This window comes from Anguilla rostrata, chromosome 3, assembly GCF_018555375.3.
Source record: "Anguilla rostrata isolate EN2019 chromosome 3, ASM1855537v3, whole genome shotgun sequence".
NCBI classification, from domain to species: domain Eukaryota; kingdom Metazoa; phylum Chordata; class Actinopteri; order Anguilliformes; family Anguillidae; genus Anguilla; species Anguilla rostrata.
In genome coordinates this window covers 41474052-41546140 of record NC_057935.1, presented here as the reverse complement: position 1 = coordinate 41546140, position 72089 = coordinate 41474052, and the positions used below count along the sequence as shown (strand labels likewise).

General features: G+C 40.6%; 2 protein-coding genes across 8 annotated transcripts in view; both read right to left on the bottom strand.

The window, feature by feature from the left end:
* The window catches only part of LOC135250869 (RNA-binding protein 27-like), a 24633-nt gene extending 2718 nt beyond the window's left edge, over positions 1 to 21915 (bottom strand). Inside the window, exons 1-21 of one of the 5 annotated variants that reach the window (XM_064327634.1) lie at positions 21724 to 21915; positions 20226 to 20344; positions 19941 to 20074; positions 19480 to 19559; positions 18467 to 18660; positions 17091 to 17363; positions 15577 to 15813; positions 15124 to 15153; positions 13625 to 13762; positions 12995 to 13132; positions 12591 to 12732; positions 11570 to 11723; positions 10439 to 10648; positions 9846 to 9968; positions 9075 to 9197; positions 8399 to 8473; positions 6202 to 6369; positions 5505 to 5609; positions 4620 to 4811; positions 4378 to 4461; positions 3969 to 4079 (exon numbers count right to left, since the gene is read on the bottom strand). In XM_064327634.1, coding sequence (XP_064183704.1) covers positions 3969 to 4079; positions 4378 to 4461; positions 4620 to 4811; positions 5505 to 5609; positions 6202 to 6369; positions 8399 to 8473; positions 9075 to 9197; positions 9846 to 9968; positions 10439 to 10648; positions 11570 to 11723; positions 12591 to 12732; positions 12995 to 13132; positions 13625 to 13762; positions 15124 to 15153; positions 15577 to 15813; positions 17091 to 17363; positions 18467 to 18660; positions 19480 to 19559; positions 19941 to 20074; positions 20226 to 20344; positions 21724 to 21782 — 2889 coding nt within the window. In that variant the 5' untranslated portion in view covers positions 21783 to 21915. The remainder of the gene's footprint in view (positions 1 to 3968; positions 4080 to 4377; positions 4462 to 4619; positions 4812 to 5504; positions 5610 to 6201; positions 6370 to 8398; positions 8474 to 9074; positions 9198 to 9845; positions 9969 to 10438; positions 10649 to 11569; positions 11724 to 12590; positions 12733 to 12994; positions 13133 to 13624; positions 13763 to 15123; positions 15154 to 15576; positions 15814 to 17090; positions 17364 to 18466; positions 18661 to 19479; positions 19560 to 19940; positions 20075 to 20225; positions 20345 to 21723) is intronic. The other 4 variants (XM_064327635.1, XM_064327636.1, XM_064327637.1 and 1 more) reach the window with 4 other exon arrangements.
* A 6482-nt stretch (positions 21916 to 28397) lies between these two features.
* sh3rf2 (SH3 domain containing ring finger 2) lies at positions 28398 to 64469 on the bottom strand. Of its 3 annotated transcripts, none has more exons than XM_064327639.1 (11): positions 64312 to 64469; positions 62975 to 63400; positions 56939 to 57208; positions 54349 to 54444; positions 52060 to 52308; positions 43436 to 43578; positions 41572 to 41742; positions 36593 to 36807; positions 35896 to 36224; positions 35458 to 35708; positions 28398 to 31274 (listed from the first exon to the last, which is right to left on the bottom strand). In XM_064327639.1, the coding sequence occupies exons 2-11, from the start codon at positions 63353 to 63355 to the stop codon at positions 31094 to 31096; spliced, it is 2286 nt and encodes a 761-aa protein (XP_064183709.1). In that variant the 5' UTR covers positions 63356 to 63400; positions 64312 to 64469; the 3' UTR covers positions 28398 to 31093. The 3 variants fall into 3 exon arrangements, with proteins under 3 accessions (XP_064183709.1, XP_064183711.1, XP_064183710.1); XM_064327641.1 differs by having other exon boundaries at positions 52105 to 52308; XM_064327640.1 differs by lacking the exon at positions 64312 to 64469 and adding an exon at positions 63681 to 64240.
* Between the last annotated feature and the right edge of the window lie 7620 nt (positions 64470 to 72089).

Here is a 72089-nt window from a genome sequence, read left to right as displayed (position 1 = left end):
ATATAAAGTTACTTGTCACCACATCATTTTCATGTCATTTGCATAGGTACTGCTTTATACACAAATGAAGAAAACATGGCCAAACGGCAGCAAGTGCCTTAACCAGGCATTACATTTTCAGATATTTTCCCATATCTGCACATAGTAACAGTTAAGAGATTGATAGTTGAATGACAGATCTGCACTTATCCCATTTTTTACCAAAATCACATCTGACAATGTTCTTTAAGCATTCTGTGCTTGAGAGCTGCATGATATATCCCAACCTTACCGCATCAAGTTACATTTGTATAATTTATTGATCACATCAATACAAACCTTTGGTAGCATTGCAAGATTCAAAGAGAAAGCGCATAATTTGAATGAAAAGTCTAACTCTAGTTAGCTTGCTTAAAGAATAAGCACCAAATTAAATAAAAGAAAGAAATACACTAACCAAATGGAAGTTGTCCTATTTTATGATTCATATTCACAAGTTAACAAAGCCCTAAAAGATAAAAAAGCTTACACTTTTTGGCCAACCGCCCTTTTAAAAAAAATCGTCGGAATGTTCACCCATGTCATGTTTTCTGATGTGAAGTGAGGAGTTGAAAGTAGGAAGAATCCTCCAACTCCAACTAAAAATGTTGAAATTCTGGGATGTGTTTGACATGTCAATGGGCGTGGGGTAATTGACTAAAACTTCAAATAAATGAAACTCATTCAATGGATTAGTAAACTAGATATCTATCGTAGTTATTTTCTACAATCTTTCAGACCCGCCACTGCCAGAGATGGGGGGAGAAGGAGATGGAGAGGAAGTCCGGCAGGGGGGAAGGGGAACTAATTTCAGCACACTTCTACCATAAGCATATAGCATACAATAAATTGTATTTTACACCTCTAAAAACCCATATAATTTGGTTACCAAGTGTCCTTTGGAGTCTTCAAATGGCCTTTTTGGAAACCCTTCCTAGACATAGCTCAGAAAAAGCAATGCTGAACACTCATTTTCTGGCATCAAATTTGAACCAGGATTTGCCCAGCATTGTGATTGTGGCTCCATTGTGTTTCTAAGCTGACCAGGCACAGCCACAGCTACAAGAATATGTATCCACACCAAAAAAATAATAAAAAGAAGAAAAACTAAAAATTTGTTTCAGTAATATTTTGAGTAATTTAGGATCTTGGAAAACAAACCCCCAAGGGTTACCATTCAGAAGACAACAGGATTGTGCTTGTAGTCAAAAAGGTTCAAGAATAGTAACCACTTTGAGTATTTCATTTCCAGGTTTGTGTTAAAAACAGGGGTGCAACAGACGGGGTTAACCATTCCGATCCATATTTTATCCGATAAATGACAAAGTTGATTATATAAGTAATCTACTAACAATACAAATATTAAGACATTAATCTCACATAAAACATTTTTAAACTAGAAATACCACAGTTGTATGCCTCCGCCAACCAGTACCCAGTTTGGATATAAAATGTCATCACTTAATTTTATCATATTAGACATTTGTGTGAAACTGTGTCATAATTAGCGTATGAATTCTTGAGTTATGGCCAAAAACATGTTTTGTGAGGTCACAGTGACCTTGACCTTTGACAACCAAAATCTAATCAGTTCATCCTTGAGTCCAAGTGGACGTTTGTGCCACATTTGAAGAAATTCCCTCAAGGAAAAAACGTATTTTGTATTCCCTCAAGGCAAAAACGTGTTTTGTATTCCCTCAAGGCAAAAACGTGTTTTGTATTCCCTCAAGGCAAAAACGTGTTTTGTATTCCCTCAAGGCAAAAACGTGTTTTGTGAGGTCACAGTGACCTTGACCAACAAAATCTAATCAGTTCATCCTTGAGTCCAAGTGGACGCTTGTGCCAAATTTGAAGAAATTCCCTCAAGGCGTTCCTGAGATATCGCGTTCACAAGAATCGGGATGGACGGAAGGACGGACAGATGGATGGACAACTCGAAAACATAATGCCTCCGGCCACGGCTGTGCTGTCGCGGAGGCATAAAAATAAAATGTTTGAAAAACAGTCTTCTAAAGGTCCGTTCCACAGAAACATTTTCTTGAAAATGCCACTATTTTAAAAAATTTACACAAAATTTACACAAAAATTCACCCTAAAATGAAATGAAGGTGTTTCCACTAACCCACAGTAGCATCTGTCCATCCAGATAACGTGTCACAGTTCAGTGAAACTTTCTAGATCCTGGCTACAGCTCTTCCTAATTAAACGGACCTTGTGGTTCCATCTTCATGTGGCGTCAATGTGCCAAAAATTTACATTCCAAAAAATAAAACAATCTATTTCCAAATATAATCACGCAGTTACTCAAACATCCACAAAGCTTAATTTCTCCATTGTTTCATTTAACAACTACTTCTACCAAAGTATGCCAACTGTGTAGGGTAGATGTAAGGGTACAAAGCATTGAGCAGGCAAACTTGTACAAAACTTGAGTGGTGGTGACGGGACATTGCGGAACGCAACTGGTTGTAGTTTTGATATAGCAACTTGTATGTGACTTACTTCATGAGAGCACGTAACAGCTTTGAATTTCATGGTTGAGATACCAATAGGTATGATGAATTTAGAATTTTTAAGTTGATCCAACATTTCCCTTTTTTCAGCGTGTAATGGGTTGAGCATTTCTAAGCATGTTCAACCATGAGAACCAAGCTGAAAGACACAGATCTAGGGATGATTACAAAAAATACAAAGGTCTTAAATATTGGGTAGGCTTAACAGGTAGGTACATTAAATCCAGTACAGTGGTAACCAACCCTGTTCCTGGAGATCTACCGTCCTGTAAATTTCCATTTCAACCATAATTTGGCACACCTGGCTCTACTAATTAGTAGCACAAAAAGATTGCTAGCTGTTGGATGAAGTGTGCTTTATAAGGGTTGAAATGAAAGATAACTAATAAAAATCATGGGATGCGAAGATGATGTGGAATATAGCCTTGGAATGCACAAATTCAAACCAGAATAAAATGAATGTGCTGAGTGCATGGCTTGAAAGCCTATAACCTCTGTTGATTCAATTAATTCTTCAGATATATTACACTGATTAGGAGTGCAATTTTCATTTGGCTGCCATCTGCTTTTTCTCACTTCTAGCATCTCTTTTACCAGACAAAAATTTTGCACTAGCTTTACATTCCTTAAACAAGATGCAGTCATGCCACAAGTTCCGATAAAGTTACATTTGCATAAAAGCATTCCCATATTTTGCATTATAGAAGACTGAGACAGTTGTATCATATCCCTTAAAGGTGGGGGCACAGTCAGAAAATATCATAATTCCAACATTTAATACATGCAAATCCTACTGTATGAGCCAAGTAAATACACTTGCATGCCATTATGCACTCTGCGGTGGTTTGCCAGTACAAAAAATGCATTAAATCCAAGTCATATAATTCCAATGAAATGATATGTTTGAGATGGTTCCGTTTTCCTCTGACACAGTTTGTGTCATTCTTTCAATACAAATAAAACTGATTTGTCCTCTGGCTGTACACTCCCTGAACTGAACCAACTGAGCCACTTAGGTCTCTACACTCTAATGGCCTCCAAGTCCTCAAAACAAACCTTTGTTTATTTTACCTTACAACTGTGTCTTAATACCAACACAATAGGTACTCTACAGTGGGAGCCGTGGCAATGTGTTCCACTTTTTTGTAGCATTTCAAATGTATCTTGTTACTTATTAGTGTGAACGAAAATATGTGCGGTTCAGAATTAGCTTGCTGCAGAATTTATTAGATAATCCATTTTTCTGAGAAAGCAGAAATCCAAGAAACGTTTAAAATTAATATAAAATACCTCCTGAAGTTTCACTATGGCCCAAATATTTCCCATTCTGAGCGCAAATAATTATTTGTATACTTGTTCCACACGAGAAAGCTTGTTTGCACAATCAAACCCTTTACCTGTATACACCATCAGAATTACAAATACAATTTTCCTTACCTCTTCCTTTGATTCTTCCTCCTCCGGTTCAGTAGATACAGATGGAATCTTGGGTTTGTACCAGGACATTTGGAGAGTGCGGCCTTTGAATTTTGCGCCTTGGTTTGCAGCCTGAAAGAACATTATTTATTTATTCTTTTTCCTCTTGATCCAAGAATTGAACACTTGAGTCGTCAAAATGTCTGAATATCCCTTAATTTAAATAAAAGTTTCTTTCAATAGCTTATGGCACACTCACCTATCAATTACCATTTAAATGTACATTTATATGTACTTGCGTAAGAGATTTTTCATTCATTAAATGCAGTAGTTTTTGAAATTCAGACGATTCTGCATGGTGTATTCCGCTCTCTCCCAGGTAAACAGATGAGATGAAACTCAACCCCTCTCCTCAGTCTACTGGACTTACATTCTCGGCGTCGCTCCTCGTCTTGAACGTCATTACGACGCTGGTGGCATCGTGGTCACGCAGTTCCTCAATTTCCCCAAATTTCTGTGACAGAAACAGAAATCAACCATGGAGAAGAGGGGAATGCTGCCAACTCCATTTACAAATCAAAGATAAGTGCTCCATTGACGATCCACAATCTAAAGCAAAATGAGAATTCTCTGTATTTTTCATTGAATTTGTGAGCCCGTCTGCACACTTACCACAAAGTGAGGCATCAGTTCATCCTTCTCTTCTTTGCTCACGCCAAGGATGGCAAGCGCTCGTGGCCTGTGGTCCACCACCATGTGACTGCCTCCGCCTCGACCCCTCATGCTCCGACCCCGCCCCCGGCCCCGTCCCCGAACTGGAGCAGGCTTGCCCCGTCCAGCTGGAATTAGTCCCAGTCGAGCAGCCTGTTGGGAGACAGGCTCACACATCAGAACAGCAGTCACCAATCCTAACCTCCCGCCCCCCGTCCAGATGGACAACATTGCTTACGAAAGGTCACTCCAGTCCAAGCGAAGAAGCCTGTTTTTCTCATTTAATGGTTGGTGCGGGCTGAGGAGCAGCAGGCCCGTGGCCGTCTGAAGGCTACGGGTTCCCTAACATCACCCCTTACTTCTCTGACAAACCCCCATCAGCTCCAACTTTAATGGACTTCTTTTAAAGTCAACTTTGGCAGTGTGTGTCCTCAGGGTTTGTAAAGTGCCTGCTGTTTAGTGTGGCTGATGATGTTAAGGAGGGAAAAGTAATCCATATTTCATGCTAGCTAATTTAAGCACACCAGCAACACAAAGTCACCCAGCTGGTGTTACAAAACTAGTTCTCATATAAAGCCACATTCTTTAAATATGTAACACTGAGGAAAGGATCTCGCTACTTCACCCTAAATCACTCAGGACTTCCGTAACTTTGTTTTACCTTCTCCATAAAGACAAAACAAGCCTAAACCACAGTTCAGCAAACTGAAAGCCAGACAAATGAAAGTAAGACTGGTTATGAAGAATGTAGGTCACATTTGGGTTAATTTTGCTAAAGTGTTCAGACAATTGTATCAAGAAGCCCTGCCCTTCAGAAGTCACTCATAAAGGAAGGGGCAGACTCACCTCCAACTGCAGCTGACTAAGTCGCCTCTTCAGGTCGGTGGTGTCTTCTCCGGAGCTCAGCTTCTTGTGAAAATCCAACTCGGCATCCAGCAGTTCCTTCTGTGCCTGCATTTACACAGTGACATCTTTAATTAAACTATCGAGGCAATCTATTCACATCAGAAATGGTTTACGGACATAGAGTATACATTGAGAACCGCTCATAACGGAAGTGGACCTCAGGTGACATACGCACGTAAATCACTGGTTCATGGTGTTGCACCCTAAGGTCTAGAATCTGACTGTATCCAAGAGACCAGAGGAAACATAGATCTGACACCTCCTGTGGTCCAAGACCCATTAAAAGAAAGGTGTTCTCCAACCTTGTCAGGCATTACAGGAAGAGCCTCAGTGCCGTTATCTTCTCCAGGGGAGGCTTCACCAAATCAATCATAGGGGTTGATAATAATTGCCAATAATTTATAAATTTGTGTTTTGTACAAATAAAATAAAAGTATAAGGCTCCCCTATATGTTTCAGCCAAAATATGACTCATTGTATATTTAAATTTTTTTACAGCCATTTTTGCTCATACTCATGAAGGGTACCAACAATTCTAGAGTTGACCGCATAGCCTCTTGATTTACACTCCACACCTTGCAGTGTAATGCAGACAGAGACAGATGCAGGCAATATGAGGTATGGTGAACAGACTCACGTCTATCTTGGTCTTGGGCTGAGCAGACTTGGCTGCAGAGTTAGCTGCTGGCTTTATCTCGTCCTTCAGCTGGGGGATCTTTTGAGAGAGCTCTTTCAGCGTGGTCATGATCCTTGCCCTCTCCTCTGGTTTCATCTTCTTATTCTTCTCCAGTTTGCTTATCAGCGCCTGGGGAGAAATGTGATTAGTGTGACAAATCACACTAAATGACAGGGTTCTCACTCTGGTCACACTTCAATTTCACTGATATTTTCATAAACATTTCCAATGTTCCAGAAATGAATTCTAATCAAATCCTAGGAAATGTCATTACTGTGAAGATTAAAAAGAAATTGACGGCTTAATACATCCTTTGTCCTCCGAGTGTCAGCTGTAGCCGTAATGTCACTGGAGTGCGTTTATATTTTTTGCTCACGACAGCAACCACAGTCAATGTCCGGCGACAACAGAACGTTCATGAACGCTCTGCGATTTCAGTCGAGCAACTCTCACTGGACTATAAGCCAACTTTAATGCAGAACAGCAACGGCTTGTTCACGTCGGTTGGTCTGAGAAATTCAGTTTAAAATGATAGCCTAGATAAAGCAACGGGACTGATATAAAGACTAATTTAGAATTTTTAAAAATGATTGTGAAAAAATCACAAAACAGAGAAACCATCTACAGGGTTTTGGAAACAGAAAATGTTTGAAATTAACTGGATTGAATTGACGGATGCGTAACAGTGGTAGTCTCCGCCTCAGATAGTCGTCCGAGATGGTGTGGTTAATGTTGACATTACCAGCCGTTATTGATACTCGTATGAAAATGTCAGCCATGCTCAACATGAGCCAACCGTAGCTGACTAATAATAGCAGGGGTTGCTCTAGCCTATGACATAGCTGGCGATTTGCAACAGAGACTCTGAGGTAATGTTAACCCATGCAAGGCCAATGGGAACGTTATATTTGACAAGAACATTTGTGAAATGTGCCTTTCATTACCGAACTGCATTAAAGTGGAAAAGCAACTTTAACATTTCAGTGGTTTTTTTTTTTTTTTTTTTTGGTACGTGTTCCACCTGCTACCAAGCTAGCAAGCAGTGATCTGTTTGATTTGGCATAAGTTAGGTCAGAATAATGTTCACTGTGTGAACTGAACTGTGTTCTTGGCTATAAACAGCTGTACGAAATGAGTATTGTACCTTATCGAACCTGTGTTTTGCAGTTGTTCCAATGACCATGATATGCACTTTTGTAGGTCGCTTTGGATAAAAGCGTCTGCTAAATAAATAAACTTAATGTATCAGGTGGAAGCTAACGGCATACTCTTGAGGTTGAAACTTGAAAATGTTCCAGGTCTCATGGATGGAGTCACTGGGTAGTTGTGGGGAGAGCGAATAAGCGTAATATAGACGCTAGACGGAGCACCAGGAGCATTCAATAATGAAATTAATTGGAGCCCTTAGCCTTGATCTATCAGTCGACCTCTACTCCAAAGAGTTACTCTTACATCATTACTGGGGCGGGACCAGCGTGGAATGCAGAAAGCAATTTTCAAAAGACGGCAGCACCAAGACGTTTTCTACCACTTTTTCTGCCAAACTATGTTATTTCAGAAGTGTTGAAATAACGGCCTGGATTAAAATGTTTCATTATAAAGTAGATATAGAAACATGTTTAGAAACAGCTAATAGAAAAGTGATCTAGGGAGCAATTACCCTTTAAATTGCATAGAATAACCTGCTTATTCTCTTAGCAGTAAATACCAGTTAACCAATGACCAACGACAGTGGGCTCAATGTCGAGCAGCAAGATTAGTTGGAAAATTAGCACAATGCCACTGCGACACATGACAATAATGAGCAACTGAGTGCTAGTGAGTTTGCAACATGCATTTACATATTAATTTTTTCCAAGAATTCAAAGCGGAATATTTGAGATTTTCCATCGCTCTTCTAGGATGAAAACTTTTGAAAGGATTTTCAAGGCCTGAGGATCCCTAAAGTGTGGAAGCTGAGCAAGCACAGAACAGTCTTCATGTTATTTTTCATGACATGTTATTCGCCCAATGTGAAGTGAGCCACCTCTTCTGAGACTCTTTTTACTAAAACTCCAGTCACTTAGCCCAACAGTACTGGGGGGGGTCTAGAGTCCCAACAGTCTTCTGCAAGGGACACATTAAGCCTCTGTGTCTCTTTGGCAATGGCAGAACCAACCTTCTGGTATTCTATGTGCTTCTCCACCATCTCCTGCTTTTTCTTTCTCATGTCCTGCTGTAATTTCAGCGCCTCCTGTAATGAAATCAAAGCAGAGAATGGCTAAGGTGAGATGCACATCTCATACATCTATAAAGAGGCAGACACAGTCCAACAAAGATCTCAACAGAACTGACAAATCAGCATACGCACATGCACACACACACGGTTTAAACACGTTCTTTGGGAATATACCTGGGCTTAAGAAACAAAGAGCTCAGAGTAGTTATAGCAAAAGAAGATGAACATGTAACACAATGTTTATCAGGAGTACACAAAGCCTTGTCATTTCCTTGAAGGTTAAAAGAAAATTAATATAGCTGCAACGTGAATGGTTTCTTTTAACTGCACTGCCCACTGAATGTTCAAAAGCTAACCTCTCAGCAAAGAATGTTAAATGATTATGTATTCTTTTTTTCTTCTGAAAAAGAAATGTAAAAATAGATTTGTATTCAGATTTGACTGGGTTTGACATGCAACTTGAACCAAGGATTGAATTCAACTGTGACCCAAAACCAAGGTTCAAATGGAACAATGAGTTGTCTAGCATTATGGGGAGAGGGCAGACTCTGTTTGGGATACAGGGTCTGTAGTTACAGGGTCTATGGGGGATGTGAGGAGACAGTTTAAATCTTGCCTGCTTCTTCTTCAGTGCTTCATGAGCTTCCAGAGCCTTGGCTGCTTTCCCCATTGTCTTGGAGCTCATCTTCATCGCTGAACTGTAAGCTCCCTTTTGGAGGCTTGTAGAGGTAGTCATAGTCTGAAATGACAAAGTAAAACATGAACGTCACTTCTTTTGACAATTTATTATTATTCGCGGATCAAGCCAAAATCAATAATGACATTTTAGGCCGTACTGACTCAAATCTTGAAGCCTGAACCCCATCAAAATCCAACATCACGGCATTATTAGATCCAGTATTATACACAGGACAAAACATTTTAGCTCTTAAGTTTTATTTACATTTTACCAAAACTGATCTTGATGGTTTAGACTTAATCTGAAGAGACAGTCGCCTCTTGGAAGAAAGTAAAGGATTTAATTATTAAATAGCATGCGCTTTCCTAGTATGTGCTTGGAAGACAACACTTGCATCAATAATAAGGACATGCATCATTTCTATGCCTCCATGTTGGAACATCCAGTCTATGACACTATTGTGCACTGGTATAATATTGATAACTGATTAACTGTGAAGACTTATTGCGTATATGGACATGCATACGATGCACACAATATGTTTACGTGAACATTTCTGTTTCAACAGACCTGAGCTGAACGGAAACCGTTCTGAAGTGCAGTAAACTTGAGCCAGTAGAGTTCAGCAAAAATGTTTTTTTTTTTAAAAGACCTGGCGATGCTGGTTGTTTTGTTGCCGAGGAATGATTGACACCTTGCTGTAATTACCTGAGAGGTGTCTGGAGCGGGGTGCAGCGCATCCACTTTGCTCAGAGCCGCACCTCCCATGCGATGTTTGGCCGTCATCTTGTTCAGCACGTAGGAGCCAGGACTGTGTGGCCTGTTGACAACCTTCAAACCAGAGGGAGACTGGGGAGTGAGGTGACATTTGGGTCATTTCCATTTGGCCAAGTTCACCAAAGACCCTCTAGCAGAGTAAAGACTAGCAAACAAAACGCCACTCCCACTGCATACCAGTTAGAACCACTGCAGGTCTAATAATCCTGGGTTGGCTCCTTTTCACTCTGAAATCCAAACTATTATTAAATATAGAGATTCTCAGCAATAACAGAGTAGGGGTCATTGGGGTTCAGCTGAAACTCTCTGAAAAACTGGACTCCCTGGATTCTTCTTGTTAATGGCAGGCTTATTCTACTGAGAAGCATCATGAATTTTTCCCATACTCGTAACACAAAGGCAGAGGAACGGAATGCACTTCAACATATATACAAACATACACACACATGCGCACACACAGACACACACACACACGGATGCGCACACACACAGACACAGACACAGACGCACGCACGCACACATACCTTGTGGACACCAGCATGCTGTGGCCCAAGGGGAGCGTTCTGGCTCTGTCCCTGTCCCTGGGGCTGGAGCTGTTCGTTGTTCTCCCGGTGCCAGTAGACCCTGATGAAGCGGTTGTTAAGCACTGCTTCTGTGCTGGAAATGGCCCGCCGGGCCTCATCATTCGCGGTGTACTGGATCAATGCTGCTTCAGGGTCACCACCAAACACCACCTGGTCCACAGATGATTGCACATTTATTCTTATTGTGTTCTGAAAGCCCTGGCCCCCATCTAGGTGCTGTACAGTACAACCCTTACCAAGCTAAAACTCATTAAGCTACACAATAACAGTGACCAAGTTTATAGTGGATAAAAGATCAGCACTGTGCATGCAGCACCTTATGAAATGTGTCAGTAAACTGTGTGAAACAGGACTGTGCATAGCAGAAACAGGACTGTGTGTAGCGGAAACAGGACTGTGTGTAGTGGAAACAGGACTGTGCATAGAGGAAACAGGACTGTGCATATCGGAAACAGGACTGTGCGTAGCGGAAACAGGACTGTGCATAGTGGAAACAGGACTGTGCATAGCGGAAACAGGACTGTGCATATCGGAAACAGGACTGTGCATAGCGGAAACAGGACTGTGCATATCGGAAACAGGACTGTGCGTAGCGAAAACAGGACTGTGCGTAGTGGAAACAGGACTGTGCATAGCGGAAACAGGACTGTGTGTAGTGGAAAGAACTGTGTGTAGAGGAAACGGGACAGTGCATAGTGGAAACAGGACTGTGCGTATCGGAAACAGGACTGCGCGTAGTGGAAACAGGACTGCGCGTGGCGGAAACAGGACTGCGCGTGGCGGAAACAGGACTGCGCGTGGCGGAAACAGGACTGCGCGTGGCGGAAACAGGACTGTGCATAGTGGAAACAGGACTGTGCGTGGCGGAAACAGGACTGTGCGTAGTGGAAACAGGACTGTGCGTAGTGGAAACAGAACTGTGCACAGTGAAAACAGGACTGCGCGTAGCGGAAACAGGACTGCGCATAGCGGAAACAGGACTGTGTATAGTGGAAACAGGACTGTGCGTAGTGGAAACAGGACTGTGCGTAGCGGAAACAGGACTGTGCGTAGCGGAAAATGAACACGTACCTGAATGTTCACAATAGTCCCAAACTTGCTGAAGTGCTCATTTAATTTGGTGATGTTGTTGAGATCACGGGGGATTTTGCGAACTTCAAGTTTCGTGTTGGCGTAGTGATTCTTCTTCTGAAAGCCAGGCTTGTGTTGATTATTGAAGTTTTGCCTAATGAGAGAATATAACTGCATAAGTGAACAGTTTCAATAAGTAATGGAAGATTTTAACTTCCCCGTACGAAAGTATCCCTGCAGGTTAACAAATTTATGACAACCAAGTACACAGCTTACCAAAACCTGAGGGGTAGATTGACAAGAAAAAATAGGAAGCACAGTGGGTGATCCTAAATGCATAACAGTATTCACACCACATTAACTACTTATACAATCTGGATCGCCACATATTTCTTGGAACAACTCACAATCTCAATTCACAGAACTGGATCATTTCAAATGAACAATTAAAAAAAAATAAAGTAACATGGTCACTGGACTAAATGTTTATCTCTGTAAAAGTAAATAGCTTACTTTATATCATAGCAAAAAAGCTATCATAATTCATAACAATCAAGCAATTATATTATTGCGCACTTAAAATGTTGGTGTTGTCTTCTCCTTACAACTATAACAGCTGCCATGGTCATTGACAAGTGTACATATTGCATGGCCTTTAAATGAACTGAGCTGCAGGTTACAGCTAATTTTCAGGCAATATTAATTCATACTTATTGCACAGTGGATTGACCACAGTCATTTTGGCAATGAAATTTTTGTTGATGACAATTTTAATATGTATGACCAAGACCGAGTGCACAATAACACCATTTCCCTGCTAGAGCAGCATGTGCTATCTGTGGGGCACACTGCAAGGGCCTGACAACAGCCTCTGCGGACTACCACAGTGATCTGGCTTTCAAAGGTTACATTCTGTATATTTTTTACAGTAGAACAGATTATCTGTATGCCAGAAAACAGTAGCATGATGAAAGTCTGTGCAGTGATCCACTATATTTAACCAGTGGCTGGCTGCTCTTACTTGTCCATCCAGGGCTTCTTGATTGCGGGGCCTTCAGTGGCTCCCAAGGGCCTCTTCCTGCTCTCCTGCTCACTGCTGTACCTTGAGCTGCTGTTGGATGCTGCCGACACGGACGGCTCCGTCTGAATGACAATGTTAGCTGCTGCAAAACAAAACATTTCATAGAATAAAATGACCATTCAGAAACACCACTCAACAATAATGGTAATGAATGGTAACCACAGCCTGGAACAATAGCACAGCAATTCAGATCACAAATAACGAGTAGTGATGTCTGCAAATGCGAAACTGGACTGAAACGGAGGAAATTAACAATTGCATCCACACGCAGGCAAGCGTACGCGTCTGCAAGCATGTGCCTGCATCCGTGTTTCAAACTGTGTGTGTTTGCATGAGACCGGTACCTCGAGAGTTCTGCGTGTCCATGTCTCCAGACGTGAGGCCGATGAGGTTGGGTCTCTGGGTCTGGATGCGGGGGATGAAGTGTCTGTACTGCGTGATTCCCGGAGCCTCAGGGTTGTAGGCCTCCTGCTCATAGTTATCTGTCAAGAGGCGACAAACTGCTGTTTGTACTGCAAACAACGCTGCCGGCGACACACTAAAAAATCCAAAGCTTTATGCAATAACTAAACAAAGATAACATTACTAACTCTAATTAGTTCACATAAGATATAGTGAACAGAAAATTTGCACTTAAAACTGAATACCCAAAACCCCCCCCCCCCCCCCCCAACAGTGCTACCATCCGGACAGCCGTTGCTACTGCAGCAACAGAAAGACAGCAAAACTTTCAGCCAGAATCTTGCAGAACTACCACCAACAAGTGCTAATACAATTCAGACCCATTCACACTTAAAATAACAGTTTATAGGTGCAGAATTGCAGTTATACCCCTCGCCAAGCTGAGGAATCAACAATTCACAAACGCAACAAACCAACATAAGCATCAACAATTTGTCACCACAAAGACAGATTTCTGCCCGACAGAAAGCACAGACATCCTCTAGATCAAGAAGAAGAGTACACATGCTTACATTCTGAAAGCGTGTACTGAGGATGTGTTGGTATAGGAGGAGGAGGAGGTCCTACTCCTGGCGGCGCAAGAGTAGAGATCAAACTTGTCCCAGAGTGCTCACCAGTATCTATTGCACTTGTTGGTATTAATGGAGGTCCTATGGAAGACACAACGTCAAGTCGAGCTAGAGGTTTGTGAATATCTCAATTGACCCCTTGTCAAGGCCCGCCCCTCTCCCACACTCCTTAGTTACTGTTGCTAAGTAGGAGAAAACATTTCTCAAGAGACTCTGGTCCCACTGAAAACAACAATTTCAAATACGTATAATTAATAAAACAGTATCTCGAAAACAGTCTGGTGTCAATTCATTTAACAACTGCTTTTGCTTTAAAATGAAATGGTTTGCCATGGCTGCTAGCTGTCTCTGCACCATGGACTGGCCCCTGGAATCTGTAAGTGACCAATTTTGGAGCTAGAAGTCTCTAATTTCTTCTAAATGCTGCTAATAAGGCCTTCAGTATGCTGCTGAATGTTGCATACACAATGTCACATTCACAGACAAATCGATAAATGCCACGTCATAGATCCAATGCGAAAAACAGAAAAGTCTCATCTACTTTCTTTGGAGGTGAATGCCAAAGGGGATATCATGGGGCAATCCGGCTCATGTTTTACAGGGTGTGTAATATTAGTAAATTATTCAACTAGTATGTCTTTTACAGAGGCGGCTGGTAAGTTGAAAATAGATGTGGTGGAAAACTTCCCTTTAAACCGATCATTGATCTCCACCTGTTTTCAGTAATTTTCCTTGATTAACAAGTGTGCCAGGTAAACACACAGCTTCTTTCTTCGTCATGTTTGGGAGATTAAACGATAAATACAATTCAGAAAAATCTGTTTTAATTACTAAGTACACTTAATGAAAAGATAGACCATTGTGTTAACTACCTCGTTATCTTTCAGCACAACCTGCAATCAAGACCCTCTAACAAACCTACGTTTCAAGATCGCTCAAATGACTAAATCTGCGCATTAAATATCTTTGCATTAAATACTCTCAGAGGTGAGTGTGAAGAATAAAGAATACATGTACCCAATAACTAATATGCATAAAATATGCACAATTTTGCAATGCAAAAGAATTTTCTTACTCACCAAATAGCCTTAATGAGGAGAATCGTTAATCAAGGAAAATAATTAAAAACGGGTCGAGGTAAATTTTCAGCTGAGCAGCTGCCACTGTAAATGACATAATACTAGTAAAATAATTTACTAATGTTCATACCCTGCCGTACATGAGCAGTTTTGCCCAATGATATCCCTGGTGACACTAACTTCCAGGACAAAACAGGAATGTGATGAATGTTATTCATATTCCTTCAAATCTGGATAACTGCAGTCTGTTTTGCATGTACCCCCCCCCCCCCCCCACAGGATATAACCATGATAAATATGAGGGCAGGCCAAAATGTAGCTAGCTGACCTCCCCATATCTAGGCAACAAATGTTTTTTCCAACCTAGCAATGATTGCCATGCACGGGAGCCCTCTGATTGGCGGGTCAGGTAGCCAAACAAAATGCAAACAAAGGGTCAATTGCAGTAAGGGTTATCATCACACATTCCACAGTCCCGCAACACCCATGGGACAATCTGAAGATGGTATTATGAATGAGTAGTACACTCCTTACAAACACTGCACAGGACCACGAAACTTCATGATAAAACAAGGGCATGTGAGTGTATCAATACAGGAGAACAACCTCCAGCCTATGCCATGCTTCAATGTACTTTGGAGAGGGGAGAGGTGGCAGCTTTACTTCAAAACGTTTCTTCACATCCTACTTACTCCACGATCTCGCTACACATGAGGTGAGCAAAGCTTTATTTTAATCCATTTGAAATATATGTGTTTGAGAAGATGAAGTGTCTCTGAGATGGGTGGGGGAGAAAAAAAAACAAAAAAAACTTACCAGGTGGCAGGGGGAAGATGCCGGGCATTGGAGGGGGCTGTCCATGGGGGGGCATGGGCATTCTGATGTTGGGAGGCGGTTCTGTCATAGGGGGCATGGGCATTCGGGGGGGCGGTGGCGGCATGCCAGGTGGGGGCGGGAAGGGAATCATGGTTGGCAAGGTGACGTCGTCCACTATCAGGGGATCATTGCCGTGATCAAAGGGACACAGGTCTCCTCGGACACAAAATCCTTTCTCTGTGAAGAGACGGCAAAATTCGCCATCAGAACCTACTGAAATAACAACACCTTTGCCATAGGCAAATAAATAAAATAGGCAATAATAAAAACACAAGACATCTGACATGAACAGTATCATTATAAAAGTGTAATGTCATAACATTGCTGCCATAACATGAATAATATCGCTATAAAAATGTTCTGTCATAACATTGCTGCCATGACTAATCCTCTAGTCAAGGATCTTTCTCCACAAAATGTAAATATAGATTTAAAAAGTTCTTGGGATAATGTTTCAGTGAAAGACGGGGACAAAGTGTCCATCTGTGCATTTGATATTGCTGAACACACAGTGCTAATTCAGCAGGTCCATGTATTTAGGCCCCAAATAGCAGCAGGGTAAAAATACCATACATAAGAGTCAATGAGATGGCAAATGTCTTAATACTGAACTTTAGTGTATATGAGAATGTAAAAATCTAATTACAGTACCTTAGTGTAAATAACACCATAAATACCTATAAAAACATACCTTGGAGTAAATTAGATAAGTGTGTAAGTACTACACCTTACAATAAATGAGAGATTACGGTCTAAATACTTTACCAGACTGTAAATGAGAGAAACATTTTCTAAATACCGTACCTGAGAGTAAATGATATGGTAAATGTCTAAATACTGTACCGGAGAGTAAATGAGATGATAAATATATCAGCCACACTTTGGGAGCTTTCCCTCTAAGCTTTAAGGCATCCCGGGGGATGCTCAGATCATTAGCGGAGCTCCACAGCGGGCTAAGAGATGCTATTTGCGTTACCTATGTCAACTCAAGCAAACAGACCAACCTTCTAAACATTACAGCATTGTAAAATCCACCTGTCTAAAACCAAGCGAAACTCCTCAAATTATCTTCTTCCTCTAGAAGTCCACCTCCAAATAGCTTTTTCTCCAATAGAATTAGATTTGTTTTGCAAAGGCAGCATTACTTTTTTTTAAAAGCATGAAATCACTGAAAACAGGTGTGTTACTGCACTAAAATGACCACTTCAAATGATACTACATCATTATATTGATTTTAAAAGAGTAGAATTCTCACCATCCCACCAAGATAAGTGAAACATGTGCTGCCCCAGTCAAATACGATTACAGTGGAGGTATTATGAAAGCGTGCAGGGGGCCTTCATTAAATAAACAGCTGCAAAGAAATTCCGGTCCCTTCCGTCAGATATAAACAGGCTCCGCAGCTCCTGAAAACACCGGGACAGAAAGGAAGGAGGCGCCGGCGGCGGTCTTACCGTCGTAGTCACGGCAGCGGCGCTTCAGTGAGGCGCTTTTGTTGAACTGTTTGCCTTCGCTGTGATTGGAGAAGTAATTGGACCAGCTCTCACTGGTGCCATCGGGCAGGTGAGCGGGCACTACCACGGTAACGGAGCTGGGGAGAGCCGTGGCCCCGGAGGAGAGCTGGTGGTGGGGGGGCGGCAGAGGGAGTAGGGAGCTGCAGGCGGGCACGGCCGTGGGAATATACCCCTCCTGTTCCTTTCTCTCCTGCTCAAACTTGGACCGGTGCTCTGCATCACACACACGCAAGTGTGAAAACACACACACACACAAACACACAAACACAGACACAGACAAAACAAGCACACAGACACGCAGGTGTTTAAGACCTTGGCATGAACCCAAATAACCCGAGGGTGTCATAAAGCAGGCCTTCAAATGCAAAATTACAAACACGCATTTCATGACAGTTACACACGGAAGCCCGTCTTTGCACTTACTACTCTACATTAGCGCCAGGCTGCCAACGGGACACCACAGGATACCTGCCCAGGATCACCCACTTTAAATACAATGACTAAAAAACTCCAAATTTTGTTTGTGTACAATACTGTACACAAACAAAACCCAAGGAAAAAAAGGAAGAGCATGTACTCCTGGTTCAGAGACCCTAGCCTCAACAAGAATCAGACTCTTGAGAGTCCAGCCCCCACGCGGAGCCTTACTGCTTGCTCTGTGTTCCTAAACCTGGCAGGGGATTGACCATAAAAGGCAAGGTACCACAAAAGCTATGATTACAAAGGAAAAGGTACCATATAATATTTGATAGGGAAAATGTATTAAAGGAACTATGGCAGAAAAAAAAAGGTTTTCAGTTCAGTTCACCCTAATCTTGGAATGGTCAAATCTAAATTTCATGTTACTGTATGTCAATACATTTATACTTAAAACAGAAAGAACTAACACTTGTTCAGTATATATATTCATGAATTATTTTAACACACTGCCTTCGGGTTTAAAATTGCCTTAACTGAACATCTCACCTGCATAATGTTTTTGAAATATGGAAATATTCAAACACCATTTCAGAATACGGTATTTAAAAATGAGATGTAACCAGGTATGGAACACGATGACACTGTGTATCGTTCCTTATTTCTGACTGCAGTGCCTTCACATTTTCCCTCAGCAGTGCTTGTTCTCTCAATCACATGCCCTCTGCCACATTTACCTGCTACACAAACAACTGTAACTGTTCCCACCATTTTCCTTCCACCCCTCAGTCACCCAACATCCTTTCTTGGCATTCGTCCCACCCCTGTGTCAGTCGATGCCCATCTTCACACTGGCCCACACAGCCTCTCCCTCGACGCAGCTCCTGTCCGTCACTCACCTTTACCTCGGGCGTGCTCCTTGTCCCCGCTCTTGCCCCTGCTCCCGCTGCGGCTGCGGCTCCTGCTGCGACTGTAGCTCCGCCCCCGGTTGTTTCCCGCTCGCCGCTCATACCGGTCCCTGTAGGACTCGCTCTTCCCGTAGCGATCGCCATCGCGTCTCTTGCGGTCATCTCTCCTCCTCTCATCACGAGCCCTGGGGTGTAGCACAAAAAAAACACACATGTCCCCTGTGGCTTGGATGCACTGTTTATATTTTAAACACGCTCTTAATCTTGGAAATTCACAAACCCAGTAAGATTATTTAACTGAACTTAAAACCTTTAACTTTAAATTCTCGAGGCAATTGTGGTAAGCTGATTTTTATAAATGGTCTACAAGGACATGCATTTTTTGGAGAGGAAATTAAGTAAAGTGTACATGCAGGCACTGTCACAGCATTTACTGATGCTACAATAATGCTGGGGACTAGTATTACCTAGGGATCTCTAGTAACTTGTAATAATTGCGGAGGTCGTCTGTGATCTTAATCCCGTGCGAATCTGCCATGTCCGTAATTTGTAAAGTAAAAATTCCACCGCAAATTACCTACCATATTTCACCAAACACAGAGGTCATGTGATAATATTAGTCCCGTGCGAATGGGCATCTCGGTGATTTGGGGTCGTATCTTACTGTTTATCCCACGCATCCCGTGCGAATGCACCGCATGAAACACAGACGTGGGGGGGTAATTTCTAAATCACATGAGGTCCCCAGGTAATACTAGTCCCGTGCGAATAGGGCTTAAGACAATGAAAAGCAATTCACTGATAATTAAAAATGATACCACCTGTATCTTAAAACAAGGCTGGAAAATACACTGAACAACATACAGTACCAAAACTGGCAAAAATTAAAAATCCATAACCACACGTGAAGTTCATTTTGTTGCCATCACTCATTACGACATCACTTTAATAGGACTGCCAAGCCAACTGTATATGAGCAGTGATAGAGTGGCTTTTACACTTGCCTGGATTCATTTATGTCAGATCGGTTTCTCAAAGGGCTCCTTCTTCTTCTACCATCCCTTTCTTCCTCAGCATTCCCTGCCTAATATAACAAAAGGCAGATGGGGCATTACATTACTCAATAGCAAAGGAAGCTAAACATCAAACAGGGTTAAACATTAAAGTGTTTTCACACTCGCCCAGTTGGACAAGTTGCTAAGAAACCACATGCCCAAACTAAATTTATACCAGCCTGGATAAAGCAAAGTATAGCAAGGTTTACCTATAACATAAAGAGAATACAACAAAAATAAAACCTGTGTAATAAAGCTTAACTGGTTATTTATGTGGTATCTGATACTTAAAAAATGTTTTAAATCATTAGATCAGGCTTTTAATCATTAGACTAATCAGTTTAACACAGCCTTGCAGATATTTCACTGACTAATTTTTGCACAGACAGCACTGTAGATCAAAGCAGTACCTCTTCTCGGTCTTCCTGTTTTTGCACTGCCAGCTTGGGTTCCACTTTAGGAAGTTCTTTTATTGGTTCTGGATTGCCCAAGTAGTTTTTTGTAGTTAAACATTCAAAGAGTTTATCTACAAAACCAGTTGTCTCTGAAAGAGAAGAAACATCCACTCGATTACCATGCACAACAGACAAATGGACAAACTGCAATGTCGGTAAGGATTCAATAATGAAAGCTACAAATACGGAAAGGTGCAGTGGTGCATAATCATGCATACTGTAGGGCGTAAAATGATGTACCTTTTTGTAAGAAGACATCTAGCTGATCTGCACAGAGAGCCCTGAGATCTTTCTCAGGTTTGTCTTTCTTAACTAAGGCCACAACATAGTTGGCCAAAGCAGAAGGGTCTGCATCACATCTAGAACAGAGAGAAGAATAAACAATTCAGGAAGCGTTCAAACTGAACATTTGCATGCAAACAGCTGTCAAACAGGCAAATGTGCATATTACAGAAAAATATACATTGGTACAATTTCTTTCAGAATATTCATGTTCAAGACACTTTTAGCCAATTTTATTTCAATTTTTATTTGGCTTATTATAGACTGGTTTATACGCAACCAAATGGCATCATACAATAAAAACAAGCTAATTCAAGTTACTGCTGTAACTACATACCTGGCGAACCAGCAAGACGTGAAACAGTAAATGGATAGAAAGCTCCATTACATTCACAACATTCGGTCAATGAATTGAAGCTTTATGACCATTTTTAAATTCATGAACTGAATTTCAAATTTCCCCAACCCTGCTGGACACCAACTCCTAGGCACCACAACCAAAACTTCAGACAGAAACTTTTCCAGTGGCACGAGACTATGAAAATATCACCATGTAAATAGGCCTAAATGGTGAGTGGTCTGGCATGATAAAAGCACATCATCAGTGTTCACCAGAAAATGTATCAACCCGACTCGAACTCAAGCAAGAGTGTCTTAGAAATCCAGCTGAATTTACCCCGATTCGTTGCATTATTTGATTCAAATCAATACAGAGTATAACTTCTATTGCCAAATAGTTATGAATGAATGAATGAACGAAAACGAGAGATGCAGCGAACTTGTTCATGTGGCTCGTTAGCAGGCTAACTTGAAAGCTTAGTTAGCACACGTTAGAGATGAGGATGTGCTGAATGGCCTAATCTGAAGAACAGAGACAAGCTTGACAGGGTTGGCTTTAAATATAATGTAAAGTGAATAACAAATAATAAAGAAGTAGTGGTACTTTTGCAGCCAAGATCGCATTAAAACATAACGTAAACTATACGTTAGCCAGCGACAGGCACCTCCCACTCAACTATCCTGACACTCACTGCTGGCCTAGAGAATCTGCACCAGCAAACCAATGCTGCGTCAGATCACTTGTTACTAGCTTGCTAGCAGAATTTCATAGCAGAAAGCTACTGCTAATTCAACTAGATCAGAAGATAGCTGGCTGCCCCAGCTAGCTACACAACTAGCAAACCAATCTTGTATGCAAAGCTAGTTCGATAGAAAACAAGCCAGCGAACTTCGTCACATAAATGCTGATTTTGCCACGTAGTGTAGCATCGGTTCCGAGATAGACTAACTAGCAAGTAAGATTGCTAAGAAGTTATCTAACACGATTCAGCTAGCTAGCAAGCTAGTAGCACGACTGTTCCCCCTAAACTACACAAGTAGCTACACAGTTAGCTAGCTCGCTAAGGTTAGCTAGTTACTGCATAAAATTAAAATGACATTTTGATTTATCACTCACATCGGCTCCAGGAGTTTAGCCAGCCACGATTTCAGAGCTTCCACATTCTCAATAATCATCTTTTTCCGAAGTGTCTGCTAATACTGACTATAAATAATGAATATGTTTTAATAATCCCAGTTTCATCGTCAGTGCAATACCCAGACACAGTTTCGGCCTACTCCGGCTACTTACAGGTCAGACAAACTACTTTACGTATTTACGTAAAGCGTCCAATATGCTGAACCTCGTACCAATAAGCCAATCCGCTGTCCGGAAAATAGGCGTGGGTTTGTAAACGTGAATTAATCGTATAACGGTACGTCGCGTTGTAGTTTTTGGTGATATCGGAATCAGAGTTTGACGGTATCTCCGGAAGTAAATTAAGAGCTTATCAACCGCGCTAGAACGAATCTTTTGATAGCAAAGGCCAGAGCGTTGACGTTGATCAATTTCTGAAGAAAAACACGTTTTCAACGGACAAAGCATGCCAGGTTACTCACGTTTTAATGAATGGCTGATAGACATTGAATTGTATAATTCAATGCCATTCATAGGCCTCCCATTAAAAGTATTGATATTAAAATTTGGCCCTTACAACAAACAATATTGGCTATCATAGCTCACACAAATTAAGCAAGCTTTATTCAAAAGCAATACGACTCAATGTTTCCTAAATTATTTCAAGTAACTTGGCCCTATGTTTTTTCATCTTACCATCGGAAAAGAATACCCTCATTGAAAGTTTATGAGTCAAATGGTTCCAAATGTCAATCAGTTATAGTGAAAATAATGCAGCTGTGTTACACCTAAAAATATTTTGAAATGACTACATGTCTGAACAATTGTGTGCACCCAGTGTTTTGGGCATATGAAAAGCACATCAAAAGCATTGTTATTATTATTATTATTATTGTTGTTGTTGTTGTTGTTATCTTTAGAACATTGTGTTCACAAATATATATTTTTTAAATCAGTTTACATGGTACAATAAATTATACAATTGTACTTATTTGTCTAAAGTTCATCTGACCCACAAACATACTGTACATTAATGGGGAAACATGTTTGGATAGGTTTGCCTCATTTTGGTATCAATACTTTTAATGGCAGGGCTAGATTTTGCCTGATTTAATTAATGTTTTATAGACAGTGCTTTGTATGTGTGAACTTGCCATTTTTGTGCATTGAAAACATGCTTTTGTTCAGATATCATTTCGTTTTGTATGGTGTTGTTTATGATAATAATAATAATAATAATAATAATAATAATAATAAAGCATATAAATGTATGAGAGAGATGGAACATACATGCAAACACACATGCATGCTAGCTCAAACACATAGGCATGGATACTTTACCATGAATGAATAAATGAAAGTGTTTTGTCAAATTTTTTGTCATAATTTAAGTGTTTTTAATGGGGTGCTGTATAAATGATAGACTTATTCATTGTTTTTATGTCGGTAGAGGATCGATAGCTAACATTAATTTAGACATGTGGCATTTGCAAGGTAGCTGCAGTAGGCTAGTTAAAAAGTAGTTAACACTAGAAACACTATAGCGGTTAATTTGGTACTTCTCACTTTAATAAAATCGACAAATCTGCTGTTATAAAATCCATAGCCAATAGCTCCCCCATTGTGACTTTTCCTAAACATATGTAATTGAATTCAGATTTCGGAGGTTAATTTCAGCGCCATCTGTACTAACATTATATACACGCATCCGGTTGACTCATAAGCAAGCTAGCTAATGTTAAAGTGACAATCTCTAAGATTTCAGTTTCGTTCTCTATGGCGGTGCCAATGGCGAGAAGCGGTAATTGCAGGTGTGTTTATGGACCTCACTTCCCATAGATCCAACCGGATCCAACCAGTGTCGCCTGTGTGACGTCAGTCAGTTGGCACGCCAACTATAACACTTACTATTTACTGAATAAAAAACAGTTGTTATAAAAGTAACGTTATGTACATACTCATTCGTTGTCTAACATTAGGCTAACTCAAGATGTCTTTACACTGCCGAGCCGAGTTAAAATGCCGTAGCAAACCTGGGGTAGTATTAGTGATGATCAATTTCTGCAAACGTTCTTTATCCACCTTTTGCCCGGTATGAACATCTTTACACTGCAGAGAAGAATTTCTCTGTGGCTCGTGACCCGTGCACAATAAGCAGTCTTTTTCGTGAATGATTGTTGTGGTATTTTTGAAATAACTGCCTTGCAAAATGTTACCCCTGGTGTTTTTGGTTCGAGAATAAAGCTGAGATGGGTGTTAAATTAGCAATCAGAACAAGAAGAATAAAACAAAAACAAAGGAGATTTCATCAAAAAGGGCATAAAGGCTGAAGGAACATATGAGGAAGCGTAATAAAATAATAACAATGCTAATCCATACTGCCATATTCTTTTATTTAGTTTTCTCCTGCATGACGTCTTCAGAAATCAGACCCGGCTCTGCTCTACATACCCTGGCTTTATTCCGATCATTATAATATATTGATGAACTCGATAGCAATGTAAATAACGGTAACGTTAAGGCCAGTTCAGATAAATGATTCGCAACGAGGCGAAACGGTTTTAGAATTTTGCAGAGAAAATCGCAGCGGTGTGAACTGGCTAGTAGCAGAGCCGTTGCCTGCCCTGAGGTTCTAAAAGACCGTCCTTGTCAAATCGCCAAGTGCAGTTTTAGAACGTTTACAATCAGACGTCTTGGAATTACCATGGTCGGTAGCTAGCGTTAGCTGTGCAAATAGCTATGTAATTTAGTGAAGTTACATTGTCATTAAATGTAATACGAAATCTACATCAACAAATAATATGATCTCTCATGTTACACAAAAACTTTTTAGGGTTCCATAACTCCCCCAACCCCCCTTTCTCTGTTATTGTAACGCATGCAGACACCGGAAAAAACAGCACGCCGCTCACACACAAGTGAGTTGAAGAGCGAGCCTGTTGCGTTAGTTCCGCCTACCCTCTCTGGCGGACCAACCACTGATGGGTGATGAAAAACGCGTCACTAACTGTGCGCCGCTTGTGATTTTTTCCCGGGAATGTCGCCACAGACACCAAGTTTTTTAATCATGAATTATGATAATAATAATAGTATAAATTAATATAAAAATAGGCTCAATCACCATTGTGTTACCCAATGCAGCGATAGATAGTGACTTAAAAGACATTTATTTTAATGAAAATCTTCAAGATTATTACTTTAAACTGGGTCAAAATGCTGAAAGCAAAACTGTGTAAAGTGTGGCTGTACTTTACCCAGAAGGATTCTAACAATGGGATGTGCCTTTGCAATTAAAAGGATGTTCTTTAATGTCATCATTTGGTCATTCATTTAAAAAAGGTAGATAACCATTGTTAAAATGTGAATGATACCATCCCTAGCCATGAAACAATGTAAAGTGGTGTTTGAATGTGAAATGATAGATAATGCATTTCAGAAATATAAATGAGTTTCCAGATTATTCAGCTGTAAAAGTAAATATATTTTTTTTATTTTTGGCATTTTTTAGTTAGCAAGCAAAAGCTAGCTTCTGTAAAAAACAAAGTTTTTGAAAAAGTGTATATCCTTATGTCCTTTTTTAGTGTGCATCCAAGTATCCTGCAAGCATTTGGCCACTTTCAAGACCCAAAGCTGTTATTGGCTGATGTAGCTAAATGTCCAATGGGAAGAATTATTGATTGTGGTACTGGAGCATTTGTGATTATGTAATCGGCAGGATAAAGAAGAAGAAAATGCAAAATCACCAAAGTTTTGGGCTTTATTGTGTGGATGTGTGAAGTTGCTGGTGAATTTGGTCTGTTTACATGAGGTCAGATATATAAGTTAATGATCTTAAAGGCAGACAGGTAAGTGGAGAAAGATGAGTTGTACATGATTTGAGAAATGGGAAAAGCACTTTTAGTTACAATTCTTCATGGTTATGGAACTTCTTAAAAAACAATTTTACACGCTAACTGCATTTGATTTGCAGTTGCCATGTTTGTCTTGCAAAAGAAATCATTAATTCAAAGACACTCAGTGTTAATTTTATCATCTTCCCTTTTTGATGCCAAGCAGGTGTATTAATGTCTTACACATTCCTGCCTGTAGGAGATACCTTGTGTGATAACTGGTCTCCATGCATATACAAAGCTGTGTTTTTCATCCTGTTACATCTTAATTTTAATGCATTGAAATATTTTCTGCTTGACCAACATGATAAATTCAATATATTTGATATTTTTGGTGTTTGTTTAATGAATTTAGAAATGTATTCCCTCCCCTAGGTTTCAATATGGTGTTTGTCTCCCTTGTGATAAGACCCATGAGCCACCACTGGTAAAAATCTATGCCTGTGTTCACTACATAACGTGTTCCTCCTGCTGGGCAGGGTATACCCTCCTGTACCAACTGTGTACTTGATGAAGGGCATAACTAACTGGCATGCACCATATTCTAAACACGTGTGGACTCAATTCTGGGTTGAGCATCCATACACAAGTCACATACAAGACCCATGGCAACGTGCCAGATCTATTTCCACATTCCATTGTGGCACAAACCAGAACTGAAAAAATGCAATTCCATGTGGTTTTGTGCTGTTCACATTGTTCTAAGCACATTGTAATTATATCACATTAGAGGGAAAAACTCAGAATTGGTCCACATTTAGTTGCAGTTTCTAGCCTGGGTCTTCTCATCCTCAGCTTCACATTGCTCCTGTTTGAATAATCATAAATCCCACAGACTTCTGAGGTTGATTATTTTGGTCTTGGGTCTGTTTTCAGCCATGGTTTGCTGCAAGTCACTTTGATGTTTTTGTGGCACAGTGCTTTTTAAAATCTGCAAAAAGCTGAAGAAATACATTGTGTGACTTAAGGAGACTCGACAGCTGTCATGTAAAATGAGTTTCCGGGTACCTAAGCTTTAGCAGCAGTGAGATTTACTCCCATAGAGCTTTTAAGATAGAACATACTTTTGGTTTATTCCAGCATAGATTATATAAAATGCTCATGAATGATTAAAAAGCCTATTGCTCTTCTCAGTCATGTATTTGAGGCAATGTGGCAATGGAGCTCAAGGCCAATTAGAGTTTCTCTTTCTGATTCAGAACCCTGTGAACCCCTGGCCAGAGGGGCCTGGGTACAGTAGACCAATCTTTTTTGAGACACTTGCACACTGCAGGGTCTGAAACCACCCCTATCTCCCTATCCCCCAAGTAGATGCTTCCAGTGGCGTAGGTTTTGTTTGAACATTTGTGGGGGGGGGACATTAAGCGGGGGGGTCTGGGGGTCCTTCCCCCAGGAAATTTGAGCGTCATGCACTTCATTTCCTGCATTCTGGTGAATTTTTATGCACCAATTTGTGCCTTTTCTGCATCAATTTAAAAGTCCTCTGCTTCTTTCATGTTTTTTATTGGGGGGGACAAATGCACGTGTTCTAAATATTGAGTGGGACATATCCCCTGCATCCCCCCCGAAATCTACGCCTATGGATGCTTCAACAACTTAATTTCAGGGGCTGTGTATAATCTGGCTGGCTTGTGTTTTTCTATACTCACATTATTTATCTGAACCTTGCCAACCACTACATTGTAGTCAAATTATTGTGCAGAGTATTCTGAATTTATACAAACCAAACATAGCTTTTAACAGTGGGAATCTCAGAAACTATGTGAATTTATGTAGAGCACTGGAACAGAAATGAAGATTTCCCCCTGCACTTTCTGTTGGACTTGTTTTGATAATTCTACGATACGAAGCTATAAATTGTTGTATTTATGCCAAGCATGTGCATTATTGTATACATTTTTTAAAAATGAGTAAAACCAAGTGCAAAAACAGAGATCTACAAAGGCTTTAACCCTGATCTGCAGTGGGAGAGGCTGTTTGCTAACCACTGTGCTGAAGTAGTGGAGCAGGTAAGTTATTTCAAGCTGATGAAATAACTAGTGAAAACAACTAGTGGCTAATGAAAACAACCTAATATGTTGGTATTTCTGGCATTTTCTTACCCCCTTCCCTTCTCTATTGTGTACTCATCTCTGGGAAGACCAAGCATAACAACAGTGTTCATAAGTAAGCATATGCTATGATTTACTTTAATATGTTAGGCAAACACAACCTGAAGGTGTTGAATCCACCTATTGGTTCAAGTTTGTTCAGGCTTTTATAGCTTAACCCAAAAAAATATTTCCCATCAAAATTACACCATTAAACTTGCTTAGGAGCATTTAATAGTGTGCAGTTACATCTTCTCTGCATCAGTTCACTTTGCATCCACGGCACCTGTGAAATGGTTGGATATGGATGCACAAGCCCCTCCCTAGTAAATTTACAACATTCAGCAAATAATGGAACAGAATGAGCTGTATTTTTTTAAATGATGGGAGTCAGAAGTGTGCTGTTGGATTTTTAAAATCATCTATCCATCCATCCATCCATTATCTATACCCGTTTATTCCTGGTCAGGGTCATGAGAGGTTCTGGAGCCTATCCCATGCACTTGGTGTGAGGCACGAATGCACCCTGGACAGTTCGCCTCACGCTCATACCTAGGGACAATTTAGACTCTCCAATGAACCTAACCTGCATGTCTTTGGACTACCTGGAGGCAGTGAGGCAACAGTGCACCACCGCACCCTCCTTATTTAATCAATGCATGCTATAGAAAAGAGAAACAAAAGTGGCAGCAAGTGTTTCTGGAAATTTGTTTATTTTTCCAAGGCATTAACTACGGCCATTGTGTTCATGCCAACACTGAGAGCTGCAATAAGGGTACCATTATAATAATAACTATGAGAGGAATAAGAATAACATGTCAGGATACTACGGTTTCCAAAAAATAAAAATAAACAGCAATGCAATCAAACATACTAATAAATCCATAGCTAGCAACATCATAAAGGCTTGTTTCTGTATGTCCAAAGTGTAACATTTACAGATTCCTTCTTTCATATTCATTACAAGATCTGACCTTTGTGACAAACATAAAAGAGAAGTACATTATCTTCAGATTTTTTTTTTCTCTGCTCATGTATTTCTCTTACAGCCACAACTGAACTAAATTTCCAAGTATTTTGACAATATACTGTATAAATACATTTTGACAAAAAAAAAAAAAACATCCACTGGGTCCACATCATCCACTGCTTTACATCCTATTTGCAATGGAGCTAAACCGCAAAGTGCCAAACGGTAATGTGAAAACCTGGGCGTATGTGACAGGCACTCCAAGTTTCTCTAGCATTCCACTTACATTTGGCTCCTACACCCAAGGCTCTCTGGCTCTTCTCATTGACTTTTACAATTCACTTTACTTCCCAGTGTGGGACATATCATAAATGCCTTTGTCTGAAAGATAAACTCCTAGTACGGTGCACCTGTGAGTTTGGAACCGGTTTTTACAAAATTCTACCACAGACTACTAGAGCAATACTTTAATTCTACATTTTATAATTCTTGTTTTAATTTGAATAACTGAGGATACCAACAACTGAGTATACTTAGCATTTCGAAATGCTGGACAGGTTCATAATGAAAGGATTCCCTCTGCTTTGGTAGATACTGCATGTAAATAAAGTGCATTTTAACATGGCAGTGGACTTTTAATGGAGTTATCATATGAACTCAAATGCCATTGATAAACAGGAGACATGTCTACTGATATTAACTAGTATGTAATGAGGACAATATTGGCAAATGAACGTACATAGCATATATACAGTGGGACGGAAACATATAATTATAGTAAAGGCCATGGCTTTGCATTCAATGAAACTCGCCTTTGGGTAATCCACAGAAATCCCTTAATCGGGAAACATTTAAATGGTAAAAATGGCCAGAAAATCCTCTTTGGATGCTGGGAGTCAAAGAGCATTAGTAGCTCTTTTATACTATTATAAAAGAGCAACTAAAGCACAAGCTGGCAACATGAAATGCATGACACACTGCCTGCAGTCTGAATTTTGTCATCAAATGTACAATCTCCTTATAGTTTTAAATAGCTTTTGTTGAGGACATGACCAACATGAAATGCAACATTTTGGGATTTTTGTGATAGCTGTAAAACCATTCCAACTGTTCATTGTGTATGAAATTTTACTTCGGCATTGCTGGTAACTGCATGCTGTATGACAGTGTTACTCAGACCTGTGCTGTGTTTAGCACCTCTTGACCGTGATTGTTATATTAGTTCTTTTCAACTTAACCGGGTTCATTTTTACCCCACGTTTGAAGGAGAAAATTCTACTGTAATTCATTATAATAAAGAGGATAGTAATGCTAATATCAAAGCAACATCACAGTCCTGCAGATTCCTCCAGTACAACATTAGGAGGATTCAACCATACCTGACTATGCACTCCGTCAAGCTACTTGTCCAGGCTATAGTGACCTCCTGTCTTGAACTCACTGCAACTCCCTCCTTGCAGGCCTGCTAGCTTGTGCCATACAGTGTCTACAGGTGATTCAAAATGCTGCTGCCCGACTTGTCTTCAACCTTCCCTCGGCTTGTCCCTAACACGGAGCTTCTCCACCCTAGCTCCCCAGTGGTGGAACAAACTCCCTGTTCCTCTATGAACCACTCAGTCATTGCCCATCTTCTACCGTGGTCTGAAGACACATCTCTTCAGTCTATACCTGGACTAACTATCACTGCTCTGCAGGGCACTCCCAATCTAGGATCATTCTTATCACATATATTGTATCCTTCGACTTTGTTCCAATAGCACTTTCATGTTACACATGTACCTCCTGTGCCACTTCCATGTCACATGTAGCTCCACCCAACACTTATATTGTATTTGTATCATTATCTTAATGTTGTAGCTTGTTGTCATGCCTCCTTGTCTGACTTAACATTACTCTCTGACCTAGACTATGCTTGCTGTGTTTATGTCTATGAATAACTGTTACATAATGAGTATTGTACCTTATCGGACCTGTGTTTTGTAGTTGTTCCAATGACCTCCGGCATGCACTGATTGTCTGTCACTTTAAATAAAAGATTCTGCCAAATAAATGTAATGAAATGTACAAAAAAATGTGTTGCACATTTCATTTGTTATTTGTCACTGGATTTAGTTGTAAGGGTTCTACATCGCCAGACAGCGGAGCGAATGGAACAGACTTAATTCAGTATACCAGTGATTGCTGCCTGGATAGTGTAACACCCTGTCCATCCCTCAAAAACACAGGTACTGTATGCACACACCAGGAGGGCGTGTACCAGACAGACAGACAGACAGGCAGACACGCATGCACGCACACACACACATACACAGCAGGTGGGAGTGTAACAGACTGGTCATCTTTCCGAAACAGACACGCACACACAGTAGGCAGGAGGATTTGGCAGTGGGGGTAGAACAGAGTTGATTCAGTAACTAGGGTCAGCTGAGTTTCTCCAGAACCTCAAACACGACGCTCTGGAAGAGGCCCGTTTTCCCACTCTTCTCCTGGGTCAGCAGAACTCGGCCATCCTGCCGAGGCCGCTGCACCAGAACCAGCTCTCCTTCCCGCAAATGCATCTCTGAATCAGTCTGTGCAGCGTATGCAACCATAACTCTGTACCTGAAAATGCAAACACAAGTAAACATCATCACTCTGAGGAGTGTCGCACAGGCGCACGCATACTGTACATACAGACATACCATACACAGCCCACACTCGCCCACAGCCCACATGCGCCTGAAAACGCATACCGGGCTTATAAAGAATAGCCCACACATACACACACAAGGGGTGTAATGGTTCTCCATGTCCACAGTCCAGTTTGATCCTCAATTTCCAACCTATGGTTCAGTTCATATCTCTTTTTTTTGGGTCATTTTTGGGTCAAGCTTGAGGTCTTTTTTTATTTATTTATTTATTTTTAATTTTTTAAAGACACTACCCACTCTCAGCTGAGAGGGTTGCTCTCTGCCATAACAGCGTCCACTGCAGTGGTCATTTTTTGATCTGTAATCTCAGAGAAATGAAGCTTGTGTGAGGAAACGTAGTGGCTGAGCTTCTTATCGCTAAAAGACATCATGCTAATTACCATATATGGTCATCCACTACAGCGGTCCACTACACTGGTCTACCAGGTTGTTTGGTATTGCTTGTTTGGTATTTGGTATTGCGTTCCTTTTTCTTCACAAAGTATCAAACAGTTGATTTTGACACAGCCAATGTTTTGGCAATGTTTCTGAATGATTTATGCTGATTTTTCGGACTCATGTGGCCTGCTTTACTGGTAATGACACTTATTTGATCCTCATGCTGCAAGTGCACTCTAGGCCTTTTTTTTTTAGCTTGCTTGTGCATGAACTAATGACGCACAGCTGGCTAAGAAACAGCCGAGCAGCAAATTGTCCAATTACTTTTGCTTCCGGAACACGGGGGGACTTGTATAAAAAGGACTGCGGATCACCCGATATGGATGTAAATACATTCAAATTAAAGCTGACAGTCTTTAACCCATATAAATCTTTTTATTTCCTTGTGCTGGAGTACAGAACCAAAACAACAAAAAATGTGTCACTGTCCCAATACTTTTGCATTTAACTGTACATCCTCATTGTATGCTCATTATATTCCCATTGCCCATGAAATGGAGTCTGATTTAGAATAACTGTTTACAAAAAAATTCAAACAATAAGGAAGATGAGAAAAAAATTAAAATGGAAAGAATAATGTCTGAAAAAATGATAATAAAAATAAAATGTGTGATTCTCTTATTACTGACAGTTTCATTGAAACACAACAGTTGCGTTCCAAATCTATTATCATGATAAATGAACTGTGGGGCATCGTATGTGAATTTGGACAAAAAAAAAAGACCCTGCCATCAAAGATTCTCCTGGAATTGTACACAAAGAAACATCCTATGCAGGAAGGAATCTTATGCATTCAATGTCTATCAATATTGTAAGATTATCCACTCAAGTGTCATGTCTGCCACCCAGATAGTTTCAGTCAACTTATCATAAAGACAATGCAGGTTGTAAGAATAATCGACAACTTGTTGTCACAGATCTGCATAGTACTCAATTACAGAATAGAAAATGGGAGTGTGCGATTAAGAACTATTCCAAACAAGGAGAGTTTATTAACACTACAATAGACCGTTTCTCCCATTCATCTGTCCTGATCCTCCTTGACCTTTCTGCTGCCTTTGACACCGTCAACCATCCCATCCTCCTGTCCTCCCTGGCAGCTATGGGGATCTGTGGCACAGCACTAGACTGGATTGAGTCCTACCTCTCCGGTCGCTCCTTCCAAGTCGCCTGGGCTGGTGCAGTATCAGCACCTCGCCCCCTTGCCACAGGAGTTCCCCAGGGCTCTGTCCTTGGTCCCCTCCTATTCTCCCTGTACACCCAATCTCTTGGTCCTGTAATCTCTGCCCATGGGTTGTCCTATCATTGTTATGCCGATGACACCCAACTCTTTCTCTCCTTCCCGTCCTCTGACACTCAGGTCTCTGCTCGCATCTCTGCTTTCCTGAGGGACATCCAGAGCTGGATGGATAACCACCATCTTAAGCTGAACCCAGGCAAGACGGAGATGATCTTCATCCCTGCTCCATCCTCTAACCTTCTCGACTTTTCCATTTCCCTGGGGGACACTGTGGTGTCATCATCACCCACCGCAAAAAACCTTGGAGTGGTGATGGACAACAGACTGTCCCTCTCCCAGAACATCACGGCGGTGAGTCGAACGTGCAGGTTCTTCCTGTACAACATCTGGAGAATCCGCCCCTTCCTCACCACCTACGCAACCCAGCTCCTGGTTCAAGCGATGGTCCTGTCCCGCTTGGACTACTGCAACTCGCTACTGGCTGGTCTGCCAGCATCCGCCATCAGACCCCTGCAGCTCATCCAGAATGCTGCAGCGCGTCTGGTCTACAACCTCCCCAGACATTCCCATGTCACCCCCCTGCTCACTGACCTCCACTGGCTGCCTGTTATGGCTCGCATCAAATTTAAGACCTTGGTGCTTGCATACCAGGCAGCTAAGGGGTCAGCACCAGGATACATCCAGAGGATCATCAGACCCTACACACCAGCCAGACCTCTCCGTTCTGCCACCTCTGGACGCTTGGCACCTCCCCCTCTTCGCGTCTGCACTTCCCGCTCCCGTCTGCTGTCTGTCCTGGCCCCTCGCTGGTGGAATGACCTCCCCGTGACGGTCAGAACAGCAGAGAATCTCACCACTTTCAAACGCAGATTGAAGACTCATCTCTTCAGGCTGCACCTCTCCCCACCCCTCCCTAGCCTATAGTTCAGCTCACTGTACCTAGCTAGGATAATTTGATTATGTTAGTGTATCTGGCAGGATTGTTTTTTTGTATGATTAGGTGTGATTCCAGTGCTAGTTTGTACTTGGTAGGATTCTTGCTTGCTGAACAAGCTTACTCTACAGGGTTGGAGTCCTGATCGATGTGGTCACTTCTGGCACTACGATCCTTACTTCACTCTAGTGTTTCTTTTGCGCCTCTACATCATGAAACCTATGCACTTGTTGTACGTCGCTCTGGATAAGAGCGTCTGCTAAATGCCTATAATGTAATGTAATGTAATGTTTCCTAGCTAGGTCTCTGAAACATCAGACCTCCTGCTTTCAATTAACTCTGCAAACTCTTTGAGGCAATTATCTCTCTGTCACTGCTAATATACTTTAAATAAAATTTGTCAACTCTTCATCAAGATCAGAACGGTGTCAAATTTTCTTACAATGTCACAATGCTATCATTAGCCATCCATCCATCCCAGTATGCATAGGGTGAGAGGCATGTCTTTGGACTGTGGGAGGAAACCAGAGTACCCGGAGGAAACTCGAACATGGGAAGAACATGCAAATTCCACATGGAAAGGCTTCGGCTGGGATTCGAACCAAAGACCTTCTTGCTGTGAGGCCATCCACTGCTCCACCGTGCCGTCCATAATGTTATTATTATTATTATTATTATTATTATTATTATTATATTAATCCATTTTTATTATTAGATATTTGATATAAGGGTAACTGCAGACTGGTGAGAAACTCCGGTCCCTATCTGACCATCAGAAACAATCTAACCTGGCTGGCTTGCTGGGAACGAGGCCGTTTTGAATGCCGAGCTTCGGGACACTTAATCTGCAGGCTGAGACCAAGAGTCCGAATAGCGTAACCCCCAACAGAGATTTAAATTTCCACCCAGTGTCTCTTTCAAAAATAATAAAGGAAAAATAACAAAGCAAAATAACAAAATAGTGTCTCGCTGGAAGGATTTGTAATCCAGCTGGGAACACTCACTACCCGGAGTCAGAGCAGAGGGGACAATGAGAGTCAAGGTTGAATTGAACAAACACAAAATCCACTGGGCAAAGAAACTAGAAGGGCTGAGGCAAGAATTGGAGTCGAATAGAACAAGTGAAAAGTCAAACACCAAATCCAATCAGCAAACAAACCAGAGGTGCTAGCTGAGAATCTGAATCAAGCTAAATAAGGCCAAAAACGCAAAGTCAAACGAAGTAATCACTATCCACAAGTACCAAGCGAATTTCGAAGAGCTAGTCTCCGTTGGTGAATGGTAAACGGCAGCTCTTTCAAATCGAGTAACCAGAGACAGAAACAGCCCATTTGATGACGAACCGGAAGAACGAGACACACATGCAGCAGACACAAATGTAAACACAAAATTTACAACAGAGGTTGTAACAAAGGCTCGTAGGTACCCACATCCTGGAGTATAACTACCCTAGGCTATGGACATCCAGAACAGAGGAGTTACCTGCAGGGGGCTGGTTTTAGGCAGGGTGGGAGTCCATCTACAGAAGCAGGATCCATTGCCAAGATCTTCTTCTGAGTGGCCATATTGCCGTCCATGGGCATGGAGCCACCCAGGGTCTGACTGACCCACAGCTCCAGGCCTAGGCCCACAGGCTGCACACTGGGGCTCCCCGGTCCCCCCAGCGGCGCAGCAACCATCCTCTGCCCATTGGCTGGAGCCTCTTGGGTGAGGAAGCGCACTGTTTTCATGGGCTAGGGTTAAAGCAAAAGCAGCAGCATCTGAACAACAAGCCTCAGGTATCCAGAGTTCAAATCCTCAAATAATACTTTGTGTTAATCAGTACTGGGATCACTGTGATTTACTCTTTGTTCCACCAGTGGAATAACGTTTAGAACCATAGGGAATGCTGCACCAAGTAAATTAAATAGCTGGTCTAACCTTCTCTGTGTTATTCTTGTGGGCGTCTGGTTTCACCAGGATGGACTGCAGACCGGTAGTGACCTGCCTGTCCGGCAGCTCTTTGGCAGGATTATCTCTTAAGTCAAGTACCAGAGAGTCACCAGCAGAGGGCAGTGTTGTCTCAGAGACCCAGCACATGGGTCTGCTGAGGTTTTCAGGGTGGTTGTGTCTCCCTCGCTGCATAGCAGGCATGCAAGTGAGGCCCTGCATCTGTGCCAAGCCCCCGGAGGGAAGTGGCTGCTGGGGCCGAACCACAGCTGCGCCTGGGGCTGGATTCCGGCTGTGCAGCCTCCCCTGCACGGAAGGCCCTGGGAGAAAGCGAACACAAGACCTTTGTTAAAGTATGACCTAATTCAATCACCTTCATAAAATGCACAGTAACTGCAGTAGGTGCAGAAGTTGGCCTGTCTGTATCAAGTTTTCAGGAGGTAGACCTGTGCGGCACACAGTGATGGGGGGTTAATGCCAGATGGTTTGGCTGTTTGCAGGGCTCTTTTTTCCTTTTTTTATGTACATGTACTCCAAGGTTGAAAAAATCAGCAGCACACTAATGCATCCCATATTAGTAGATGCGCTCCTAAATTATTTTTCCAGTTAGCACACATCAATTTTCAAGAGCAAATAAGAGAGCACTGTGGACCCCTGTGGAGTCTAATGCAGTGGTTGTGGTACTCACGTCTGTGTTTCATGCTTCTACCTTGCACTCCTTCCTGTTGAGCTACTCTCATGCCACTGCCAGATGCTGTCACGGCAACCAAGTGAGCCTGCCCAGCAGGCCTGACTGTGCCATTGGTGATAACAGGGGCATGTGGCTTGGCTGCCACAGGCCTCTTTTCTGTGGAAGATTTCTGACTCTGGGAAGATTTGGGGTCCAGGAACCTAGCAGAAGTTCTGTGGTAGAGGTAACAGTGTGCATAAATGAGGAAGGAACAAATTAATTTAAGTTTAGTATTGCGGTGAGAACATGAAGCTATCCTTTAATTAAATTGTATTCACATTGTATTCACATGCAATGCAGAAGAACCAGGTTAATGATATAAGCCTCAACTGGAAAGAAACATGTTTAGCCTTTGAACAAACTGCCAAATCAACTTGTATTCTTCTTCCATCAGCCAAAACTCTTATTCATCACCCGCAATCACAGCGTGTAGAAACAGGTGCTTAAACCGGCTGGCATGTACAGATATTACGCCTTTGTGCATGGTCACATTTACAGTGAAAGATAGCAGATTTTAACATCTCTGCAAAAAGAGGCATGTGGAAAGAAGATAATCACATTTAATTTAAATCAGCTTAAAATAAGGGGTTGTTGATTTAAATCAAACAGTGCACCATAAAAACCATATAGTACAACCTCAAAGATATGAACCTTTTGACTGCACTTGAAGAGTTACAAACATTTCTGAATTCCAAATGACTTCCATTACTAGAAGTGTTTGTATAGTTAAGATTCTAATTAATGTAAAATCACATAATTTGCATTATGACCAACAGATGTTATATTGGGATGGCAGGTATGCCATCCCGCCAAGTTACGCCTTGGCGGGGGCATGCCCCATACCTATACAGCACCGAGAGTTTGGCACTTTTCAGGGTTCCCCACAGAAATAACCACAACAGCCACAGACACTGTACAAATTCTGTACATTCTGACCCCATTTCAACAGACAGATTTCATAAACAACTTCACTTGTCCACACAATAAAGCCCCTAAGGGGCTAAACTAAGGGGATTCTTCTTCTTCTTCTTCTTCTTCTCATTCTTATTTTAGAATCCCTATCCCATTAACAACATGTCTCCCCATTGGACATTTTACCAACATCAGCCAAATCCTCACCCTCACGACCCAATCAAAAACTTGCATACACACGCAAAATACCCATACCTTTTTACTCTGAAACATTTCAAGTTTAAACAGCTAATCTGCCTGTGGCCTAGTGGGTAAGGTTACAGACTTGGGAACATGGGGTCTTAGGTTTCTTTAACCTGCTTTTACCCTCACTAATAATTGTATACTACTTCTCAATTATTGCTTTTGCACCATATCTACCCGCCGTTCACCGAACGTATACACTGCATTATGACGTACCGTCTGCACGTTCAGTTATTAACCGGCTACAATATTGCAAAGCCATATGGATTCAACGGGAGCTCTTCTGTGCTTACTGGCCTGTGTTCTTCTTTAAAACCATGGACAGGTTTGCTAATGATATTTCATGCATTGCATAGCTATGTCATGGTGCTGAACTAACAAAGTCACAGACTGGTAAACCTCCGGGTGAAGCATTGAATCCCGCCTCGCCCTCAGGCAGATAATTTCCTCTTTTACACTAACGTTTTCTTATGCTTTTATATTTTCTTTACCAAAACTCACTCACGGCCACCCATATGCATTTCATGATGGCAAATGTATTCCTTTTATTAAAAAGTTACACCAGTTCACCACTGTGCCATTTCTACTAACTATATTTCTTCACTTGGCTACCGTACGAAGCCTTCTTATCAGCAAACGCCACGTTTTTACATTCATGTTACCACGCCCTGTTCTCTATCTAGCCACATACAAATAATTACTACGTATGTACGTTCTGCAACTCCCCATTAAAACATTACATTTAAAATCATGACTCACTCATGAGTATAACTACTAGTACTGAACATGAGAAAAGCACATCCGTGCAATAGATTTCACACATTACTTAACCCTCCACTAAAGCTAATGCTTTATACAGACTGTTATATATACCGTTCCATAAGGAAACTAAGCTCGCTCATGGTCACTTCATTTACTTCGCACTATAGTCTGTGATCATGTCAACCTTCACCTACATGCCCATTCTGCTAAAAACATATTGTTTCAACTACGCAATTTCATCATTTCATCCTAATTTCTCTCACACTGTTGTTATTTTCTCATATGCAAAGCCTGCTGGGACATATGCGTCTGCTCCTAGTCTCCACTATCAAGTTTTCCAGTTCTAGCTTAGCAAAACAGTGAAGAGGATTCCTACCTGCAGATAAGCCTATCAAAATGCCTTATAAACCTAATAAACACTAAAAGTGCATCTCCACAAAATAACAGACAACGGAGCAGGACAGCAGGGTACACAAGTTGCGACCTAGGGAGCTCTAATTCTACGGGCTTGCTGATTCTTTTCTCAATCAAGGCTTGTTGGATGGCCGTCAAATCCATGAGTACATACACTGGCCATATTTCACCTGCGCTTCTGTTGCGTTTACACTTACGCCACCGCACCCTTTGTCACAGCCACTGTTTTACATATATAGCAAACCGAAACTGCTAAACAGTACACGCTCATCAGACTGTACAAATTCACACAAGGATAGCCATAATCCACAACCGTTTCTTACAGGGTCACTTCGCATTTCTCACTCTCGTAATAAAACGCTTTGCAAAAAGAAATGATACCTCATAAAAAACACGTTTTCAACGTACAAAAATGGCAAGTTACTCACACATACAAGACCAGTCCAGGCCTGCCATTAAAAGTATTGATATCAAAATGACGCCAAGTTATGGTACTACAAAGACTTGAAAGAATTGAGGAAATATTGGGTAGCATTGCTTTGGAATACATCTTATTTAATTTCGGTGAGGCAAGATAGCCTATATTGTTTGTAGTACCGTAACTTGGCGTCATTTTGATATCAATACTTTTAATGGCAGGCCTGGACTGGTCTTGTATGTGTGAGTAACTTGGCATTTTTGTACGTTGAAAACGTGTTTTTTTATTAGATATTATATACAGTGAGCTCCATGTTTGAGACAAAAACACATGCAGTGTATGTATGGTTAAACTGCAGATTCTCAGCTTTATAGGGTATAATTTTACATTTTGGTTTCACCTAGTATAAATTACAACAACACTTCAATACACCCTCCCCCATTTCAAGGCACCATTATTTTGGAGACAAATGTCTTCATAAGTGTTTCTGATTAGTCAAGTGTGTTCAGTCACTTCTTTAGTGTAGGTGTAAGAGAGTTTCCAGTATCAAGTCTTGAGTCTAGGCTTTCGATTGCTTAAGGAGTCTATTATTGCCTATGTATTATTTTTCAACATGAGGACCTGAGTTGTGCCAATTACAGTCAGGGAAGCCATTATGAGGCTGACAAACAAGAAAAAACAGTCAGAGACATAGGCAAAACCATAGGCCTACCAAAATCATTCAGAACAAATACAGCACTGGCAAGCTCAGGAATCAAAAAGGGCCAGGTAGGCAGGAAGGAAGACCTCTACAGGAGATGACTGACAATCCCCAAAACACCTTTCAGACAGATCAGAAACACTCTTCAGGAGGGAGGTGTGGATGTGTCAGTGACTACTGTGTGCAGAACACTTCACAAACAGAACTACAGAGGCTACACTGCAAGAAGCAAACCACTGCACAAACAGGATGACCAGGTTATAGTTTGCTAAGACCTACCTAAAAGAACCTAAAGAGTTCTGCAAAAGTCTTGTGGATGGATGATACCAAGATTCACCCCCCTTCATCTGTGAAACATGACAGTGGGGGTGTTATGGTTTGGGCATGTATAGCTGCTACAGATACTGGCTCATTTGACAACATTGATGACATTACTGCTTATAGCAGTAGCAGAATTAATTATGATGTGTACAGAAGTATCTTATTTGCTCAAGTTCAAGCAAATGTCTCCAAACTCATTGGATGGCACTTCATTCTGAAGCCAGCCACAAGCAGGAGCTGAAGATGGCTGCAGTACAGGCCTGGCAGAGCCTCACCAGAGATACTCAGAACCCGGTGATGTATATGGGTCACAGACTTCAAGCAGTCATTGCATGTGATATGCAACTACTAAAGTACTAAACATGACTGCTTTCAGTTATATAACATTAATATGTCCCAAACCTTGTGGAGCCCTGAAATGAAGGGACTATGCAACCAAAATACTATACTTTCTACATGGTGAAACCAAAGGGTATACAAAATACCCTTAAATAAAACAGGGATGTGCACTTTGACCACAATATTACAAATCTAAAATTGTGGAATACAGAATCAAATCAAGAAAAAAAACAAGGTTTTTGTCCCAAACGTTGTGGAGCACATCATATAAATTATTCAAATGATATCTAACAAGTCTATACATGGGTTGCATAAGAAAATGTGGAAGCATGAACTTGGCAAGGTAACTTCCTAAACAAATGTTAAACTTCTATAAATATGCATGAGGAAATGCTGGAGAGGTAGTATTGTCATAAAATGATTTTTCATAAAAAACTTATATACTCGTATTTGCATTTTTCATCAGAATGTTTTCTTGTCCACCAAGGCATTAGCAATCAATTATAAGAAATATATGACTTGTTTATCTTGAGAGCAAAAATCCCCTTAATTTCCATTTAAACCAAAACAGTACATCATCTGCATAATCTTGACAGTGTTCTCAAACCTGTGTCTCAACTGCTTATTGGCAAATTTCCAAAGAGCCATGTGTGGTCTACTAAAAACTTCCCGTAAAGATAAAATGCACTGATAATTATGAATCAATCCAGATTTTATGTTGCACTACAGTAGTGGGCATGACCTGTCTGGTACTTAAATGGAGTAGGCCTGATCTTGCATATACGACACATATTGACACCTGTGGTTGGCATGGCAGCAAGCCCTCACCGGAGCACAGGTGTGACGTAGTTGGCTGGCAGGATTCCCACTTTGCCGGTTCTCAGAGACAGAGCACGGAGCCAGCCCTCCTTGAACTTCCCGTACACGCCCACCATCTCCCCTTTCCTCAGCTCCAGCTCCTCAGAGCGGCACGGTGTGTAGGGGTACAGCGCAGCACACCTGTGCGCAGAGAACACGCGTCATACACAGAGCTACGCCTGACCAGTGTGCGTGCGCACACACACACACACACACAAACAAACACATCCATTACGGCTGCATAATGCATTCACAAACAGTACAGCAGCGTAACGGGTCGCACATGCATACGCACACACGCACATACATGCACACACACGCAAGCACACACATGCACACACACACACAAACACGCACGCGCACACACACACACATGCAAGCACACACACACACACACCTGCAGAGGGACATGCATGTGGGCACACCCAGTTACAAAACTCACATATGTAGCACAACACATACAAAAATGATACACTGCATACCCACACATCTATTGGCACACACATATAATTCTTTTTGCCCTGGAATTGCTCTTTTTTGCACCAAAAGATCAGCAGTGCAGAATTAAACCACGCAGGCAACATTTGGACTTCTGGTGTTCTGTCGCTTTGAAACAGTTTTCTCTCACTTAGAACTGAGTAAAGAGTAAACATATTTTTCAGCAACAAAAAAAACACACATTAGCTAGGAAAATGATTTACAGGCAGCGATGGCAACACCCAAACCTGCACCAGCTCTATAAGCAGCAGCAGAGAATAGTGCACTTTGGAGATGCAGTAAAACTTTTCAAAAACACCACTGGGGAGTGGTGTCAGAAGCAATCAGTGCATCCCACACAGAGTGGGAGAAAGATGAAGTAGTGTGGTGACGTGCTGCATGGGCTTCCGGAACTGGGCGGAATCACTCAGCGCAGAACAGAGTGGGCTGGCTGCTGCTCCGGCCCTGACCCGCCGGCAGCTAAAAGCAAACCAGCGTGGGCAGCTGAGAAATCACACAGGTGCGTCCATCATAACCGCCTGCAGATGAATAAGTAGCAGAGCCTAGTCTGTTACTTATATTTTTTTTGCTATGAACCCAAGCTACTGGTGACTAAATAAAATTAATTAATGGAAATAAATAATTGAGAAGCAGAAATAATGAAAAGATACGCATTTGTAAATACTGTTTGCCTGATTTTACTGTGCAATCTAATGCAGATAATAAAGGCTACGTGAAACATTGATTGTGGGTGGGATTTCGTCACAATGGCTACATCCATAAGAAACAACATTTTCCAAGGCTCCTCCATAAAAGGAAAGATCGGAGAGCAGTGAGACAGAAGGTGCAATTCACAACAATTAAGGCCTTTTGTGAAAATATGCATGAATGACTGCAAGAAAAGCAATATGGCAATGTGTGCCTCCAATTGGATCTCAGCTGCATTGATGTTTCATTGGAACCAGATTGATTGATAGCAGTGCAATAGTTTGATAACAGTGAAATCTCAGTGTTATGCTTAAATCCGGTGGCAGAGTCCACAGCATGATTGAATTTAAACTGGCCATTTGCTCCAGTGTTAATGAGAGAATTTCCTCCTTTGTGAAATGTTCCCACAGAATACTCCTCCAGGAAGCTCAGAGAAGAGTGTTTCTTACCCCTGAATACGCAGCAAACTAAAACTGCACTGAGAGAAAATGAAACACAGCTTATAGTAGGACAAGCATAGTCTGGGTTAGCCTGGCTGAAACCCTGACGTGCTGTATGAAAGAAATCCTAGATAGGTGTGCGGTCTCCATAAAACATTTGCGACCAAATGTTAGCCCCGCCCACCCCAGCATTGCACAGCAGGACTCACACGCTGATGGAAACCTGTTGGTTGGAGGACTGCTTGCTTTCCATGGTAGCTGAATGGGACTGAGGGTTCATAAGTGCCATGGCGACGGTGGTTGATGCTGGGTCAGCGCTAGGCTTTCTCTCACCTGGAACCACCGGAGACCCCTAAAACAGAGCAAAAGCCACACTCAAACAACATTAAAGATACACACTACAGTAACTGTTATTTGATACCCTCAGAGCTAAAGTTAACTTTCAAATAGCAACTTCACATGGAGTCTTCCTGTGCCATGTCACAAACTTCATGTCAATCAACCATGTAATTTAATCAATGTAGCCACTTTCATATTGGTGTGGAAAATCCAATAGATTTATTAAAGACACAGTTCACTATCACATATCATTACAGTTTTAGTGTGTTTTGATTGGCCCAGACAGTTTCTTTGTGCAAAGAGGGATAATGATGCTTACAAAAGTTTCTGACGACCTTTACAATGGCTAGTATACGGGCTTTGTCGTCTACGTCACTCCTCTTCTGAGGTCACTCCACTGGCAACCGGTCGCTGCCAGGATCAGGTTCAAAGTCCTGACCCCCGCCTACACAGCAGCAAACAGGACGGCCCCTGCCTACTTACAGGACATGATTCAAGATACGCCTGCTCGACCACTCCACTGCAGCAGCAGGGCGCCTTGCACCCCCTCCCATCTGAGTAAAGGGATCACATGTTGGAGCTTCTCCACCCTAGCTCCCCAGTGGTAGAACAAACTCCCTATCCCTCTTCGAACCTCTCCCTCACTACCCATCTTCCGCCATGGTCTGAAGACGCATCCTTCAGACTATACCTGGACTAACCCCCCTTTTCATGGCACTCATGTTACATGTACCCCCATTCCAGCACTTGTAATTTGTATTTTCGTCCTAATATTGTAGCTTGTTCTTCCCCCTAGTTTGACCTGGCATAAGTTAGGTCAGAATAATGTCCACTGCGGAAACTGAAATGTGCTCTTGGCTATAAATAACTGTACGAAATGAGTATTGTACCTTATCGAACCTGTGTTTTGTAGTTGTTCCAATGACCATGATATGGACTTTTGTACATCGCTTTGCATAAAAGCATCTGCTAAATAGATGTAATGTAATGTAAGGTAATGTAATGTGTATTTTTTTGCTTTAGACTTCAAGTAATTCAAAGATAGCTTGTGCTGTCAAATTATGTTTCCAGAGGCTGTGCATATTCATAATTATAAACATAAATATCTTTTTTTATAGAATACCAGTTCTTCTGTCCTTGAGTACAGTGGTCTCAGGTTCTCAGCATAATTTTTTGAAGAATAGCTGGGTAATATACACAGTTATAACCTCCACAGGCATAACATAACTGTAGAAGCCATTTGGGAGTTAGCTGAGGTATATTTTCTTGCTCCAGACCATGAATTTCTGAATGCCCCTATATCAGCTATTGGAAAGCTGCAGGACATTATAAATGTATCTAAACATCTATTACATTACAGGCATTTAGCAGACACTTTTATCCAGAGCAACTTAAAAGATATTTCACATAGCATTTGCATTGCATCCATTTATACAGCTGGATATATACTGAAGCAATACAGGTTAAGTACCTTGCTCAAGCGTACAACAGCAGAGTCATACCCGGGAATTGAACCCACAACCAATTAAGTACAGTTCCTTACTCATTATACTACGCTGCCGTTATATCCTTCATCACACACAAAACTGCCTGGGCCAATCAAAAACAGCACAAAACTGAAATAATACTAAAAAACCCAAGGAAGTAAACTTTCCTTTAATGTATACTGTACATTTGTTCTACAGATGGACCTTCCAAATTAAACAGAAAATCAGCTATAATAATAATAATAATAATAATAATAATAATAATAATAATAATAATAATAATATTATATTATTTTATTTTATTAGAGCAGATCCTTTTATCCAAGGCTACTCGCATACTGTATCCTAACATTTAACACACCTATGCATACATCTGGGCACTACTACAGGAAATGCACCAAACTACATCGCTCTGCCACAAAGTTCCCTATTGACTACAACATACTCCTGCACAGTCCCCTCTTAATCACATCACTACTGCACAGTTACTTAACAAATACAACATACTCCTGAAGTTTCCTCTTAGTCACATCACTACTGCAGTTACTTATCGAATACAACATAGTCCTGCACAGTTTACTCATGACTAAATCACAACTGAGCAGTTACAAAACAAATACAACAGACTACTGTGCAGTTCCCTCATGATATAACTACTGTACTGTTCCCCAATAGCATTCAACTGCTGCCACATAATCAGTAGTATACAAGTTTTTTTTGATTTAATAAACAACCGAAGTACTCCTTGGCACCGCAAAGACATGATTCATGCCCTGCCTTCATCTCAGAAAAACTTACTTCTACCATTCCAGGAATTTAGGCCAACCCAGAAAGTAGGTTTAGAGTCTTTCAGATGCTAATATTCATCCAAGTCATTTAGTTGCAGAAGCAGAAAAGAGCAAATCACTGAAACCTCTCAAGATTTCCGATCTAGACTGTCTGAAGGAGGGCATACCTGGCTAAGTAGGTCAAAAGGTGTGATGAGGTGTGGTTGTACATGCTTTCACCCAATACAGGCACAATATCAAGTACAAATATAGCAACTTATACAGTGAAGGTGTGTCTCAATAACCTGCCCTATCAGGAACCATAATCTCAGTGACTCACGATACAATGCATGCATGTAGTTTCTTTGCCAGGTTGTCAGACTGTGGGAAAAAGTGTATTAGATAGTTTTGTTTTGTGTAGTAGGCTACTCAGTGAACATGCACCCGTACACAGCATAAACTAACGATTTAGCTAATCAAACTGTTAAACACTAATGGAATGTGTTAGGGATGTACATATACCGGCCAACGATCGGTATCTGACAATAGATTAACAATTTTCACAAGCGGCCATCGGCCGTCGTTTAAAAAACGACGGTCAACTCAGATTATGTCCTGTAAATCAAAAGGCAAAAAGTCTTTTTATTATATTCCAAAAGTTGGTTTTCATTTGCCTATCAAATATAACATAACTGCACTTCGTTTTCCATATTCAGTGTTTATCCTATAATTATAGCCTACAGACCTGTAAAAATAAATTTTAAAAAGAAATCATTTTTTTTTAATGCCAAAAATAACCCAAATTTTTATTCATTTTGAAATCAATAATCATTGGCGCTTATGAGCCTCTGCGGGGCGCTGCTCCAAAACACAAGTCAACCTCTATGTTGTTACCTGGGAAAGTTGACGCCAGGAGACCGGAGACATGCTGGCTTTTTAAAGTCTTTATTCTCCAAGCCATCTCAAAGTGAAAGTTTCTGAAATGTAATAATTTCTTGTGAAACCTCAATGCAACTGTATGTCTCTTGTTTGCACTATTTAAATAATCAACTAGCAAGCTAGCGTTACATGGATACTGCCTCTCATAACTAGATACCAAACCTTAGCTGTCAACTTTGCGATTGATCAGTTTGTACGAGTTTGCGTGCCGGTAAAACGGTTTCCCGGCAAGTTAGCTAGAATCGAACGTGAACGTGAACTTGGCACCAACTAAAATTGCGGGGGATCGACAGCCAAATGTGATAATATTTTGCAAAGGTTAGAGGATTGGTAAACTGTAAAGTGTGCCCCTATTTTTTCCTCCAAAAACAATTCTTCTGAAATATATGACCCCAACAAAACCCTGGCACTTTAATCTGATATAAATTCATTTGGTCCAATATATTTTTATTGAATGTTCCAAAAATCTTATTTGTCCACTGAAGTTTGTAACATTGTTAAAATGTGTTGTGTGCAATTGTGGAGTCTTAATTATAATGTGGCGTACACAGGGTTAGACAGCTTATTTTTCTGCAATAAATGCAGCATATTAAGTTATCCTCTCCTTGTGATCATTTTGTTTGAAGTCTTGAATATACAGACAAACTGAAATTTGAACACAAATATAAATTGCCGACCACCTGCTGTAACATCTAACTGCACCAATGTGCCACCAATATGCTACTTTAAAGTTGTGTAATTAAAATTGTGTGTGTGTTTTTTTTTTTTTTTAGAATGGCAAGATTTTAAACAGTTTATGGAAGCAGAACCACCAAACAATGGAACCATCGGTATCGGCATCGGCTAATGTCCCCCCCAAATAATCGGAAATCGGCATGAGCCAGAAATTCTCATATTAGTGCATCCCCTAGATGCGTCATTGTTTCTTGAAATTTTCAGAACCACACTGAGACAGTATTATTTCAGCTGCTCACATGAATGACATTCCCTGGGACAAATGAGAGGCAGGCTAATTGGTAGCGTCAACATTTGGAATCATTATACTAGTTATAAATAGCCAGCAGAAATGCTGCCAGAATTGAAAATGACAAAACCAAAAATGAAATACCGTCAAGCAGGCTACACTCGTTTACTGTGCGAAAACCGATTACATAAAAGTATTAAATCTAAACAAACAACTTGTGTGAACTGATGATCCAATGCAACTCAGTCAGGGCCTGTATGCTGAAACCAGTCAGCTGCTGTTATCCAGAGTGAATTACAATGCAGGAGAAATGAAAGTGCAATCAACGGATTTATATGAGCAATAATGCCAGACCTGGATAATAATATTCCCAGACCAGTGAGTGTATATATAGCCAAAGCACTAATGAAAATGCTAGCCAGGAAAAAATATACATTCAAGTGGCATCCAAAACAAACATTAAGAACAGAACATAAAACCATACAAACAACCTATCCTGAATTAATACAAAAGGTGGGAGTTTTAGGGCATGGGGATGAGAGGGAGACCAAGATACATTCTGAAAAGGTAGGTCTTCAATCTACATCCAAAAAATGGCTAACGATTCTGCTGCCCTGAACACCACTGGATGGGGGGAGGTTCAGCATATTTGAAAAACTTTGAAAGTGCGCACATCCAAAATCTCTCTCTGTAGGAGCTGGATAAGAATAAATCACATAAAAAGATAATGTATGCTCACTGCTTAAGGCTCCTGAAAGGATCCCCACAGGGATCTTTGACAGGTAACCAAGAACTGGCATTTTACCAGTATATATACTGTAGGCATGGTTATGACAAAACACAGCTGATACACCATGTGACAGATATAAAAGAAAGAATCATACTTTTAAAAACATGTACAGCAATAGAAATATATTCACAAAAAAATAAACAGTCACAGTATATGAACATGCACATCAATATTGGTATATGTGACTCATGTCTTAAACAAGTTACTGCAATGTTCTGAAATGTCTATGAGTTTTGTCTATGTACGCAAGTCCACAAGGACATCTGAATGGCTGAAAAGAAACCGAATACGTTTTGGAGTGGCCTAGTCAAAGTCCTGACTTGAACCCAATAGAGATGCTGTGGCAGGACCTGCAACAAGCAGTTCATATGCAAAAACCTACCAATTTATTTAAACTAAAGCAGTGGGCTAAAATTACTCCACAGCAATGTGAAAAACTTTGCGTTTGCTCAGGTTCCCTTTGTCTTATATGACATTTTGTCTAAACATCTGAAACCATTTAGTGTGACAAATATGGAATAATAGAGGAAATCAGGAAGGGGGCAACTTCTTTTTCACGGTGCTGTACCTGCAGGAATGTCATTCAGAAGGCAATGAGGTAGGATGGGGGGTTGTAATCTGCTCTAAGAAGCATGTCCCTTATATTAGGGGGGTGTTTGTAGACAATGCGAGGGGGTTCTTAGAAAATGGTTCTGCATATTTACCAATGCAAATGTGCACAGCCTCTCATGTCTAAGGATGGACACTAAAAATATTTTCATAAAGTGCTAAGAAGTGGCCTATGGGCAGGTCAGATGTTGGGCCAGATGTACTTTTTCTACTAAGCCGCTGCCCAGAAATCAGTACGCCAGCAAGCTGCTGATGTGGACAGCTCAGTCAAGAGGAATGAGCATTACAGCAGATGAGAGGCGGACACTTATGTAACTTACATGAGTCATGGCCATGTGACAGAACCACAGTGCCCATACTTCCCTTCCCTCACTAACCCCTCCATGAAAATGACGCAGGTAAAATGTCATCATCAGGCGAACAATCATGAAAATATTTTGGGTCTAAACATTAAACCAAGTAACCTGTAAGATACCAGACGCCCTCTGGTTTACTGGTAAAGTAGGCTGCAGAGCGTTCAGTAATGTAATTTTAGCATATTCCTCACACAACAGCTGAGGTAACCGTAGCACATCCCCTCACTAGTTCTGCACAACTGCTGATGTTATTTTAGCACACCCTCTCACTAGGTTTGTACAAAAACTGATGTCATTTTAACACATGCCCTCACTGGGACTGCACACCCGCTTATGCCATTGTCACATTTTCACTCCTTATTTTGACTATCGGCATAATTAGGCATTGCATTCATTTGACACTGCGAGCCATTGCAGCTCGTATGCAATCAAGCAGAAATGACAAGAAAAGCTGAAGGTGGCTATGTCCCAGTTAATTCGCCTCACACAGCCTGTGCTACCACACAGGCATTGACAGAAAACAAAGATTTTGTTCACAGAGAGGTGACCCCCCGTGACTAAAGTAAGTGGAGAAAGCAAAAAATATTAATCCAGGATCACATTTTTGTCTTATACCAACAGCAATCTACAAACATTCTGGACAAACTTGTACATATCAAGCTGGTACACTTCTTTCTAAATAGAGCTGAATATAGGAGTCACATCCACTTCCTGTATCATTACATCAGATCACTGCAGTCTACACTGCAAATCCAGGTGACACGAATGAACACAGATGTCAAATTTACATAAACTCTACTGTACCCTTCTTCAATCTAAGCTACTGCTGATGTCATTTTTTAACATGGTATTTAAGTTGGGGTTCCATGTATTTGACTTACGTTGCAAAACCTTTTTCTTAGCTGTAGTAATATCTAAAGTGGTCTTTTCTTATAAGGATATTTCCAAGTAATTTCAAATAATTTCCTCATTGCCTAGACAAATCACATGCCAAAAAATACACATCACTTGTTCAAACCTTTTTTTGTTTGATTTTGGCAGAGAGTAAACACTTTTTCTGAAGAGCTGCTCACCCAAAAAAAGTTTTGCACTGACCCACAGCACGAAATGCAGCTCGGAGGTGCTTAGGCTTTGCAAAACTGTTTCTTTAAAAGATGTTATCCTGAATGAGGCAGGTTCCAAACTCTCCTCTCCCATGTCCTGTCAAGATCAGGTGAGACATGCCCATGCACGCACAGAGGAAGAGCCTTTCCGCCATCTCTCGGCTCAGACTTGCACAGTCAGGTGCAGGGGTTTCCTCTGGGTTCCTAACTGTGCATCTGAAACACCATCCTCCATCCCACAAGTTCACCGTCAGCCTGTATCTAAACGAAGAGTGCCCAGATGTCCATATAATCCCTCATCCTGCAACCCCACTCTCATAAACACTGCAGCCAGAACTACACCTCCCCACTCCACCTGCAGTCAGAGCCTTTCCTGTAGCAGCTTGTGGGTTATTATGTTCCTGCCTTTCCTGCAATGATGTCAGCCCATAATAATAGATTGTTACTGCCCATTATTACACATTTCACTGGGGGAACCCATTTGGCATATGAAATACTTCAACTGCCCAAAGTATTAGGCAACTGGATATTTCTTTAGGAGTTTAAGAAAGCAGTGTCCCAGTTCACAGCTGTTGTACATGATGGACAACCTTTTCAAAAGAAAAAATCTTTTCAGTGCATGTCCATTTTTCTCCCTCTGTCATAACAGATCACTTTCACTCCAGAAGAAAAGTGAAATTTGATCAGCGACTCCAAAATGCCTCACTTAGTCTCTCCGGTGGTGTGAAATCTAAGCATTGATTTGAGGTGCATTTTACATTACCAATTCCAAAAGACCTGCTGCATATGTACACAGAAAAGCATCTTCTAAATGCTAATGTAATGCACTGTAACAATCTCTTAGCTTTCCTGGTAACTTCTGATTCACTTTAGCTACTGTGAGTATGTGGTCTGGTTTTAAAAACAGAATATGGGCAGAGGTTCTTCAGAGGTTGCAAGTTGGAAAATGAAAGCTTGGCTTTGGGGAGGTGGGAGGGGAGTGTGGGGACAGGCTGTCGGTAGCTTGCTGAATTACACTCAGATTGTCGAGAACACATTCTCCTCTTCATATTCCTCAGAGCATCATGCAACATGAGTCTACGTGAATTAAATTATAGGTCTGACTGACAGGGAATTTTTCCTAGGGCATCCTTGACAGATTCCTACTGACAGGGCATTTACATTCTCACACAGTCTTACTGGGCATTTACACTCTAACACAGCCCTACAGATTTGGTGTTCATACCATCACAAGCTATATTATGATATACTAGGATACAGCAAGCCACATTTAATAGTTCTGTAAAGGTTTAACAGCCATAGCTCATTCAACTATAAATAGCCATCACCAAACACACTCCCTCAGATATAAGGCCTGGAATGCTTTATAAGAACCGTTCATTCAGTGCCAACTGCATGGCATTCAGCCCCAGAAAGCCAAAACAAATGAAGAGAGGATCCCAGCAGGCCACTCCCTCCCCCCTCCCAGACCACACTCACCTGAGGCAGGGAGCTGCTGTTGCCCTCGCTGCGACTCTCACCCACCCGAGGCACCACAGCGAGGGTGCTGGAGCCAAGGAAGATTGGGCTGATGTCTGCGGGGCCCTGGGGGTGGCTGGAACGGTTGGGGGCTCCTGGAGCACTGGGCACAGGGAGTCTGCTCCCGCTCCCACTCCGCGCCTGGGGTCCTGACTCCGTGGTCCCGTTAGCCTTGCGTTTGTCCAGGAGTTTGGCGGCAGCGGAGTTGGGCTGTGTGAGAAAGCACAGTGCTTCTTGTTGCTTCTGGAGGCTGACTAATGTGCTGCATTATCTCTCTCTCTCTCTCTCGCTGTATCGCTCTCTCTCTCCCTCTCTCTCTCTCTCGCTCTCTCTCTCACACACACACTATCTTGCTGCCTCTCTTGCTCTCTCTCACTGTCTCTGTAAGCAGTTGCGCTTACAGGAAATGTTTACATCACTGCTAAGTGGTGCTGGAAATGGTAATCGTTGTGATCGGTTTGTTCACCATTAACTCTATCATTTAGCAAAGTGTGATGACATTCGTGGTATTTACATAGTTTGCTAACAAAAAAACAGCTGACTAGCTTGTGTTAGATAAGCTGGCTTGTCAACTTGACTTTCACATTTCATGCTTACCCTGTCAGTTACAGTAAAACATAAGAACTTTCGTAATGCCTTAACAGTTTTTACAGTTGTAAATTCAGTTTCATGTTTTGAGCATTTTGTTGACACAAAATTCATATAAGTTCTAAGTAAGTGTCTAAGGCAGTGACAGTTTCAACAATACATTCAGGGAAGTGGTTCTGATTAAGTGCTTTGCTTAAGCATATACAGGCAGTGCATCAGCTGGGAAGGGAACCCACAACCCTGTAGTTTCGAGGCTGCTTTCTGAGCAGCCACTAACGTCAGGGCCCACATGGCCCAAATGTTTCTTTCACCACTAAGCGGAGCCTGGAAATGGTAATCATGGTGATCAGCTGGTTCACTGTTAACCCCATCATTTAGCAAAGTGTGGCATCACATAGTAGATAGTTACACTGTTTACTAACAAAAAAAAAAGGAAAAAAAAAAAACTAGACTAGATGGTGCCTTCATACCTAGCTGCCCACAGCAGACTCAGCCAGGCTACCAGCAGGGAGTGCAGAGTGAGTCATATAAAACTCCCTCCCAATTAAGATGCAAGCACTTACTCACATTTACCTGCCCCGCAGAGCACAATGGAAATCTCATTAACAAGAAATGCAAATTATCAAACAAATTTCTGTAACCTGGAGCAAGACGGATGGGAAAATGAAAAAAACGGCAGATAACATCCCCTGCTTTTGCCTCTTGGTTGAATAATGTGGAATATAGAAGAGATGCTATTTAGTAACACATGAAACGAGCGAACATACAGAAATTCACAAGAAATTTACAAAATATCATGCAAAATATTGTGATATGAATTTTAGGCCATATCACCCATCCCTAGCTGCAAGTTAACCTGGTTCCATAAATCTGTCACAAGAATGGTCTATTACCGCTAAAACAAAGCAAGCTGGATGGATTCAGATTCACTAATTTAGGGGTGCAATGTCATCACTTCATCATGTTGTCCTATTAGACATTTGTGTGAAACTTTGTCATAATTAGCATATGAATTTTTGAGTTATGGCCAAAAACGTATTTTGTGAGGTCACTGTGACCTTGACCTTTGACCACCAAAATCTAATCAGTTCATCCTTGAGTCCAAGTGGATGTGTGTGCCAAATGTGAAGAAATTCCCTCAAGGAAAAAACGTTTTGTATTCCCTCAAGGTAAAAACGTATTTTGTGAGGTCACTGTGACCTTGACCTTTGACCACCAAAATCTAATCAGTTCATCCTTGAGTCCAAGTGGATGTGTGTGCCAAATGTGAAGAAATTCCCTCAAGGAAAAAACGTTTTGTATTCCCTCAAGGTAAAAACGTGTTTTGTGAGGTCACAGTGACCTTGACCTTTAAACTTTGACCACCAAAATCTAATCAGTTCATCTTTGAGCCAAGTGGACGTTTGTGCCAAAATTTGAAGAAATTCCATCAAGGCGTTCCTGAGATATCGCATTCACGAGAATCGGGACGGACGGATGGACGGATGGACAACCCGAAAATATATTGCCTCCGGCCACGGCTGTGCTGTCGCGGAGGCATAAAAACATTGATGTGGAAAATAAGTAAGAAGGCAAATATTTCTACTATAGTACACTACACAGTGTGTGTGTGTATGCGTACCAATTTCAAATGTTCAGAGAGCTGCACAGAAAAATACTTACTTCTGTAAACTGGATAGGAAAAATTCCAACTTTTTCTCCCAGCTTCCCTTCAACCCAGTTCTCATCCACTCGTCTTATCACGGAGATAATGTCTCCCTGCAAAACCATGTTTGGAAGAAAAATAGAAGACAAGATGTGAGAGAATTGGTGACAATGACTGACCACTGTCTATACTTAGCTCCTAGGACTCCTACTCTCTACCTTACTCTCTACCACCTTTGTGTCTAGTGTCTTTCAAGAGATACCGCAGATTCTCTCACCAGTTTTGAATTGCTCCTTCAACCACATTCTTGCATAGTTTGTCCCAAGGCTATCACATGTTCGTTCCAATTTTTGAGGACGACAAATTCTTCATAAGTAGATGTGACCGGCCAGGCCACTACTCACTTCTCCAAACTCAAATAGTATACAATTCTAATCGGAGGCTCTCTCACCCTCACTATGCACTCCAAATTCAAATACATGCACCATTCCAGCCAATATTTAACTGCACATATTCTTCACCAACCCTGTGACTGTGACCACAGTACAGAAAAGTTATGAATGAGAGAATGGCATTTTTATGTTGCGCACAACCTTTCCGACTCCAAGCTCACCATAAGCTTCGATAGGAGAAAAAAAACCGGTTATGTTAGATGGGAACTGAATAAATAAACTTAGGTTAATATTTCTTGCGGTTTCTGGCCAGAACACAGCATATTAATGATAGTACTACCAGTGCACATGTCTGGCCTGATCCAGCCCTGGGGGCTTGTACGACTGTACACTTCAAATACAGATCGAAGTCTCCTGCCAACCTCTGCTCTTTCTCATTATTATACTTGACAGGGGTGATAAATCAGTGTGCATATAGAGCTAGATAACCAACACATATTTTCTCAGAACCCCAGTTTCGGTAAACAACCTCCAAAGTTAAGAAAGGATTTTCACCATTTATCAAAGCTCAAAATTTACAACCATATAACTAGATTAAGAAGAATATAATAAATGACTTGGTCATTTAGGTTTTATTTAAATTACACAATCTGAATTTTATAATAATAATAAAAATAACAATAATAGTAATTATTATTATTACTATGCAAATGGTACAGTTTTGTAAATGTCTTTGAGTGTGCACTTTAACCAAAGTGTGTGACTTGAACCAAAGGCTGCTTTTACTGTCACGTAACAAAACGTAATGAGCTTCGTCAGAATGCAGAAAAAGCAAGCTGATGACATTCAACCTTTCCAAAACATATTTTTAGACTACACAACCTACCTGTTCTAGCCACCTTCTAGAAAAGTCCATCAATAAATTTTGCCAAAAACTAAGGTTTCCGTCAGGAAAGGTTCGTGAACGTATGCCAGAAAAAAGACCGTCAACTACTTCCTCCCCATTACATATTATTGTGACATCGTTTATGCAAATGCCTGAGCTTCTGTTTCACTCAAAACCCTGTGGATTGTTACTGACCTCAGTGACCTTATTCAAGATATTTCCTGAAAGAGACTACATTTTTTGTTTTCACAGAATTAGGCAGGTTTGGTGTGTTTTAAATATGTTCATCTGGACACCACGTCAAGTTTAAATGCCTCCAACTAGTCTTGCAAAACAAGGAGGTTCTGTCACTTAAATACTGAAAATATATTTTATATACAAAGCACATACAATTTATGGAAAAGATATAGCAATAAAGGAAAATAAAAAAACCTTTGTGAAATCAAAATATATTCAATTGTGTCCAAGAAAAACTGATTTTTTTTCTTTAACAGATTTAATCCCCAATTTTTGTGGAATGTGGAATTCTCAGTGAAGGCCACGTCCTGTTCAATTGGCGCACTTTTCTCTATTAATGGGAGAGACTAGCACATGTTTGTTCCAAAGTTTGTGCAGTCAACCGCTGCTTCTTTTCATTCTGAAGTACGCTAGCTGATCTGCACTAATTGCGCTAAATGTGCAATGAAAGCAGTGAGAGTGCAGCTGTCCCATCAACAAAAAGAACTCCTTTAACATGATGAAATATGTTAAACCTGCATTTTGTTTCCCCACCCCATTTCAATGGATGTGCACCCTGTACAAATAATGTTCAGACTTGACTGGAAGGAGAACAATGGTGCTGTCTTTAAAAAGGCTCAAGCTCTGTTGTACTTTCTAGGGAAAATCACACCTTTCAAAGTGAGCAGAAACCTCCTCAATATGCTGTCTTGGTGGATATTAACCGGTAATATTTTGTTCTACATGGCTGTTTGTTAAGCATTACTATAGAATATAGGAAGAGAACAACAAAGAAAAAAAAAGACAAGATTCATAATTGTGCCCTGATTCTTTGCAGAACAACAAAGCCATGCAGAACAGAGCAAACACTCTTATCTTAATCACAAGTAACTAGTAGAAATCACCCCATTACATTCACAGGTAACACACACAGAGTGACACAGATTAATTTCATTGAATATTACCAGAAAAAAATGGTCATCATATAGGTGTTGCTACAATATTAAATATAAATTATGAAAATTAGGGAGCATTCCACTGTTAAGAGTGCTATCATAAATACATAACTATTTGATTGATACTGAGGCAATAGTAACCTAGGTTGTTACCCACCTTAAAGAAATTTAGGCAGTTCTGGACATCTTCCTGGTCCATGTCCTTCGTATCAAAGTCATAAAGAGCGCGGCAAAGGGGCAGAGGCTGGGGCAACTGGTTGACAACCTGCATCACGTTGGCTGGGACCAGCCCACTGTTGCCATTGGCCTCTCCATGGTACCAGTTCTCATCAACCTTCCGGCGCAAGATGATGATGTCACCAGATTTTATGTTGAGCTCACCAGGAACATTTCCTCTGTAATTGCACAGGGCTCGGGCCCATGGAACCTAAAAAGAAAGGCAGCAATCAGCATTCACATTTCTGAAATCCCAAGTCCGTTTTACCACTTTATGTAAAATAATAAAGTTAAGTGAAGAATAATCAACTGGTACCTCATGGCCAAAAATGATATTTCACTTGCTATAAACCCTTTTGACCTGAGTATAAAGAGTTTTACTGAAAGAGAAGTACTGATTAAAAGACTAGAACCCCTAGATCCTGGAGTTTAAATCCAGAATTTCTGATTATTTGATGATCAATCCAATGATAATATTTTGTGTTACAATGGGGTTGCAAGATTGAGACAGGTGTGACTGAAAACAGGGCTTGACACCATAAAAAGCAGCTTAAAAAAAGTATGTTTAAATTAGCTTCACAAACTTTTTTCCATATTGACACCTAGTCATTACCCATAATAAGGTTTAATAAGATCTTACAACTAAAAAGTTTTCTACAATGGAGTTGGGGGTAGTATTTATCTGCTGCATCAATGTAGCCCTTCTCTGTAATGAGTATAAACTATTAAACCCAGTATACTGTTGAACTTATCATACAGTGAACTGCAACATTACAGAATGAACAGTAGCAGTGCAGTAAACTCCCCCCTCTTCCCAGGCACGCACAGGCATGCACAACAGGAAAAAACACAGGAGCCGGTTCTGGACCTCAAAGACGTGAGGATTTTCAGATGTGTGTTTGTTTTTATAGTCACCAGTGCAGTAGCAGCACAGAAAGGATAGCTTGTCCCTGTCTGCTCAGGCCTCATGGTGATAGGGAAGTTCCAGGAGAGGTGAACATGTCTGAAATTGTTTTGCAGGCCATTATTACTGGCCTGGTCCATTCCAATTATGGTCAGGTTACTGTGTGAATGTATTTAAAGGTCAACAATTACTGATGTGTGTCAACAGTTTAATGTCATATTTAAACTGGTGTTCACAAACAGTTAAACACAAAACACTTAAGAACACTAAATTATGTACAATAAAACACAGTAATATAAAACTTTGTTAGACTACCCTGTATGAAAAATGTATTCTCACAAAAACCTCAAGTTGTTTTCTGTAAAATCACATCGGATTCGAACTTATTAGGGGACAGATCTATACAGGCAGAATATATAAGAATGTCTCCACATTATGTACAATGTTAATAATTCACATAATAATACATAATAATTATGCATAATAAATTTTAAGATTTCATGGTCTGGACCATGGTAACACTACAGGTCACCTCTTGGGAAAGATGCGTGTACATGCCCTGTCCAAGTATGACACTGCCAGAGACGAGAGAATACCCATCACTTCACAGAAGTCAATTCAATAAGCCCCAATGCCCAATCACTTTACTGCTCCATCCAAGAAGTGTTTTCAATCAGATTTCCTGTTTTCCACAATATCTGAACATAACAGAACTTTCATAGCACGTAACAGCTCAGGAGCATGCCCAGTGAGTCAGTAACTGATACTAAGGACTGTTATCTCTCTTGGCTCCAAGCACAGGATACACTGTGACACTGCCTGCATTCCCCACTTTGTGTGTCACAAATACAAGAACGACATTGCTTCTTTTAGACACAGAAAGTTGATCTCATTTGCCCCCAAATTATCTTTACTCAGACCCTGGACAAAGTAAATTATTAAATTGCCAAAAAACGATTGTGAATACATCAAATACTTACATGGATTGCAAGTCTTAAAATAAATCCATTTTAATATTATGTTTATTGCCCACATTCATCTGTATGAATGTTCTATTCTGACCTACCAAACTAGCCTATAACACACTTTAAAAAAAGGATGCACTTTTAGAATTCTTCGGGGAGTCATTGTTGACAGTCATTCCAAGAACACTTATAAATAAATTACTCTTCAGTGATATGTCAACTCCTCTGAAATACTCATGGCAAGATAGGATTAAAATTGTTTCTGAAAAAGTTTCCTCCGATCGTAAGCACTGGTAACAAAAGACTAATCCTTTCTTAAAAAGGGATCAGCACATTTCCCACTTTGGCCCATTTCCAAAAAATATTTCATATTTTTAACATCTCAGTATAATGGGACATGTCTTCTGTTTTCATTTTTTTCTCTGTACACTCCAATATACCTCAGCTATATCTGAGTACATTCACTTCACAGCCGAGTCACACTGAAATTGCCTGTCTGTGGGTTTGATTAATTTGGGTTTGTCATTACCCTGTGATAACACCCCTCATTGTCACCCTAATCTTAAAACTGTGATAACACCCCTTTAATGTCACTGCGGTACTATCCTCTTGTTGTCGTCATGATTACACTCCATACTTATTAATTATAAGCTTATTTCACAGATAATAGAAAATGAGCATGAATATTTAATATCCTGCTGCAGCTTTTCTCCCTATTGTGAGAACAGAAAGTACTGCTTGGTGTAGGGGCTGTTGGGAGCCTGTTCTGCTAAATACTGGACACACTCCACAGACTTTTAACAAATTCAGACTTTTCTGCCAATACTAGCTCTGGACAGCATGCCTTCAGAGCTATGTGTGATTGGCTGATGCATCATCCAGGTAGGCGGGGTTCTACCAATCTCATCATGGAAAAGTACCTCCTCTCGACAATAAGACATATGCTACCTGCCTGCACCAGCTTTGCATGAGGTGCAATCACCCCTACAACTCAATGACAACATGGCTAAGCTGACTGACAGAAAAGTGAAAGAAGCAATTTGTGGCACTGGTAGTGTACCCTTAGTATGACTCTTCTGAATTGATAAAGGATGCCATCTGTGAATGACAGGGTATCCCATTTGTAGTGAACACACAAATATATTTTAAAAAGTATGGTTTGCTCAGCCCTGCGATAGATTGCCGGTCTGTCCAGGGTCAATTCCTGCCGCTTGCACGCTGGGATAAGCTCCAGCACCCCCCGCGACCCTGCTCAGGATAAGCGGGTATAGATAGCCTAATGGATGGATGGATGGATGGCTCAGCCTGGATTTTACACCATGTTATGGGGCAAATCCACACACTGGAAGCCTAACAGTATGAGCTGTACAGCTGCCTTAATGCACGTATATGTACAAGAATGTATAAAATGAAGTGAGTTCTTCAAAATATGACTTCCCAACCATATTTCACAACCATTTTTTTTCTCTTTAGAAACAGTTTCTTTTTTTAGACAAAAATTTGGTGACCTTTTAATATGTAAACATATCTGCTAAGGATTTCTTTAATATAATATGAACTGAAATATGTTCCAATTTACTAAAAGTTTCAGTGCAATTCAGAGAAAATGACAACAAGTGAGTCATCCTGTCTTGCTCATTTTCCCCAAGGCAATTGTTCATGCAGAAAAGGACAACATAACATTAAGGTTTTAATGTCATGTTGTTTTCCATTATCTGATTTCTCAAGGTTGTCATTTAACAATTTTTCCTCATTGAGATACCAGATTTAAACTACTTACTTACTGACATGCAGAGCGCCAAAGGGTCTTCTACAGCATGCATTATAATATATGACAGAATCTCTGAGAAATTTTGAGAAAATGGTAGAAAACATAATTATGATATGGACTGCGTATCCCTAAAAACAATGCAAGAAGGAGCTACTTGTTATGGTTCAAAAGTAGACTACATGGCCAAAATTATGAGGACACCTGGCATCCAACACCTCATTCAAAATTATTGGCATTAATATGGAGGTGGACAACCCTGTACTGCTAACAACCTTCACTCTTCTGGGAAGGCTATATACTAGATGCTAGAGCATCGCTGCAGGGATTTACTTCCATTCAGCCAGAAGAGCATTAGTGAGGTTGGGCACTGATTTGGCAATAAGGCCTGGCTTGCAGTTGGCTTTCTAATTGATCCCAAAGGTGTTGGATGGGGTTAAGGTCAGTCCTCTGTGGTAGCCAAACAAGTTCTTCCACACCGATCTCAACAAAACCATTTCTGTATGGACCTCGCTCTGGGCATTGTCATGCTGAAACAGAAAAGGGCCTTCCCCAAACTGTTGCCACAAACTTGGAAGCACAGATTAGTCAAAAATGTCATCGGATTAAGATTTGCTTACGCTGGAACTAAGGGGCCTAGCCCAAGCCATGAAAAACAGCCCCAGACCAAGGGGTGTTCAGACTTTTGGTCATATAGCGTAGCATTGTGTCGCAAGAGCAAATGGCATACTTTTCACAATGGAACCTTGGAGAAACGCACACCATGACCTCCAAAAGTTCTTGTGGGTTTGTGTTTGAAAGATACTCAAACAACATCCATCATTCAGCAGTGGACACTTTTGTATTCTGGGGCACTCAGCACGACCATTTTCTTTCACGGATGACTAAACTATGACACAGAAAACCCAGGCAACTACCAGTAAATTCTCTTGGCGCTGTATGTACACAGTTGACATAAAATCCAATTGGCAGAGATTACTAGTCATTTCTAGTCAGTGATCTTCAGTTGGATCTCCCTTGATTAGGTTAATAGGTGGGACTTCCTGACTGCATGGAACACTGATTAGTATTTTGACAGGCTAGCAGAGCTAGGGTTTTGGAATTTCCCCTTCTTACCTAACGTTAACGCTCAGCATTACAGCAGTAGTCTGTGCCTGCAGTGTGACCATTTATCTTGGCCTACAACATTGTTAATAGTGGCATTAAGGCCAGATAAAATATATTCATGAAATATCTCACCACATTAAAAAAATTTTAATTTGCCATTTGACCAGAGAATAATCCAGTCCAAAAAAGCAACATTTTAAGATAATGGCAAACAATGTGGGAGAAAAATCTAGCACACTGATATTCCATACTGTTGTGTTAAAACCATCTCATACAACTACTAGAACCCTACTCAAAGTTGATGCATGAAAAAAAAATTCTTCCAAACAAGATAAGATATAACCAGGTTTTATATCAAAGTGAACTAGGCTTCTTGCAATTTTGATTAACCAATGAATGTACCAATGCAACATGCTGAAAGATTCAGAGTGATATGTAACCCTAGGATTTCCACAGGCGAGAACCATGCAGTTTTAAAATGCAAAAAAAAAGCTTATTACAGAATGCAACTTGAGATGTTGTTTTACACAAACCCTTTCCCATTTTGACTTTACCCAGCATCACCAACTAGGATAGCGCAATTCATGCACATAAACTTGATAGACACACATGCTTACAAACAGGACAATTCTTTTAAAACACTTTCTTTTTCATACACACATACATGCATACATGCACACACACTCCATTTCTCACACACTTGCATAAACACATTTCCTCTCACACATATGTAGTTTCACGTACATACAAATGTGCACAAAGCACACACGTTCACTTTCTATCACATGCATTTTCTCCCACACAATCACATCCCTCTCTTCTGCAAGCACACATTTTCTCTTTCCCTCTCTCTTGCACACACAAAAAAGACACACTTAATTGCACATTTAGAATAATATTAAATGAATTCCTCAGTGGAGTGATATAGCAGTTGGGCTGTTAATGGCTACTTCATGTCCTTTTGCTGTGAACCTTTATGAAAAATAGATCTGTTCTAAGTGCACTGCCAACTTGGAAAAACGAGACTCAAGGTCATGGAGAGGGTTTAACTTCCCTGTCTTTGTGTTTGCCAAGTATAAACATGCTTTCATGAGCAGAAGGTCTTCTGTTCCAAAGCTCCAACTTAAAAGAGATAGCCTATTAATCTTCAAATCAAAAAGTAAAGGCAAAGAGGGGCTTATGCCTGGCTAACACTTCACCGTCACATAAAGATGAATTAGATAAGATACTTGCCCCATCCAGAGCATTCCTGTGGCCCTGCGTCTGCCTGCGTTGGGGGGATTGAGAATACTGAGCATGTCTGGATCTTCTTACTGATTGGTCCTTAGCGAGAGGTGCACTGTACATTCCTGTTCCTGCTCGGATGCCTGCCCCGGGACCCTGGTGGAGGCCCTCAAGGAGACGCACCAGCAGGAGGTTGGCAGGGAGCTCCTCGACTCCCGCAGGCACAATTGCGCGGCACTCCGGGCAGCGCAGCTCAGAGTGCGCCGCCGCCAACCTGCGCAGACACGGTTTACAGAAGGTGTGCTGGCATGGCAGCACCTTGGCTGTCACATCCAACCGCTCCAAACACAGGGGGCACTCCAGTAAATCCAGCAGGGCCAGCTCATCCATCCAGACTGGGGCAGAAACGCCAGGCCTCACGCTGAATATGCATTACTGAAAATAAATAAAGTTATTCTCAGCACTCTTTAATGCTTGTTCTAACAGATTAGCATTAATTGACTAGTTCATTGTATTCCTGTAATTTCCTCTGAATTTCAATAATTTAATAATTATTATTTTATTAAATAAATTAAACGTTCACACATCAAACATACATTGAAGAAGTTTTCTTTTTTAGTTTCCAATATGCCATGATGAAATATTTATTTTTTACCACCAAACAGGGCACGCCACGTACAGGGCTGATAAGGTTAATTAGACTAAGCAGACTCACTCTTCTGTCCTGTCACCGACAACAGGGCTGCCGTGGAAGGTGCTGTTATTATGTGGGCTTTGTGTTTTAAAGAGAAAACATATCTCGCGGCCTGCATGCTCGGAATCTTGAAGAATGTGCCAGGCTACCACTTCTAACACAACATTACCCCTTTATTTCATACATTGCTTTTCATACAGCATTCTTGAAAAGTTTCAGCAACGATGTCTGTAGCATACATGATGTGATCTACGATACGAAATAGGCGACACATGTCGACAAGCAATTGCTCTTCAAAAAATTTTCCCAGAGACAGGTGTCTCTTTAGCGTACCTGTAACACTAGGAAGTCAGCACCACCGCGGCACAGCAAAAGAACAATACGTCCCATATCGGTAAAATGTTAAGAATACACCTTCACGTTGTGAGTTCGGTGTTTACAAAACAATAAGGAATCCACGAAGCTGCATGTATGACAGGGAAATAGCCTACCGAAGTTAAGTTTGTTAGCGAGCTAACTTGTGAGAGAAATACGGAACTACGCTTTACTAAAGGACCTACGCTTCGCTCATATAAGCAGTTCCAACAAAGTTGTACGTAGCTATGTAGGCTACTGTTGTATCGTTTTAAATAAAACATCATTCGGTACTAACCTTGATTTCCCGTCACAGGACAGATAATTCACTCGATCACAGACAATACGAATCCCAATACTGAACTGTTTGACAAGTATGCACATACACTCGTGTCAATTTACGTTACACTTATTAACCCTTGAGCAGCCCGGGATCTTGTTGGAATATGCAGACAGCGCTGTGAAACCGTGTCAAATAGACCATTATGGGCTCACATGCTAATGCATAACAAATAGTAAGGGTCATAAAATATTTTCATAAATGTACTTTGGTCTTGATTTTTGTATGTACTGCTGCTTTTTCTGCACATACGGGTCGATCCTGATCCCAAAGGAGATTTGTTGATTAAACAAAAGTTAACCAAAACTGTCCATATTATCATTCCCAAACAAACAGCTGCAAGCATATCTTCATTTGAAACAAGTAGGCTATTTTAAGCCTTCTGTCCATATTTGGGATTTAGATTTAAATATGCTGTTTATGTACAATATTAAATTTGTGTTGCCAAATGAAGCCATTTCTCTCTTTGACTCATACTTTATTACAATCCCTGCCGGATTGTAATAAAGAAACAAACAATACAAAAAAAGAAACAAGAATTACGTGACAATATGAAACAGATAACGCTCGTGCATACCTGATACAAAAGTGCCAAACAAAATTTCCTCGTTACAATTTGTTTAGTACTGTTGGCTGGGGGAAGAAAACAATATTTATACGGTTTGTTAGTTAATCTTTGGCAGCCAAAAACGCTGACATGAAGGTACTGGGAGAAATAGTGTATAGTGGATGTTCATAGTCTGGAAGGATAACCTGAGCCTTTTCACGCCTGTCAGTCAAACAGCTCAGAAAGTCTGTTTTACCCCAGTTATCTTGCTGCACTGGTAAAAACACATTTGTGTGTTTGACATTCAAATTAGCAAACCAACATATCATGGCAAAACTTAAAACTGTCTCAATAAAAGACTTACAAAACATTGTCATCAGGGCCTTATGAGTATTTAAAGAATCTGAGCTTTTGTAAGCAGAATAAGAATTGTTGCCCCTTCTTCAGTGCATCCGTGTTTACATCAAAAGGCAACTTACAATCGGTAATAGTGCCCAGATACTTGCTTGTCTCTACACTGCCTACTTCTTGGTCGCTAATCATTGTTTTTTTTAGTAGTAGTGGCACAGGGTTTGCATATGAAACCGAAGGTCACGTCTTTAGTTTTTGAACCATTAAGCTGTAGAAAGGCATCAACACCACTGTGGAAAATTATGCACGATGTATGAACACAAGCCACATAGCCATATTGCATCATAAACATAAAGATAACAGAAAAGATACCATTTAAAGATAAACATTGTATGCATGTTTAACTTTATATCTATCTTGTTATCTTTATGTTGATTATGCAATGACAGTTATGGCATTTATTGTGTTCATTTTTGTTAGACACAAAATGTAATTTATTTTGTTATACCATGCTATTTTCTATAGTTATAAGTGAATGCACTGCAAAGACATCTGGGGGATATGAACCTGATTTGGAAATATGTCAGAGCTTGCTGCAAAAATTGAATTTCATCATTATCTCTCTTGAGATATTAGTTATGGGCATAGTTGACCATGGCCTGTGATAAAAAGTTGCAATGAAAATAGACTGCAAATGCATGTTGATCATTTTTTAGATTTTTTTTTCAGCCTTTTATAACCACGCACCTTGTCTAGCTTGCAGTGTTGATACTTCTCTTCCTAACCGCAAGCTGTGTAAATGACTATTGCTTCTGCCCAACATTATAAAATGCTGCCTTCTTTGCCACCTTAGGGTATAGCTTTGTGATACCATGGGTTTGGGGAGGAGCAAAGAGGGCTTTGACAGCTGATAAGGTGTTGTTCCGCCTACCAAAGATTGGGTGCTCTTCAGGACCACAGACAGTGGAAGCCTCACCAACAGCAATGCACAGCAGAGGTTGATCATTAATCAGCACAGCTGTTTCTTTTTGCCTCAGTCAGGCCTGGTAGAGTTTGCCTTTAAGAGAAGGTGGCTCGCATGAAGTCAGTGCTGTGAGAAGCAGCTCTCCAGACTGTAAACCTGTGTTGCCATAGTTGTTTTTCTTTGTTTGTTTGTTTTTTTTTTGTTTTTTTTTTTTTTTGGGGGGGGTTCACTTTGATTGGCATCCTAAATGGATTAACATTTATTCTGTAAGCGAGTTTGCAGTGTTTGACTGTCTTGTGTCCATTCACTACCCGGCATGGATATGTTTTCCTGATGGAATTTCCTTACTAGTCAGTATTTGTTCCAACAAAGCATAAGGCTGGTATATACTGGTTCTTTGACCCACTGGTGATTCACAGTATGTACTTTAATCAGTTTCCACTGTCTTTGAGTGATTCGAATTTCAAATGCTGTAGAATTTAAGCATGGATACTGAATTATATGGTTGCCTTGCAGAAGCTCAAAATTCTTAAACAGGAGTGTGCCAGCTGTTATTGTTAGGAACCTTGTTTGACATCCTGTTATGTCTAAATGGAAATGGAAGACTTCTCTTTTGTAGAGAAAATGTGTCATTCTTTTGTGCACCATACATGACTCAATATTTAGGACAGGGTAAATAACAAGGACTTGCTGAAAAGTAAAAGGTCTTTGGAAATTGGTGAGCTCAAGTAATCATGTTACTGTAGACAGAGAGCAGTCAAAATTCATACTAGCTGACCAGTCTTATCTGAACTATTTTGCAAAATGTATGGTTTTTGACTGCACAATCCTGTCTGTAGTTTTTTATAGGCATTATGGGATATTTCAGTCATACCACTGTTTGCTACTGTTAGCTGATTAGAGGTAAATGAAGTAAAGGGACTAAGCAAACCAATTTGTGTAGCTGGAACCTGCAGTATTACTAATGCAACATTTTTACTATTGATTTCACTCTGTTCTGTAGCTGCACTCCATTTAATAGTGTGAAAGAGATGTACAATAATTATTCCAGGTAAACTCCTGTCTGGGCAATAACAGTGTGTTGGTGACAATATCTGAATGTAAATTCCAATATTTTCACAAATCTCTGTTTCAGCTGGTAGCTGGGACAGATTTATTTTGTCAGTGCACTGTAATTTCATCTACTTATACATTTGAAATCATTTTTTAAATCCAAAATTGTACATGTAGTCCTGTAGTAGAACATTACTGACTTTGTTCTATGGGATTGTGGACAAGAATCATACTGCTAGTGTTAATTTAATAGTTCATTTGTAATGCAGTTTGTGGGTAAAATCCCTCAATATATTTTGTTGGCTAGTGTATGCATATTAAAATTCAATAATCACATCTCAATGAATGTGCCTTTTAGGATCAATCCCCTCTACTAGTCAACCCTCATTCAGCTGGCTGGTCTTTACAATACCTTAAGATATCATATCAGTGAGCATGTATTTTAAAGTTGTCAGTAATGAATTAGCAGAATATATGTAAATGCAAGAAGCTATAAATTTTCCTCATTGCACAAGAATCACAAGAATGGTCCAGCTAATATTTGTCTTTTTTATTGGAGCGTGTTGTTAAAGATGTATATTATACAATATAATGATTTGCTTTATAGTATAGTAACTTCCATGGGCATGAGAAAGCACTTGTTTATCGGGCTTGGGAACATCTGTGTGAAAGTAAAAACTGTGATTAACTTTCATATAATAGGCTACTGGGCTTGTCTTCTACTTTCTGGAAAGGTACTTTTGGAGATTCAGTTCAGACATACAGATAAATGTAGTATTAGTCTGAAGTCAAATTAAATAAGTGACCATATTTAAGTCATGGATGTTCATGAAGTGTATTATATTGTTTCATTTTTGATAGCAAAGTGAGATATTTGTGAAAAGAAGTGAACAAATGATGAGTGCAGAGGGCTGCAGAGGAGAGACAATGAGTCAGTTAAAGAGGCACAACCAGGAAAGAGAGATGTAAAGAGAACCAGAGAAGGAAATTAAGAGAATCAGTGGTAAACAAATCAATCAATATAGAGCCTGCATTTTGTAAAGGTGAGCCTATATGTCCTGGTTTTTAACTGTTCACTTCAGTGCCATCAAATGAATAAATCCACAGCAGAAAGAAATGAGCTCAGCTGTGCAGCAAGTGCACTGGAGAATGCTTCTTGCACAGCTGATGCACAGCTGACCTCAAGGCTGCTCTCTTGTAATTAGTCAGGGACCTCCCTATTAACCGAAATGCATTTTATTACGTTTATTGAGGGTGTGACAGAAAATTTTGGTGCCGCTGACTATAATCAAATGTTTTTCACATTTACCGTTCGATTGAGCAAGTACCATTCAAAGTAGTTTTATGAGTTAGTGCTGTCCGATTGTGCTAGCTACTTCACATTAACCTTGTACAGAGATCAATAAAGGCTAACAGCACAGTACCACTTAATTATTGTCAATTCTATCACCACTGTAATGAACTAAAAAAGGCGACAAACGACCTTTTCTGTGAGAAATGCATTGTCGAGCTCACGAGCATACACTGCTGGCGACATTCTCAATTAAAGGAGTTAAATATCCTAAAATACATGGATGGAAGAAAAACACGGAATGGCGAACTATTCAAAAAAGTTGAGACAAAATTGGAGGAAGCAGGATTTATAAGAAGCCTTCGTCAGACGCACCTCGGTCAATAAATCGATTCTTTCCGAGTCATGTATATTGGGACAACGACAATAATCCAAGTAATCTCATCTTTGGCCAAATCGATTTCAACTGTGCAATTGTGTTTCCTGTTTTCTTCTTCTTAAAGTGTGAAAATAAACAATATTGCATTGTACTCTGATTACCCTTTCAAGGCTTATATCAGTATTTCTTACACCTGTAACTCTTTTGACTAATAATACAGTTCAATCTAATTCCTTTTCAGGTTTTACTGGCTATATACGCTACATGACCAATAGTATGTGAACACCTGACATCTAACATCTCACCAAGAATTATGCGCATTAATATGCCATTGGTCCACCCTTTGCTGCTATAACAACCTGTACTCTTCTGCAAAGGGTTTATACTATATTCATAGTGTACTTTTGGAGTGTTGCTGCACGTATTTGCTTCTATTCAGCCAGAAGAACATTAGTGAGGTCGGGCACTGATTGGACAATTAGGTCTGACTCGCAGTTCGCTTTACAGTTGATCACAAAGGTGTTGGATGGGGATGGGGTCAGGGTTCTGTGCAGGTCAGTCAAGTTCTTCCACACGGATCTAAAAAAAAAAATGTTTCTATATGGACCTTGCCGTGTGCCTGGGGGCATTCTCAAGCTGAAACAGGAAAGGGCCTTCTCCAAACTGTTGCCACAAACTTGGAAGCACAGAATCATCTAGAATGCCTAGCCAAAACCATGAAAAACAGCCTCAGGCAAAGGAGTGTCAAGATACTTTTGGTCACATACTATACGATATCCCTGATTGATAAAATGTAATATTAACAAATTTTCTGTTCAAAGTAGGACTTGTCATAACACATTGAATACAGAATTAAAAAGATAATATTTCATACAATTGTTTTAAATGAAAAATTAATTTTGCTAAGTTTTTTATTCTGATTAACTGTTGATTCATAAATGCCAACAGCATTTTCTGTCTTTCAGTACTTTGATCTGTTCTCCCCCTAGTGGTGGATTGAAAACTCTGCAGAAGAAAACTTTGGAATTCAGGCATGAGTCCACAAAAGTGGCTGGTGATATTTGACACCTTACACAATGCAGGAACATAATAAACCTTTATTTATTATTAATGTGGCATCATAAAAAACATCAATGCCCTTTTTAAGAAGGGCACGGGTAAGTACATGCCATGATGTCCTTCTGCACATTCCAATGCCCATTTCTCATTTCTTGGACTTCATTTGATACAGCTGCCAGGCCGAAACAGTTAGTCAGCCTTTATAAATCTGATCTTTAACCATCCCAAGAATAATCACTACTGAATCAACCAAGTATTCAGAGTAAAACATTTTTTTAATATATTCTTCACTTACTTTTTAGAAAGTAATTATTTTTGGGAAGTACAAACAATCCCATTATATAGATGGGAACTAAATACATTCCATTTTAAAATGACCCATCTTTATTTGGCTGCAGATCAGCTTATGATCCTGGAGGCCCCACAGGGATTTGTGGTCGGTGGCAATTGCCAGGGATGGAAGGCTGCCATCTGCAGGAATGTCTTTGTTTCACTTCCCACCATCGGGTGTGCAAACTGCACCTGGATTATACTCCAACATATTGACCGCGCAGCTCATTTGGACATATTGCACTTGACTGGGTGTAGCGGTTTCATAAGATTTACACACAATGTTGCTCCAGCACCCTCGCTGTGGTGCCCCGGGTGAGCGAGTGTCGCAGCGAGGGCAACGGCAGCGCCCTGCCTCAGGTGAGCGCGGTCTGGGAGGGGGGAGGGAGTGGCCTGCTGAGATCCTGTCTTACTGTAATATGTTTCAGCTTTCTGGGGTTGAATGCCATGCAGTTGACAGAGAATAAAAAGGTTCTTATGAAGCATTCCTGGCTTTGTGGCTGAGGGATTGTTCTGTACCAATAAGGTGAGGTAAACCAATAACTGTCAGCTTTGGTGTCACTTTCCAAAAAAAAGTAAGAAGAGCAGGAGAAGGGCGTTTTTACTGCCATTTCAGGTAAGGAGGCACAGCATTAGCTCCACTGACTGTACACACACAAGGCACTATAATGTAAATAAGAGACAGTGATAGCAAATAGCAAAAAAAAAAATTTTTATTTAAAATAACAGCAACCTGCAGTAATACTGATGGGGATGGAGGGAACAGAAACAAACCCAATGTGGACATGTCAAAAAGAACAAAAATAAATATAAATACATAAGCTCAACAAATTCTATAAACAAATTCTATAAACAAACTGTATAAAGGCTGTGCACTAACTGCAAAAATGGCAAGAAAATCTAAATAAGGCCGACCTACATCATACGTTGTCTCTCTCCGAACCAACACAAACAAAAAAAGAAGACGGGGTTACATTGACTGATATACTGTAAGTGTTCCAGCTTTTGTAAAGACATTCCTTCTATGACAATATGAAAGTGCTCCACCTGGTGCAAAGTTAACCAAATATCATGTTGACAGCAACAGTTATAGCACTCCCTCTCTCTTTCTCTTTCTCTCATATATGTGTGTGTGTGTGTGTGTGTGTGTGTGTAATTGATCTATTCTGACTTTTCAGCCTCATGATGGCCTGCTTTACTGGTTTTGATGCTTATTCATTTCTCATATTGAGAGAGAAGAGTAACAGACTCCAAATATAAATGCCACACCTATAATCATCTCTTGACCTATTGTTAGCTTTTTTGTGCCAGAAATAATGACACAACAACACACAGCTGGCTAAGAAAAGGCTGAGCAGCCAATAGGCCAATTACTTTTGATCTTATGCTATGTATAAAGATGGTTGCAATTCCTACAGGGAATTATGGATGTAAATGCCAAATTAAAGCTGTCAGTCTGCACTTTAACATCGTGTTCATTGTTTCATCAATACAAAGTCATTCTGAGTGATCTCTTTATTCTATGAAACATTTCTATCCGGATGGGAGTGGTCTCTTTCAGGATGACAGTGCCCCCATCTGCAGGGCACAGGGGTCACTGAATGGTTCTGGGGACTCATGGTGGCCCAACATCTTACTAAGACTTTTTATGTTGGTTTTTCCTTTAATTTGTCACCCATCTGTTTATACATATTCCAGCAGTTTTTTTAATAAATAGTCCCTTAATTTATAAATAGTACCTTCACCATAATGTTTGGGACAA

Excerpts from the sequence above, each read along its gene's own strand:
- sh3rf2 (XM_064327639.1), bottom strand. The coding sequence starts at position 63,355 with ATGGATGAGCTGGCCCTGCTGGATTTACTGGAGTGCCCCCTGTGTTTG. Across the intron at positions 54,445-56,938 it reads ACTGCCTAAATTTCTTTAAG|GGAGACATTATCTCCGTGAT; the intron begins GTGGGTAACAAC and ends ATGGTTTTGCAG. Across the intron at positions 41,743-43,435 it reads CAACAGGTTTCCATCAGCGT|GTGTGCTGCGCTGTACCCCT; the intron begins GTGAGTCCTGCT and ends CTCTGCGCACAG.